This window comes from Monodon monoceros, unplaced genomic scaffold, assembly GCF_005190385.1.
Source record: "Monodon monoceros isolate NGI ecotype Baffin Bay Population unplaced genomic scaffold, NGI_Narwhal_1 Super_Scaffold_16, whole genome shotgun sequence".
Taxonomy (NCBI): domain Eukaryota; kingdom Metazoa; phylum Chordata; class Mammalia; order Artiodactyla; family Monodontidae; genus Monodon; species Monodon monoceros.
The window spans coordinates 94,062,620-94,134,708 of record NW_021703772.1 but is presented as its reverse complement, the minus strand read 5'-3'; the positions used below and the strand labels follow the sequence as shown (position 1 = coordinate 94,134,708).

The 72,089-nt window shown below is 37.9% G+C and overlaps 1 protein-coding gene across 8 annotated transcripts; it reads left to right on the top strand.

Moving 5' to 3' along the window:
• Positions 1 to 19,510: 19,510 nt before the first annotated feature.
• On the top strand, positions 19,511 to 69,669 carry CCNT2 (cyclin T2). 8 transcript variants are annotated; one of them, XM_029224980.1, is made up of 10 exons: positions 19,511 to 19,695; positions 20,520 to 20,601; positions 48,588 to 48,716; positions 50,535 to 50,595; positions 53,091 to 53,153; positions 56,386 to 56,431; positions 58,080 to 58,243; positions 62,866 to 62,936; positions 63,440 to 64,598; positions 64,700 to 67,259. In XM_029224980.1, the coding sequence occupies exons 1-10, from the start codon at positions 19,538 to 19,540 to the stop codon at positions 64,765 to 64,767; spliced, it is 2,001 nt and encodes a 666-aa protein (XP_029080813.1). In that variant the 5' UTR covers positions 19,511 to 19,537; the 3' UTR covers positions 64,768 to 67,259. The 8 variants fall into 8 exon arrangements, 7 of the variants coding, with proteins under 7 accessions (XP_029080813.1, XP_029080812.1, XP_029080818.1 ...); XM_029224985.1 differs by adding an exon at positions 22,739 to 22,765 and having other exon boundaries at positions 19,527 to 19,695; positions 63,440 to 69,669; XM_029224982.1 differs by adding an exon at positions 45,910 to 46,352 and having other exon boundaries at positions 19,570 to 19,695; positions 63,440 to 69,669.
• The last annotated feature ends 2,420 nt before the right edge of the window (positions 69,670 to 72,089 follow it).

Here is a 72,089-nt window from a genome sequence, read left to right as displayed (position 1 = left end):
ATCAGAAAATCTACAAACAACAAATGCTTCAGAGGGTGTGGAGAAAAGGGCACCCTATTGCACTGTTGGTGGGAATGTAAATGGATACAGCCACTATAGAGAACAGTATGGAGGTTCCTTAAATAACTAAAAATAGAATTACCATGTGACCCAGCAATCCCACTACTGGGCATATACCCAGAGAAAACCATAATTCAAAAAGACACATGTGGGTTTCCCTGGTGGCGCAGTGGTTGAGAGTCCACCTGCCGATGCAGGGGACACGGGTTCGTGACCCGGTCCAGGAAGATCCCACATGTTGTGGACTGGCTAGGCCTGGGAGCCATGGCCGCTGAGCCTGCGTGTCTGGAGCCTGTGCTCCACAACGGGAGAGGCCACAACAGTGAGAGGCCCGTGTACCGCAAAAAAAAAAAAAAAAGACACATGCACCTCAATGTTTATTGCAGCACTATTTACAATAGCCAGGACATGGAAGCAAAATGCCCATCAACAGGAGAATAGATAAAGAAGATGTGGGGGAGACTTCCGGGAAGATGGCGGAAGAGTAAGACGCAGAGATCACCTTCCTCCCCACAGATACACCAGAAATACATCTACACGTGGAACAACTCCTACAGAACACCTACTGAATGCTGAAAGAAGACCTCAGACCCCCTAAAAGGCAAGAAACCCCCCACGTACCTGGGTAGGGCAAAAGAAAAAAGAATAAACAGAGACAAAAGGATAGGAACGGGACCTGCACCAGTGGGAGGGAGCCGTGACGGAGGAAAGGCTTCCATACACTAGGAAGCCCCTTCGCGGGCAGAGACTGCGGGTGGCGGAGGGGGAAAGCTTCGGAGCCACGGAGGAGAGCACAGCAACAGGGGTGCGGGGGGCAAAGCGGCGAGATTCCCGCACAGAGGATCGGTGCCAACCGGCACTCACCAGGCCGAGAGGCTGCTTGTCTGCTCCCCCGCCAGGGCGGGCGGGGCTGGGAGCTGAGGCTCGGGCTTCGGTCGGATCGCAGGGAGAGGACTGGGGTTGGCGGCGTGAACACACCCTGCACGGGTTAGTGCGCCACGGCTGGCCGGGAGGGAGTCCGGGGAAAAGTTTGGACCTGCTGAAGAGGCAAGAGACTTTTTCTTCCGTCTTTGTTTCCTGGTGCGCGAGGAGAGGGGATTCAGAGCGCTGCTTAAAGGAGCTCCAGAGACGGGCGCCAGCCGCAGCTAAAAGTGCGAACCCCAGAGACGGGCATAAGATGCTAGGGCTGCTGCTGCCGCCACCAAGAAGCCTGCGGGAGACCACAAGTCACTATCCACACCTCCCTGCCGGGGAGCCTGTGCAGCCCGTCACTGCCAGGGTCCCAGGATCCAGGGACAACTCCCCCGGGAGAACGCACGGCGCGCCTCAGGCTGGTGCAACGTCATGCTGGCCTCTGCCGCCGCAGGCTCGCCCCGCACTCCTTGCCCCTCCCTCCACCCCGGCCTGAGTGAGCCAGAGCCCCCGAATCAGCTGCTCTTTTAACCGCATCCTGTCTGAGCGAAGAACAGATGCCCTGTGGCGACCTACACGCAGAGGCGGGGCCAAATCCAAAGCTGAATCCCTGGGAGCTATGAGAACAAAGAGAAAGGGAAATCTCTCCCAGCAGCCTCAGAAGCAGCAGATTAAAGCTCCACAATCAACTTGATGTACCCTGCATCTGTGGAATACATGAATAGACAACGAATCATCCCAAATTAAGGAGGTGGACTTTGAGACCAAGATTTATGATTTTTTTCCCTTTTCCTTTTTTTGTAAGTGTGTATGTGTATGCTTCTGTGTGAGATTTTGTCTGTATAGCTTTGCTTCCACCATCTGTCCGAGGGTTCTATCCGTCCGTTTTTTTGTTGTTTTAAAAAAAATTTTTTTTCTTAATAATAACTTTTTATTTTATTTTATTTTACTTTATCTTTGTTCTTTCTTTCCTTCCTTCCCTCCTTTAGACAACGAATCATCCCAAATTAAGGAGGTGGACGTTGAGAGCAAGATTTATGATTTTTTCCCCTTTTCCTCTTTTTGTGAGTGTGTATGTGTATGGTTCTGTGTGAGATTTTGTCTGTATAGCTTTGCTTCCACCATTTGTCCTAGGGCTCTATCCGTCCTTTTTTTTCTCTTAATAATTATGATTTTATTTTAACAACTTTATATATTTTATCTTATTTTATTTTACTTTATCTTCTTTCTTTCTTTTTTCCTTCCTTCCCTCCTTCCTTCCTCCCTCTTTTCTTTCTTTCTTTCCTTCCTTCTTCTCTTTCTTTCTTTCTTTCTACTTTTTCTCCCTTTTATTCAGAGCCGTGTGGATGAAAGGCTCTTAGTGCTGCAGCCAGGAGTCAGTGCTGTGCCTCTGAGGTGGGAGAGCCAATTTCAGGACACTGGTCCACAATAGACTTCCCAGCTCCACATAATATCAAACGGCGAAAATCTCCCAGAGATCTCCATCTCAACACCAGCACCCAGCTTCACTCAACGACCTGCAAGCTACAGTGCTGGACATCCTATGCCAAACAACCAGCAAGATAGGAACACAACCCCACCCAGTAGCAGAGACGCTGCCTAAAATCATAATAAGTCCACAGACACCCCAAAACACACCACCAGACGTGGACCAGCCCACCAGAAAGACAAGATCCAGCCTCATCCACCAGAACACAGGCACTAGGCCCCTCCACCAGGAAGCCTACACAACCCACAGAACCAACCTTAGCCACTGGGGACAGACACCAAAAACAACGGGAACTACGAACCTGCAGCCTGCAAAAAGGAGACCCCAAACACAGTAAGATAAGCAAAATGAGAAGACAGAAAAACACACAGCAGATGAAGGCGCAAGATAAAAACGCACCAGACCTAACAAATGAAGAGGAAATAGGCAGTCTACCTGAAAAAGAATTCAGAACCATGATAGTAAAGATGATCCAAAATCTTGGAAATAGAATAGACAAAACGCAAGAAACATTTAACAAGGACCTAGAAGAACTAAAGATGAAACAAACAATGATGAACAACAAAATAAATGAAATGAAAAATACTCTAGATGGGATCACTAGCAGAATAAGTGAGGCAGAAGAACGGATAAGTGACCTGGAAGATAAAATAGTGGAAATAACTACTGCAGAGCAGAATAAAGAAAAAAGAATGAAAAGAACTGAGGACAGTCTCAGAGACCTCTGGGGCAGCATTAAACGCACCAACATTCGAATTATAGGGGTTCCAGAAGAAGAAGAGAAAAAGAAAGGGACTGAGAAAATATTTGAAGAGATTATAGTTGAAAACTTCCCTAATATGGGAAAGGAAATAGTTAATCAAGTCCAGGAAGCACAGAGAGTCCCATACAGGATAAATCCAAGGAGAAATACGCCAAGACACATATTAATCAAACTGTCTAAAATTAAATACAAAGAAAACATAGTAAAAGCAAGGGAAAAACAACAAATAACACACAAAGGAATCCCCATAAGGTTCACAGCTGATCTTTCAGCATAAACTCTGCAAGCCAGAAGGGACTGGCAGGACATATTTAAAGTGATGAAGGAGAAAAACCTGCAACCAAGATTACTCTACCCAGCAAGGATCTCATTCAGATTGGCTGGAGAAATTAAAACCTTTACAGACAAGCAAGAGCTGAGAGAGTTCAGCACCACCAAACCAGCTTTACAACAAATGCTAAAGGAACTTCTCTAGGCAAGAAACACAAGAGAAGGAAAAGACCTACAATAACGAACCCAAAACAATTAAGAAAATGGGAATAGGAACATACATATCGATAAATACCTTAAATGTGAATGGACTAAATGCTACCACCAAAAGACACAGATTGGCTGAATGGATACAAAAACAAGACCCATATATTTGCTGTCTACAAGAGACCCACTTCAGAACTAGACACACATACAGACTGAAAGTAAGGGGATGGAAAAAGATATTCCATGCAAATGGAAACCAAAGGAAAGCTGGAGTAGCAATTCTCATATCAGACAAAATAGACTTTAAAATAAAGACTATTAGAAGAGACAAAGAAGGACACTACATAATGATCAAGGGATCGATCCAAGAAGAAAATATAACAATTGTAAATATTTATGCACCCAACATAGGAGCACCTCAATACATAAGGCAAATGCTAACAGCCATAAAAGGGGAAATCAACAGTAACACATTCATAGTAGGGGACTTTAACACCTCACTTTCACCAATGGACAGATCATCCAAAATGAAAATAAATACGGAAACACAAGCTTTAAATGATACATTAAACAAGATGGACTTAATTGATATTTATAGGACATTCCATCCAAAAACAACAGAATACATATTTTTCTCTAGTGCTTATGGAACATTGTCCAGGATAGATCATATCTTGGTTCACAAATCAAGCCTTGGTAAATTTAAGAAAATTGAAATTGTATCAAGTATCTTTTCCGACCACAACGCTATGAGACTAGATATGAATTACAGGAAAAGATCTGTAAAAAATATAAACACATGGAGGCTAAACAATACATTACTTAATAACGAAGTGGTCACTGAAGAAATCAAATAGGAAATTTAAAAATACCTAGAAACAAATGATAATGGAGACACGACAACCCAAAATCTATGGGATGCAGCAAAAGCAGTTCTAAGAGGGAAGTTTATAGCAATACAATCCTACCCTAAGAAACAGGAAACATCTCGAATAAACAACCTAACCTTGCACCTAAAGCAATTAGAGAAAGAAGAACAAAAAAACCCCAAAGTTAGCAGAAGGAAAGAAATCATAAAAATCAGCTGAGAAATAAATGAAAAAGAAATGAAGGAAATGATAGCAAAGATCAATAAAACTAAAAGCTGGTTCTTTGAGAAGATAAACAAAATTGATAAACCATTAGTCAGACTCATCAAGAAAAAAAGAGAGAAGACTCAAATCAATCGAATTAGAAATGAAAAAGGAGAAGTAACAACTGATACTGCAGAAATATAAAAGGTCATGAGAGATTACTACAAGCAACTCTTTGCCAATAAAATGGACAACCTGGAAGAAATGGACAAATTTTTAGAAATGCACAACCTGCCAAGACAGAATCAGGAAGAAATAGAAAATATGAACAGACCAATCACAAGCACTGAAATTGAAACTGTGATTTAAAATCTTCCAACAAACAAAAGCCCAGGACCAGATGGATTCACAGGCGAATTCTGTCAAACATTTAGAGAAGAGCTAACACCTATCCTTCTCAAACTCTTCCAAAATATAGCAAAGGGAGGAACACTCCCAAACTCATTCTACGAGGCCACCATCACCCTAATACCAAAACCAGACAAGAATGTCACAAAGAAAGAAAACTACAGGCCAATATCACTGATGAGCATAGATGCAAAAATCCTCAACAAAATACTAGCAAACAGAATCCAACAGCACATTAAACGGATTATACACCATGATCAAGTGGGGTTCATTCCAGGAATGCAAGGATTCTTCAATATATGCAAATCAATCAACGTGATACACCATATTAACAAATTGAAGGAGAAAAACCATATGATCATCTCAATAGATGCAGAGAAAGCTTTCAACAAAATTCAACACCCATTTATGATAAAAACCCTGCAGAAAGTAGGCATAGAGGGAACTTTCCTCAACATAATAAAGGCCATATATGACAAACCCACAGCCAACAACATCCTCAATGGTGAAAAACTGAAACCATTTCCACTAAGATCAGGAACAAGACAGGTTGCCCACTTTCACCACTCTTATTCAACAGAGTTTGGGAAGTTTTAGCCACAGCAATCAGAGAAGAAAAGGAAATAAATGGAATCCAAATCGGAAAAGAAGAAGTAAATCTGTCACTGTGTGCAGATGACATGATACTATACATAGAGAATCCTAAAGATGCCACCAGAAAACTACTAGAGCTAATCAATGAATTTGGTAAAGTAGCAGGATACAAAATTAATGCACAGAAATCTCTGGCATTCTTATACACTAATGATGAAAAATCTGAAAGTGAAATCAAGAAAACACTCCCATTTACCACTGCAACAAAAAGAATAAAATATCTAGGAATAAACCTACCTAAGGAGACAAAAGACCTGTATGCAGAAAATTGTAAGACACTGATGAAAGAAATTAAAGATGATACAAATAGATGGAGAGATATACCATGTTCTTGGATTGGAAGAATCAACATTGTGAAAATGACTCTACTACCCAAAGCAATCTACAGATTCAATGCAATCTCTATCAAACTACCACTGGCATTTTTCACAGAACTAGAAGAAAAAAATTCACAATTTGTATGGGAACACAAAAGACCCCGAATAGCCAAAGCAATCTTGAGAACAAAAAACGGAGCTGGAGGATTCAGGCTCCCTGACTTCAGACTATATTACAAAGCTACAGTAATCAAGACAGTATGGTACTGGCACAAAAACAGAGAGATCAATGGAACAGGATAGAAAGCCCAGAGATAAACCCACACACATATGGTCACCTTACCTTTGGTAAAGGAGGCAGGAATGTACAGTGGAGAAAGGACAGCCTCTTCAATAAGCGGTGTTGGTAAAACTGGACAGGTACATGTAAAAGTATGAGATTAGATGGCTCCCTAACACCATACACAAAAATAAGCTCAAAATGGATTAAAGACCTAAATATAAGGCCCGAAATTATCAAACTCTTAGAGGAAAACATAGGCAGGACACTCTATGACATCAATCACAGCAAGATCCTTTTTGACCCACCTCCTAGGGAAATGGAAATAAAAACAAAAATAAACAAATGGGACCTAATGAAACTTCAAAGCTTTTGCACAGCAAAGGAAACCATAAACAAGTCCAAAAGACAACCCTCAGAATGGGAGAAAATATTTGCAAATGAAGCAACTGACAAAGGATTAATCTCCAAAATTTACAAGCAGCTCATGCAGCTCAATAACAAAAAAACAAACAACCCAATCCAAAAATGGGCAGAAGACCTAAATAGACATTTCTCCAAAGAAGATATACAGACTGCCAACAAACACATGAAAGAATGCTCAACATCACTAATCATTAGAGAAATGCAAATCAAAACTACAATGAGATATCATCTCACACCGGTCAGAATGGCCATCATCAAAAAATCTAGAAACAATAAATGCTGGAGAGGGTGTGGAGAAAAGGGAACCCTCTTGCACTGTTGGTGGGAATGTAAATTAATACAGCCACTGTGGAGAACAGTATGGAGGTTCCTTAAAAAACTACAAATAGAACTACCATATGACCCAGCAATCCCACTACTCGGCATATACCCTGAGAAAACCATAATTCAAAAAGAGTCATGTAAAAAAAAAAAAAAAGTCATGTACCAAAATGTTCATTGCAGCTCTATTTACAATAGCCTGGAGATGGAAAGAACCTAAGTGTCCATCATTGGATGAATGGATAAAGAAGATGTGGCACATATATACAATGGAATATTACTCAACCATAAAAAGAAACGAAATTGAGCTACCTGTAATGAGGTGGATAGACCTAGAGTCTGTCATACAGAGTGAAGTAAGTCAGAAAGAGAGAGAAATGCCGTATGCTAACACGTATATATGGAATTTAAGAAATAAAAAATGTCATGAAGAAACTAGGGGTAAGAGAGGAATAAAGACACAGACCTACTAGAGAATGGACTTGAGGATATGGGGAGGGGGAGTGGTAAGCTGTGACAAAGCGAGAGAGAGGCATGGACATATATACACTACCAAACGTAAGGTAGATAGCTAGTGGGAAGCAGCCGCATAGCACAGGGAGATCAGCTAGGTGGTTTGTGACCGCCTAGAGGGGTGGGATAGGGAGGGTGGGAGGGAGGGAGACGCAAGAGGGAAGAGATATGGGAACATATGTATATATATAACTGATTCATTTTGTTGTAAAGCAGAAACTAACACACCATTGTAAAGCAATTATACTCCAATAAAGATGTTAAAAAAATGTGATATATATATATATAGAATGGAATATTCCTCAGCCATAAAAAGGAACAAAACTGAGTCATTTGTAGAGACGTGGATGGATCTAGAGGCTGTCATACAGAGTGAAGTAAGTCAGAAAGAGAAAAACAAATATCGTACATTAACACATATGTGTGGAACCTAGAAAAATGGTACAGATGAACTGGTTTGCAGGGCAGAAATTGAGACACAGATGTAGAGAACAAACGTATGGACACCAAGGAGGAAAAGCAGCGGCGGCTGGGGGTGGGGGTGTGATGAATTGGGAGTTTGGGATTGGCATGCATACACTGATGTGTATAAAATCGATGACTAATAAGAACTTGCTCTATAAAAAAATAAAAATTCAAAAAAGTATATTCAATCACTTAAGATTAACTTAATTGAAATAAATACCCACTTTATATATTTTTTTGCTTACAGACACCATTCTGAGGCTTCTTTACAATGAAAATTGAACAAAAGTGAATTGAAGTCTTCATTTCTGAATATAAAACACTATGCAGTTTTATTAGGTACCTAGTAAAAAATTTTAAGTTTATTTTTGAAAAGTCAATATATGAACATGTTAGAAGAGTTCAAAAAGATCAAATTCAATGTATGTCTCCCAGAGGGAACCAATTTTACCTGTTGTGTGTATATGTGTATTCTTGTAAAGAAAATCTATACAAATATGTTCCTATAAGAGGGTTTCATCTTCAAGGAATTCATGGAAAAGACTCTGACAAGTACAGGTTTCTGGTAACTGACTATACTGCTGAACTGAATGAATAAGCATTTTCAGAACTCTGACGGAAAACTGACGAACTCATAAAAGTGCTAACAAAAGATCAAGATAAAAAAAAATTAATTACATGGGATTGAGTGAACTGATGAGGACGATTATAATTTTTGTGACTTTCTGTATGAATAAAAAAAAATACCACAAGGATTCAGAGGCAAAAAATATACAAATCAATTTTCACTGCAAAGTAAAGGAGCTGTTACAGTGGAGGATTACTAGACTGAATGTCAATATTATGACATAGTATGAGTGTGTTTCGTGTTTGGTAATTGTAATCATTGTTGCTTTTGTTGTGGTCATCCATTTACAATGCTTGGTGTCAGTCTATTTATCTCTTGTAAAAATAAAATACAGTGTGTGTGTGTGTGTGTGTGTGTGTGTGAAAATAAATAACTAAACAAATTAAAAAGAAAATCTATAATCATACAAGCACTTACATGTACATATTCCTTTGTTCATTTTACCCAAACAGTAGCATCTTCCTTTTTTTTCCCTACTTAATACCTTGGTGGTCCTTCCACATAAAAGCTGCCTTCTTTTTTTTTTTAAAGGTATCCTTTTTTAATTTTTATTTATTTTTAAAATAAATTTATTTATCTATTTTTGGCTGCGTTGGCTCTACGCTGCTGCGCACGGGCTTCCTCTAGTTGGGGTGAGCAGGAGCCACTCCTCGTTGCAGTGCACAGGCTTCCCATTGTGGTGGCTTCTCTTGTTGCGGAGCATGGGCTCTTGGCACACGGGCTCAGCAGTTGTGACACACAGGCTCAGCAGTTGTGGCACACGGGCTCAGCAGCTGTGGCGCACGGGCCTAGCTGCTCCACGGAATGTGGGATCCTCCCGGACCACAGCTTGAACCCGTGTCCCCTGCACTGGCAGGCGGATTCTTAACCACTGCACCACCAGGGAAGTCCCTGCCTTCTTTTTATATCAGTCGATTTTAAGTTGATAACTTAAGTTTGGATGCGTTATAGAACTCTGTATTTTTATTCCCTCTCCGCCAATGTTTTATGTTTTTGATGTCACAATTTAACATCTTTTTATCTTGTGTATCTCTTACCTAAGTATTGTAGTTATAGCTTTTATTTACTATTTATGTCTTTTTATATCATACAAGCTTTGTAAGTGATTAACCTACCACGTTTACAACTTTAAATTATTCTGATTTTTACTGCATATTTACCTTTCCTAGTAAGATTTATACTTTCATATGTTTTCCTGCAACTAATTAGCACCCTCTTGTTTCAGCTTAAATAAGTCCTTTTAACATTTCTTGTAAGGCCAGTCTAGTGGTGATGAACTCCGTTAGCTTTTGCTTGTCTGGAAAACTCTTTCTCTCTCTTTCAACTCTGAAGGATAGCTTTTTTGGTAGAGTATTCTTGGTTGGTAGCTTTTCTTCTTTCAGCACTTTTGATGCCTTTTTTTTTTTTTTTGCCTTCTTCTTTTTAAGAGCTGACTAGTATCTTATTGCATAGATGTATCAAATCATCCAATCCTCAATTCATGGACAGTCATACTTGCAAACTTTTGCAATTATAAACTACTACTAAGAATACCCATCATATATGATGTCAAACATCTTCTCATATGTCTATTTCCCTTCTGTATATCTTCTCTGTGAAGTATCTGTTCAGATCCTTTGCCTATTTTTAAATTGGGTTCTTTGTTTTCTTATTGAGTTTTAAGAGTTCTTTGCATATTTGGGATACAAGTTCCTTATTAGATATGTGTTTTGCAAAGATTTTCTCCTTGTATTTTCACTCTTAACAGTGTCTTTCACAGAGCAGAGGTTTTTAATTTTAATCAAGTCCAACTTAATTTTTTCTTTCATGGATCATCTTTTGGTGTTGTATCCAAAAACTCATTGCCTATGACAATAAAATGCACAACCTGGAAGAAATGGACAAATTCTTAGAAAGGTACAGTCTTCAAAGACTGAACCAGAAAGAAATAGAAAATATGAACAAACCAATCACAAGTACTGAAATTTAAACTCTGATTAAAAATCTTCCAAGAGACAAAAGTCCAGGACCAGACTGCTTCACAGGCAAATTTAATCAAACATTTACAGAAGAGTTAACACCTCTCCTTCTCAAACCACTGCAAAAAATTGCAAACAAAAGAACACTCCCAAGCTCATTCTAAGAGTCCATCATCTCCCTGATAACAAAACCAGACAAAGATATCACAAAAAAAGAAAATTACAGGCCAATATCACTGATGAACACAGACGCAAAAATCCTCAACAAAATACTAGCAAACAGAATCCAACAGCACATTAAAAGGATCATACACCATTATCAAGTGCAGTTTATTCCAGAAATGCAAGGATTCTTCGATATATGCAAATCAATCAAAATGATACACCATATTAACAAATTGAAGGAGAAAAACCATATGATCATCTCAATAGATGCAGAGAAAGTTTTCAACAAAATTCAACACCCATTTATGATAAAAACCCTGCAGAAAGTAGGCATAGAGGGAACTTTCCTCAACATAATAAAGGCCATATATGACAAACCCACAGCCAACAACATCCTCAATGGTGAAAAACTGAAACCATTTCCACTAAGATCTGGAACAAGACAAGGTTGCCCACTTTCACCACTCTTACTCAACAGAGTTTTGGAAGTTCTAGCCACAGCAATCAGAGAAGAAAAGGAAATAAAAGGAATCCAAATCAGAAAAGAAGAAGTAAAGCTGTCACTGTTTGCAGACGACATGACACTATACATAGAGAATCCTAAAGATGCCACCAGAAAACCACTAGAGCTAATCAATGAATTTGGTAAAGTGGCAGGATACAAAATTAATGCAAAGAAATCTCTGGCATTCTTATACACTAATGATGAAAAATCTGAAAGTGAAATTAAGAAAACACTCCCATTTACCATTGCAACAAAAAGAATAAAATATCTAGGAATAAACCTACCTAAGGAGACAAAAGACCTGTATGCAGAAAATTGTAAGACACTGATGAAAGAAATTAAAGATGATACAAATAGATGGAGAGATATACCATGTTCTTGGATTGGAAGAATCAACATTGTGAAAATGACTCTACTACCCAAAGCAATCTATAGATCTAATGCAATCCCTATCAAACTACCACTGACATTTTTTACAGAACTAGAAAAGAAAATTTCACAATTTGTATGGAAACACAAAAGACCCCAAATAGCCAAAGCAATCTTAAGAACGAAAAATGGAGCTGAAGGAATCAGGCTCCCTGACTTCAGACTATACTACAAAGCTACAGTAATCAAGACAGTATGGTACTGGCACAAAAACAGAAATATAGACCAATGGAACAGGATAGAAAGCCCAGATATAAACCCACACACATATGGTCACCTTATCTTTGATAAAGGAGGCAAGAATATGGAGTGGAGAAAAGACAGCCTCTTCAATAAGTGGTGCTGCGAAAAGTGGACAGGTACATGTAAAAGTATGAAATTAGAATACTCCCTAACACCATACACAAAAATAAACTCAAAATTGATTAAAGATCTAAATGTAAGGCCAGACACTATCAAACTCTTAGAGGAAAACATAGGCAGAACACTCTATGACAGAAATCACAACAATATACTTTTTGACCCACCTCCTAGAGAAATGGAAATAATAACAAGAATAAACAAATGGGACCTAATGAAACTTCAAAGCTTTTGCTCAGCAAAGGAAACCATAAACAAGACCAAAAGACAACCCTCAGAATGGGAGAAAATATTTGCAAATGAAGCAACTGACAAAGGATTAATCTCCAAAATTTACAAGCAGCTCATGCAGCTCAATAACAAAAAAACAAACAACCCAATCCAAAAATGGGCAGAAGACCTAAATAGACATTTCTCCAAAGAAGATATACAGATTGCCAACAAACACATGAAAGAATGCTCAATATCATTAATCATTAGAGAAATGCAAATCAAAACTACAATGAGATATCATCTCACACCGGTCAGAATGGCCATCATCAAAAAATCTAGAAACGATAAATGCTAGAGAGGGTGTGGAGAAAAGGGAACACCCGTGCACTGTTGCTGGGAATGTAAATTGATACAGCCACTATGGAAAACAGTATGGAGGTTCCTTACAAAACTACAAATAGAACTACCATATGACCCAGCAATCCCACTACTGGGCATATACCCTGAGAAAACCATAATTCAAAAAGAGTCATGTACCAAAACGTTCATTGCAGCTCCATTTACAATAGCCAGGACATGGAAGCAACCTAAGTGTCCATCAACAGATGAATGGATAAAGAAGATGTGGCACATATATACAATGGGATATTACTCAGCCATAAAAAGAAACGAAATTGAGTTATTTGTAGTGAGGTGGATGGACCTGCAGTCTGTTATACAGAATGAAGTAAGTCAGAAGAAGAAAAACAAATGCCGTATGCTAACACATATATATGGAATCTAAGAAAGAAAAAAAATGTCATGAAGAGCCTAGGGGTAGGACGGGAATAAAGACACAGACCTACTAGAGCATGGACTTGAGGATATGGGGAGGGGGAGGGGTAAGCTCTGACGAAGTGAGAGAGAGGCATGGACATATATACACTACCAAACGTAGGGTGGATAGCTAGTGGGAAGCAGCCGCATGGCACAGAGAGATCAGCTAGGTGGTTTGTGACCGCCTAGAGGGGTGGGATAGGGAGGGTGGGAGGGAGGGAGACGCAAGAGGGAAGAGATATGGGAACATATGTATATGTATAACTGATTCACTTTGTTGTAAAGCAGAAACTAACACACTATTGTAAAGCAATTATACTCCAATAAAGATGTTAAGAAAAAAAAAAAGGATTATACACCATGATCAAGTGGGATTTATCCCAGGGATGTAAGGATTCTTCAATACACGCAAATCAATATGATACACCATATTAACAAATTGAATAAAAACCATATGATCATCTCAATAGATGCAGAAAAGGCTTCGGACAAAATTCAACACCTATTTATGATGAAAACACTCCAGAAAGTGGGCATACAGGGAACCTACCTCAGCATATAAAGGCCATATACGATAAGCCCAGAGTTAACATCATTCTCAGTGGTGAAAAACTGAAAGCATTTCCTCTAAGATCAGGAACAATACAAGGATGTCCACTCTTACCACTTTATTCAACACAATTTTGGAAGTCCTAGCCATGTCAGAGAAGAAAAATAAATAAAAGGAATCTAAATTGGAAAAGAAGTAAAACTGTCACTGTTTGCAGATGACATGATACTATACATAGAAACTCCTAAAGATGCTACCAGAAAACTACTAGAGCTAATCAATGAATTTGGTAGAGTTGCAGAATACAAAATTAATACACAGAAATCTCTTGCATTCCTATACACTAACAACAAAAGATCAAAAAGATAAATTATGAAACAATCCCATTTACCATCATGTCAAAAAGAATAAACTACCTAAGAATAAACCTACCTAAGGAGGCAAAAGACCTGTACTCAAAAAACTATAAGATACTGATGAAAGAAACCAAGAATGACACAAACAGATGGAGATATACCATGTTCTTGGATTAGAAGAACTGATATTGTGAAAATGACTCTACTACCCAAAGCAATCTACAGATTCAGTGCAATCCCTAGCAAATTACCAACAGCATTTTTCAAAGAATTAGAACAAAAAATGTTACAATTTGTATGGAAACACAAAAGACCCCCAATAGCCCAAGCAACTTTAAGAAAAATGGAGTTTGAGGAATCAGGCTCCGTGACTTCAGACTACCTACAAAGCTACAGCCATCAAAAAAGTATGGTAGGGACTTCCCTGGCAGTCCAGTGGTTAAGACTTCACCTTCCAATGAAGGGGATGCGGGTTTGATCCCTGGTCAGGGAGCTAAGATCCTACATGTCTTGGGGCCAAAAACCGAAACATAAAACAGAAGCAACATTGTAACACATTCAATAAAGATTTTTAAAATGGTCCACATTTAAAAAAATAAAAAAAATTTATAATTAAAAAAAAAGAAGAAAAAAATGGTCCACATTAAAATAAAAAACCTTGGGAAAAAAAGAAAAGCAGCATGGTACTGGCACAAAAACAGAAATATAGATCAATGGAACAGGATAGAAAGTCCAATGATAAACCCATGCACCTAGGGTCACCTCATCTATGACAAAGGAGGCAAGAATATACAATGGAGAAAAGACAGTCTCTTCAATAAGTGGTGCTGGGAAAACTGGACAGGTATATGTAAGAGAATGAAACTGGAACACTCCCTAACACCATACACAAAAATAAACTCAATGTGGATTAAAGACCTAAATGTAAGGCTGGACACTATAAAACTCTTAGAGGAAAACATAGGCAGAACACAAACCGCAGCAAGATCTTTTTTGATCCACCTCCTAGAGTAATACAAATAGAAACAAAAATAAACAAATGGGATCAAGTAAACTGAAAAGCTTTTGCACAGCAATGGAAACCATAAACAATACAAAAAGACAACCTCAGTATAGGAGAAAATACTTGCAAACAAAGCAACCAACAAGGGATTAATCTCCAAAATATGCAAACAGCTCATACAACTCAATATCAGAAAAACAAACAACCCAATCAAAAAATGGGTGGAAGGGCTCCCCTGGTGGCGCAGTGGTTGAGTCCGCCTGCCGATGCAGGGGACACGGGTTCGTGCCTCCACATGCCGCGCAGCGGCTGGGCCCATGAACCATGGCCGCTGGGCCTGCGCGTCCGCAGCCTCTGCTCCGCAGCAGGAGAGGCCACACGGTGAGAGGCCCGCGCACCGCAAAAATAAATAAATAAATAAATGGGTGGAAGATCTAAATAGACATTTCTCCAAAGACGACATACAGATGGCCAAAAAAGCATACGAAAAGATGCTCAACGTCACTAATTATTAGAGAAATGCAAATCGAAACTTCAATGAGGTATCACCTCTCACCGGTGATGGCCATCATCAAAAAATCTACAAACAATAAATGCTGGAGAGAGTGTGGAGAAAAGGGAACCCTCCTACACCGTTGGTGGGAAGGTAAACTGGTACAGCCACTATGGAGTACAGTATGGAGTTCCCTTAAAAAACTAAAAATAGAGCTACTGGGGACTTCCCTGGTGGTCCAGTGGTTAAGAATCTGCCTTCCAATGCAGGGGACACGGGTTCAATCCCTGGTCGGGGAACTAAGATTCCACACGTGTGGGGCAACTAAGCCCGCGCACTGCAACTAGTGAGCCTGTGCGCTGTAGAGCCTATGTGCCACAATTAGAGAGCCCACGTGCTGCAACTACTGAGCCTGCACACTCTGGAGCCCACCACAACTAGAGTGAAGCCTGCACACTGCAACAAAGAGCCCGCGCCGCAACGAAGAATTCCGCATGCTGCAACGAAGATCCAGCGTGCCGCAACTAAGAACTGCCGCAGCCAAATAAATAAATAAATATTTTTTAAAAAATAAAAACAGAGCTACCGTATGACTAGCAATCCCACTCCTAGGCATATACCTGGAGAAAACCATAATTTGAAAAGATACATGCACCCCAATGTTCAGTGCAGCACTATTTACAGTAGCCAGGACATGGAACCAAGCTGATGTCCATCAACAGAAGAATGGATAAAGAAGATGTGGTACATATATAACAATGGAATATTACTCAGCAATATAAAAGAATAATGCCATTTGCTGCAACACGGATGGACATAGAGATTGTCATACTGAGTGAATTTAAGTCAGACACAGAAAGACAAATATCATATGATATCGCTTATATGCGGAATCTAAGAAAAGGGTACAAGTGACCTTACTTACATAACAGAAGTAGAGTCACAGATGTGGAAAACAAACTTAGGGTTGCCTGGGGACAAGTGGGGTGGGGGAGGGATGAGTTGGGATTGACATATGCATACAGGGATGAGTTGGGATTGACATATGCATACTACTATATATAGAATAGATGACTAGTGGGGACCTGCTGTACAGCACAGGGAACTCTGCTCAATTCTGTAACGGCCTATATGGGAAAAGAATTTAAAAAAAGAGTGGATATATGTATGACTGATTCACTTTGCTATACACCTGAAGCTAACACAGCACTGTGAATCAACTATACTCCAATAATAATTTTTAAAAAAAACCTCATTGCCACACACAAGGTCACCTCCATTTTCTCCTGTTATCTTCCAGAGGTTTTAAAGTTCTGCATTTTACATTTAGGGATATGATCTACTTAATTTTTGTGAAAGTTGTGAGATGTGTCTCGATTCTTTTTTTTCCATACACATGTCCAGTTGTTCCAGCACTATCTGTTGAAAAGACTATCTTTTCTCAATTGAATTACCTTTGCTCCTTTGTCAAAGATCAGTTGACCATGTTTGTGTGGATCTATTCCCAGGCTCCCTATTCTGTTCCACTGATGTATGTGTCTATTCTTTTGCCAGCAAACGCTGTCTTTGGTACTGTAGCTTTGAGGTCGGATAAAGTCAGTTCAGCTTCTCTGGTATTGTGCTGGCTCTTTTGGGTCTTTTACCTTTCCATATAAACTTTAGAATCCATTTGCACATATCTACAAAATAACTTCCTAAATTTTTTTATTGGGATTGCATTTGAATCTACAGAGCAAGTTGGGAAGAACTGACATCTAATGATATTAAATCTTCGAATCCATGAACCCAGAATATCCTTCCACTTATATCTACTTTGATTTCCTTAATCAGAGTTTTGTTGTTTTCTGTATACAGATCCTGTACATATTTTAGATTCATACCTAAGTATTACTTTTTGTAAATGGTATTATGTTTTTAACCGCAAATTTCAATTATACGTTGCTGGTATACAGGAAAGCAATTCACTCTTGTATATTATAATCCTGCTATAGCCACTTACTAGTTCCAGTTTTTTTTAGTACTCTGAGATTTTCTACATGAATTATGTTATCCATGAACAAAACCAGTTTTATTTTTCTTCCCAATCTGCTTAGCTTTGATTTCCTTTTCTTATAGGACGTATAATACAACGTTGAAAGGAGCAGTGACAGGGGACATCCATGCCTTAGCAGGAAAGCTTCTAGTTTCTCACCATTAAGTATGATGCTAGCTGTAAGGTTTTTATAAACGTTCTTCATGCAGTTGAAGAAGTTCTCTTCTATTCCTAGTTTGTTAGAGCTTTTATCATGAATGAGCGTTGGAGGTAGCCACTTTTTAAATGCTGCTTTAAGTCAATCTATCCTGGAACCTCTAAGCAGCCTAAGATGTGAGGCAAGGTAGGTAAGAAGTTAGACAATGTTCATGATAGCTGCCTACCAAATCAGCAGCTCAACACTGTGGCCTGACGCAGAGCCAAGGTATATCAGTACATTGAGCGTGGGAGCCCCGAAACAATGACAAAAGCCTGGAGATATAATCAAGAACTCAATGAAAAGTAGTATTTATTGCCTTTCGAAGTATGACTTCCTGCATGTATACACTACTATGTATAAAACAGATAACTAATGAGAACCTACTGTAGAGCACAGGGAACTCTACTCAGTGCTCTATGGTGACCTAAATGGGAAGAAAATCCAAAAAAGAGGGGATATATGTATACTTATAGCTGATTCACTTTGCTGTACAGCAGAAACTAACACAACATTGTAAAGCAACTGTTCTCCAATAAAAGTTAATTTAAGAAGAAATCCTGATATAATGCAAACAAAAAAGTATGTCTTCCTGTACGCTGTATCTTTGGCAAATAGCTAAAATTTAAAACTTAGCAACTTTATTCACACATATTAGGCGTTGGCTCAGAGCCAGAGACCCACCGACTCCCAGTCTGCAAAATTTCTTGCAGGGACAGGATAAAGAGTTAATCAACAGATATGTGCGGTATTACCATATTAAGCACTGATAACTTTTTAACTCAGTTCCTTTTACACTATCTGCTTCTCTTTAACCTTCTCTTTCAAATCACAGACTGATTTGAAAACACACTACAGAAAGGGGCTCCAAACCTAGTTTAGAAATTCAGCTCCTCTAGTTGCTAATAACCTCTGGCAAGTAATTAAAAAAATAACCCCACGGCCTGCGTGGTCGTAGGATTCAAACAAGATAATATAGGAAAAAAGAACTAAAGTGCGGCACAAACGTAGGCGGGTGGGGAGGGGCGGGGGGAAGCATTTCTTATGCACCCTTTCCCAGGTAGGTCCTTCCGAGAGCCGCCCGCTGGGGCGGAGGCTGTCCGTCGGGGACTCCGAAGTCGGCAGCCTACGAGACTGCGCAGACCGACGCTAGAGGAAAATGGAGCATGTGGCGCGCGACTGCGACAGAGGAAAGTTCTCTTTTTTAAACCGCCGCCAGACTCCCGGCCCAAAAAGCAGCCGGGATTTCAGAGCCCACACCCAGGCCCCATGGCGCAGCCGCCCGCCCGCGTCTCTCGCCACCCGACCCGAAACCAGCCTTTCCTCGCCTCTCCTCCCCGCCCTCCTCCCAGCCAATCCTAGGCCCGGCATGCACCGCGCTGACCTTTCCCTTCCAGCCTACCCCCACCTTTGGGCGCCTCCAAATGACAAGCGACGCGGAGCATTATGGTCCCGTGCGCGAGAGCGAGGCCCGGGCCGGAAAAAGAAAGCAAAAGACTAGGGCGAGCCGGTAGGGCGGCCCCCGCGCACGCGCACGGGCGGCGGCGGTGGTGAAAAAGGGTGGTGCGTGGTCTACGGCGAGCGGAGTGGGGCGGGGTCGCGCGGCCTTGGCTGGGCGTCCGCGAGCCGGGAGGGGCGGGGGGTGGGTGAGGGAGCGGGCGGAGGAGGAAGTGTCATGGCGTCCGGCCGTGGAGCTTCTTCTCGCTGGTTCTTTACTCGGGAACAGCTGGAGAACACGCCGAGCCGCCGCTGCGGAGTGGAGGCGGATAAAGAGCTCTCGTACCGCCAGCAGGCGGCCAACCTCATCCAGGACATGGGACAGCGTCTCAATGTGTATCCTTTCCTATTTTTGGCCCTGCGCCTCTCACGCCCTGTCCCCCTCACTGCTCGCCGGGTCGCCGGGCCTGGTGCCCCGCGAACATGGCGCCGCCGCCTCGGTCTTTCCTGGGCCTCGGCCGCGCCGTAAGGGAAGACAGGCTAGGGTTCTGGAGGCTCCGAGCGGCCGGCAGCGGAGGAGGGGAGGAGAAAGGGAGTCCGGTGAATGCGGGCCGGGAGGCTGCGTTGTGTAATCTGTTTGGGGCCGCGCGTGGTGACGGCGGGGGATGGGAGTGCCGCCCGGGCGAGAGGGAAATCTTAGGGATTATCGCAGAAAAGAGGCGGCTGCTTCTACTTCTAGTCCGAGAAGGGGTTGAGAGCTAGGAGGGAGATGCTGAAAGGCTTAAGTGTTCTCTGCAGCCTTTCCCCGCTCTCCTCGGCGGTTTGATGGCGGTTCTCTTGTACCTTGGGAGCGCACGGGACGTCTTTATGTTCCTGGCATGGTTTTGCATGGGTGCGCGCGCGCGTGTTTCAACTGTTTGATTTTGGGTTTAGTAGCCATTGACAAATGCTTCCTGGGCTCGCTTAATAGCAGTATTGGAGCGGAATGCTCGGCGTTTGTTATTATTCCGGCTATTTATTCGGTGGGGAGCCTTTTCGATCCGCCAGCCCCCACGCCATCATCCTGTGGGTATTTAGTTCCTTATTATTACAGTTTGGGGATTGGTTTTGAGTGAACGGGGGCCTTGGAAAAGAACCGTAGATCGGGAATTTTCCTTCAAAATTGTTTTGGAAAAGAGATCTTGTTTTTCTCCGATATTTCCTAAATGTTAACGTTCCAGCTCTCAGCTTACGATAAACACTGCGATTGTTTATATGCACAGGTTTTACATGCACCATTCTTTCACCAAATTCAATAGAAATGTAAGTATTGTTTTATTAATCTGTTTTTGAAACAACCAAATTTTAAGATACAATCGATACGCAGAAAAAAGTTGGTCGTGGATTTTACTATTGTATTTAATGTTCTAAGTTAACAGTGAAGGTGAATCGCGTGATAAACATTTTGCTTCAAATGTGGGGTTTCTGGTTGGTTGGTTGGTTTTTTAATTTGTGTTGACAAGCTGCCAGGCGCTGTGTCAGGCTCTGCCAGGTCTTTTGAGCTAAGAGATAAATCAGAAGCATTTCTCTTCTCAAAGAGTATTTATTACATTGGTATTCATTTAAGTTTTACACTCAACATTTGGACAATTTATAGGTACAATGTAATTGTAGAAAACCCAGTCATTCTGTTGTACATCTTAATTGTATTGGACTCATATTGCTTCAAATACGGTGAATTGGGCTTAGTTTAATTGTAACATTGTTTTCAAATGACCCTTTGAAAGATGTTTAGCAGAAATATTTCATTTGCTAACGAAATTTAAGTTGTAAAACGTTCTTGTTTATCACATTTTAGCATTAGTTGTCTACTTAAATTTTTGGTGGTTTGAATGGTGTCTTGCTTCAGAAATACTGGGTCAGAGGTGTGTCTGTGTATGTACAATTAGTTTGAAGTAAATCTTACCTTCCAATACTAAAGTACTGATTTGGAACATATTCTGTAAATTTTGACAAACTAGTAGTGGCGTTTAGTTGAAATTTTCATTTTAAGTTATGAAAACGGCACTTCGGTGTCTGTTCTTTTCAGAGAAACACGAATACTGTGTTATACCTGTTATCAAAGAAAATTGCATATTGTTTAGAAATATTTAGCTCTACCTTATTTCTCACCATATTTTTTGCTCACAGCTATTTATAGAATGCTATTCTGAAAGGAGTGTGGAAAAGTTGACCCTGGAAGACTTTATGCAATTTGTGGATTGTCATTAGGACCTTTTAAGAAAACAGTCTTTGAAAAGGTCCTTTTTTTTAGTTGGAAGGAAAAGCTTCATAGTTTAGATTGATTCCTATTTTAACCTCTTCTGATCATAAATCTGATTTGGTTTATCAGATTGGCATATAGGTTTATATTAAACAGTATACATTTTGGTTTCTTGCAGTCTCCACTGCTTCTACTTTTCATCTTTTAAATCTGTTTGATTCTTGCTCTGTTTATATTTTTCCAGTTATTTCTTGTACACAGAACTTAGGTCAGTGATAGTGTTATGGAAGAGAGAGGAAGCCTTTTTGGTATAACATTTAGATTGAGAGAAATACAGTTTTATTTAAATTGTCTCCTAAGGCAGAACTGATGAATACTAATGTAAGTGTGGCTTCCCTTAAGTAGCCCTGGAATATGCTGGTAGGAATCACAAATCAAAATAGTTCTGCAAATTCTTTTTTTTTAATTTTTTTTGCGGTACGCGGGCCTCTCACTGTTGTGGCCTCTCCCGTTGCGGAGCACAGGCTCCGGATGCGCAGGCTCAGCGGCCATGGTTCATGGGCCCAGCTGCTCCGCGGCATGTGGGATCTTCCCGGACCGGGGCACGATCCTGTGTCCCCTGCATCGGCAGGCGGACTCTCAACCACTGCGCCACCAGGGAAGCCCTGGAAATTCTTGATGTGGCTACAGATGTCCTATTTGCTTACTTTTCTACTTCAGTAATGATTTCATCACAAGACTACACTTCTCTTTTTGAACCCTCCGTCTTTCATAATTTGTCTCTATGGCCTGGTTGGTGTGCTTTAAAGCAAAACCTTACTTAACAGCCAAAATTCACAGCTGTAACTTTAAGTTGACTGGTGAAGCCCAGGTCACTTGCATTCTAACTCTTATTATTTTATTTAAATGCCATCATTTAATAAAAAAGCCAGAGTATTCATTTTTATTACCCTACTTTCTGTCTTCTGTGTGTATAAAGGCAAACTTCAGTGTTTTGCATTGAGTCATTATTAGAATAATTGAAATCTGATGCTAATTTCTGTTTTGAGAAGTAAATTGCACCCTTCATATCTAACCATTGTCTTTTTTACCTTTGCTATTTTATCAAAAGTGGTTTTAATATTTATTTGTGTTGGTACACTTGCATCAATTGCACAGCCTCACTCTTTTATCTTTTTTTTTTTCCTATTCTTTTAGGGTGAAGGGGGTGGTCTCAAATTGAATGTGAGTCACTTTCAAATTCATACTCCCTGACATCACTGGGAAAATTTTTCTTACAAGGTTATAATGGAATGTCATGGTAGACTTTAAAAAAGCATGAGTCTCCACCACTAAGTAAATTGAACACCATTCGGTAAATTAAACCATAACAAGCTTCAATTTAAAGATGCTAGTAACAACATATATCTAGTTTTATAATAAATATGCATTCATTATGTTAAAATATTTAAAAATATTTATGTGGCTTTATTTTATTTTTTCACATTAACAAATTTAAAAGTAAAAAAATCCCCTAAAGGTCAAGTTGGTCTTGTTTTAAAAGTTAGTGTCAGCAGAGCTGTCTTTTATCATTGTTACTTTCTCTTTTTAGAAGGTTGGATGGCTACCAGCAGGAAATGACTTTTATATGTAACCTAATTAGATAAATCTATCCTTTGCTCACTGGATGCAGTGAGGTTTATGTAATTGAGATTAGTAATTGAAGAATGGCCTTGCTGGATCAAGCTCAAGATAAATCTAATGAAGTATATAAAAAAGCCCTGGAACCAGCAGTGCCTCCACAAAGTATGTACTGTGGGAGAGCATCCTCCCCAGTGTCAGTCGTAGAATAGATAATTGACCCAGCTTTTCCTAGAAACTCTGTTCATTAGTTTCGTTAGTCAAGTTTATGATGCATTTGTTTCTTATATTAATTCCAAGTCTTTTGAGTTCTCTTAAGATGAGGTTGTAAAGAACACACTCTTAGTATTTTTGTTGGTCATGGTCTAGTCTCATATCTCTCTCCAATTCGTGTGATCATTTTAATCTTCTCTTTCTTTAGTTCTGTTGCCTCTTTTTTGAGCTGCAGCAATTGAAACATTGTAGTATGCCAGATTTAAATGTAGCTTTGTTTAAGGTCTCAAGAGTACACAATAAGTTAAGGGCAGTATTCAGAACTAATGATTTTTGACTGTGATGACATCTAAGAATGCACCGTCTATGTCATATCTGAGTTTCACTTAATACATCTAAGATTAGTCAGCTGATACACATAAAGGAACTTGTATTTGATTGTGCTAAAATTTGATTACCACTTTTTGCTTGCAGTCTTAATCTTTTCTCAGTTGACTTGGTTCTTGACTAGTAGATACCATTTGAAAATTTAAAGATTTTCTTTTTGCATTCCTTTCTTCCCCTGTAAAGACTTTAGTGATTTAAAGGAAAGCCATTCTTTTCTCTCTAGAAAAGTGCCCATGATCCCTGTTCTTTGTCTGATAATAAAGCATTCTCCCATTCTAATTTTTGTTAATAGTCTTTGCATAGAAATTTATTCAAGATTTTTTAATGGTAGATTTCATTCAGTTTACACCAGCTGTTGCTTATGTATACTCAGATTGCTCATAAAATTGTCATAAACAATTGCCACTTGTGAAAGAAGAACATTTTGGGCAATTTGGTTAGTTAAGGATTTTGTTTAAATTTGTATTGTGAAAGCCCTAAATTTCTCTCAAACATAGGAATCTAGATAAAGTTAAATGTAACCTCCCTGCCCCAAAAGGACAGGGGGGTTTTGTTTTCTTTCTTTTTTGGCTATACTCACCAGTACCTCACATAAAGTTGATATTTGGCAATAGTTTGTCAATAGAATGTATCAAATCTTGTTGCTCATAGGTCTGTTGAGTGAATTCTTCCACATTTTCCTCTATATTCATCCTCCCCACATAGACACATTTTAAATGTTTTATTATTGAAAACTAACAGACACATGGTAAATGAAAACAGTAGAAAAAGGGATATGATAAACCTCCCTCCCATCCAGGTATCTAAGCCCCCTGCCCTACAGCATTTGCTGTGCCCAGTTTCTGTGTGCCCTTTCAGAAATAGTTTTAGCTTGTGCAAGCATATATGTGTGTATTTTTTCCAGCACAGAAAAGGGTTTTTGTCTGTTTTTTTCACAATTCTTAGATCCAGCACACAACAGCAATATGAGAACAGACAGAATTGTACTGGTCCTAGTTGGGGTTAGATGTGGCTGTTTCTGGAGAAGTAATTTTTAATATGGCACCAGAAAAGGATAGTATAGATTGACCCAGTGTAACTCAACCAGGGGCAGCTTTGCCCACCAAGGGACATTTTACAATGCTTAGAGACATTTTTGGTTGTCACAGATGGGAAAGGGGTACTACTGGCATCTGGTGGATAGAAGCCGGGAAGTTAAACATCCTACGATGCATAGGATATTCCTGCAAAACAAAAAGTTAACCTGGTACAAAATGTCAGTAGTGCTGAGGTTGAAAAAACCATGGGTAAACCTAAAGAGTTAAGAAGTGAGACTAAAAGCTATGTTATTGTCACTAGATTAATTTTGAGTGTTTGGTGAATTTTATCTGTTCTAGTAAGAAATAGCCTATTCATCTGTAATTCTTCAAGGACCATAAGAACGCAGATCACATTTGTAATCTTCTTCTAATTGGGGGCTTTAGGGAAACTTTTTGGTATTTCTAAAATTTAAAGTTTAAATTTAGCTCGTTAATAAATGTTGCTTTTCTGTTTAGTACTAATGTGTTTTTTAGCCTCTTATTTGAGTTTGTTATGAATCTTACCGTATTAGAAGATATTTTAGTAGTTTGGCTTCTAATTTTGTTTATGGTGGGGGTTTTTTGGTTTTTTTGTTTGTTTGTTTTGTTTTTGCGGTATGCGGGCATCTCACTGTTGTGGCCTCTCCTGTTGCGGAGCACAGGCTCTGGACGCGCAGGCTCAGCAGCCATGGCTCACAGGCCCAGCCGCTCCGCGGCTTGTGGGTCTTCCCGGACCCGGGCACGAACCCGTGTCCCCTGCATCGGCAGGCGGATTCTCAACCACTGCACCACCAGGGAAGCCCTATGGTGGGTTTTGACATAAATTTTTTTGTTACTCAAATCTACCTTTAATTTTGCTTTATTTCATTACCTTTATGTTTATCTGGAGATAAATGTCTACCTATATTTATTTATTGATTTCATGGGAAGAGATTCTTGGGTTTTGACGTTTGTTTTTCCTTGTTAGGTTTATTTTGGTATGTGGTTCCTAAACACTTACTTAAGGTTGATATTCTCTTTCTTACCCCAGATAAGGAAGAAAAGAATCATAAAGGTTAAACACTTTGTCTGAAGTCACACAGCAGCTGAGTGACAAAAGCTAAAAATCGCACCCAGATCTAGACTCCATTGTTGATGCAGTTATCAGTATTTCTGCCTCAAGTATCTGTTACTAGGAATCTTTTCATAGCCCTGAAATTTTTCACTAAAAGCAGTTGATGTATAAAGCTTTTGTGATGTGCCAGTTGTGATTCACTAACGCTCGGCATGAGAATTATCAGGATATTCCTCTAAAACATGCTTTAGTGGGCTGTACCTTAAACCTATGTAATCAGAATATTTGTGGTGGGACCTGGGATCCTCTACCTTAACAAGCTTCCCAGGTGATACTGATGCCTGCTAAAGTTGAAGACTGTTCGTTTAAATTTTGATGTTTCCCCTGTGTCTCATAATCTGTTATACCAGTCAGCCCTCCATGTCTGTGGGTTCTGCATCTGTGGATTCAACCAACTGCAGATCAAAAATATTTGGGAAAAAATTCATTTACAAAAAGCAAAACTTGTATTTACCCCACACCAGCAACTATTTACATAGCATTTGCATTGTATTAGGTATTATAAGTAATCTAGAGATGACTTAAAGTGTAAGGAAGGATGTGCGTAGGATATATGCCATTACTATGCCATTTTATATGAGACTTGAGTGTCCATGGATTTCGGTAAATGTGGAGGGGTCCTAAAACCAATCCCCCACCTGTGGCTACTGAGAGATGACTGTACACTGGCCGTTTTGTAGAAGTTAAATCAGCATGTTTCATTCTTTTACCTACTAAAGTAAAATGTCTTTGAAATCTGAGTGGTTGTTTATATTATAGCTCACTTAGGCTTCTGCTTTTTAATTTAATAAAGCAGTTAGTCGAAGAATAATCTTATGTTCAAAATCCATTAATGCTACTGGGAAATACTGTAGGGCTGTCCAGTAGAACTTTCTGTGATAATGGACGTATTCTGTATCTTTTATGTTCAAAATGATATGTACTGACACGTTTCCTGGATTGTAAATTTGAGATTATTAGACTAGATGATTTCTAAATTCCTTTTCAACTATAAATTGTGTGGATGAAAATTTATTAAGATCCCACTCTGTAGGGCTTCCCTGGTGGCACAGTGGTTAAGAATCCACCTGCCCATGCAGGGGACATGGGTTCAAACCCTGGTCCGGAAAGATACCACGTGCTGGAGAGCAACTAAGCCCATGCACCATAACTACTGAGCCTGCACTCTATAGCCCGCGAGTCACAACTACTGAGCCCACATGCCACAACCACTGAAGCCGACACACCTAGAGCCCATGCTCTGCAACAAGAGAAGCCACTGCAGTGAGAAGCCCGTGCACTGCAATGAAGAGTAGCCCCCACTCGCTGCAACTAGAGAAAGCCCATGTGCAGCAACAAAGACCGAACGCAGCCAAAAATAAAGAAATAAATAAATTTATTTTTTTTAAAAAATCCCACTATGTAATAGGCGTTTTACTTATGGCAGCTGAAGTATTCTCCTCCTGAGGAAACAGATGCAATTACTAAGTTACTTGTCCAGAAAGTAGCCGTTACGTGATTCGCATTTTGAACCTAGATCCCTAGCCTGATCGCATGCTGCAGTTCTCGCTTGTGTCTAATATGTTTAAGAAATGTTCCTAATGTGTTTCAGAAATAGGGCACACTAATTATTGATGCCAGTGATTTCTAAGGAGGAGATGAGTATACAAGTGATTAATGAAAATACTGTCAGATTTTGATTTGCTTTTCTCATTGGGTGAAATCCAGTGAAGTCCTCTTTTGAGTTAGGCCCCAATTCCTCCTTCAGCCATACATCAATCTTAGGATTTACGCATTGTGCATCCCTATTTTTCCATGTGGTGCTTTCCCTTCACTTTTCATGTGATCCTGACCTGTCAGGTTGTGAGACTGAGCTGAAGTTACAACTCTTCATAAACCATTCCCCAGATAACTCCACTCTTTCACTTCTGTTTGATTCTCTGACCTTATCCTTTGGGTCCTGTTCTATTTCATCTATTTGGTATTCTTTAGTGCTGTAGTGTAACTGTGCGTATATGAAATGAAGTGGGTTTTTTTATGTTTTTTGTTTCGTTGGTTGGTTAAGTTTTTTTGGCCATGCCACGTGGCATGCAAGATCTTAGTTCCCCGACCAGGGATCGAACCCGTGCCCCCCAACAGTGGAAGTGCTGAGGAAGTGGGTATTTTTAATTGTTATAAAATGAAACACAAACATGTAAAACCACTAAATATATAGCAGAGTGAATTATTATAAGGTAAACAACTTTGTAACTACCACTCAAATCAAACAAGGGAACTTTGCTAACTACCCCAGAAGTGCCTTCATGTGCTCCATCCCAATGTCAACCCTTTCCTTCCCTCCACAAAGGGATAGAAAAACTGTCCTATCCTTTCCCATTATTAAAGATTTGATAGGTTTCTTAAATCTCTCAAGGTACAGGTTTCCCCTCTATCCCTTTCTTTTACTTAAATTTTATCTGTTGAAGGACCTAGGACATTATACCTGTAGAGTTGCCACCTGTCTGGGTTTTGCTAACTGTATATTCATGGTGCAGTTTATTATGTTCCTTTGTTGCTGTATTCCCTGCAAATTGCCAGTTGGATCCAGAAATTTGATCAGACTCATGTTAGATCCCTTTGGCAGGACTACAGGTGATGTTATATTCTTTAATCAGCAGGCACCTGATGTCTGGTTGTCTTTTTGTGGTGTTAGCAGCTGTCGATATTCAATACCTAGATCCTTTTATTCATTGTGATACTTTAATTCTGTCATTTCTTCTTCATTTATTAATTGGAATATTTGTATAGTGAAATGTTGTGATTCATCACTATTTGGACATCCGGTGGTACAAGTTCATACAGGAAAGGCAGAATAAATACTTGATTCTTGCCCTGTATTTACCACCTTTGTTGAGATAAGATTTACATACCATATATTTCATCCTTTGAAAGTGTACGATTCAGTGGTTTTTGCGTACATTCACAAAGTTGTACGTCAATTTTAGAAATCTGTATCACCCCAAGAAGAAATCCCACAGTGGTCCTTTGTGACTGGCCTCTTTCACTTAGTACATAATGTTTTCAAGGTTCATCTGTGTTGTAGCATGTATCAGTACTTCATTTATTTTTCTTGCTGAACTACCATTATACCATATTTTGTATATACATTTATCAGTTAGTGGACATTTGGGTTGTTTCTACTATTTGGCTGTTATATTGCTACTATGAACATTTATGTATGTTTTTGTGTAGATAGATGTTTTGATTTCTATTGAATATATACCCAGGAGTAGAATTGCTGGACCATCTAGTAACTCTGTCTGTACCCATATAGTCTGGGATAGTTTCCTCAGTATCTGTTATAGCAAGATATTCCAGGTTCATCCTGTATGTTTTATATCCACAGCTGAAATGGCCATTTCTTTAAGAAACCCTGCTTTTTCTTTTAGTAGAAAGTGGTGTTACCAGATACCAACCTGGACCCTGGAGATACTCATTGTTGCTATGTTTGTCTTGTTTTTAGGCATCTTCAATGAACAGAGCAAGGAAATACATAGAACAGTAAATATGTATTCGCTATACACATCAACATATTGTTTGTTATTCATTTAACAGTAAATATATGAACTATACAAAATATAGGTGGACTTGTTTTATATATATATACATTTTAAATATATATATTTAAGATATCTTAGGAATTCATTCTGATTCAAGCAACAGTAGCATTTTTTACTTCTTTCTTTTTTCTTTTCTTTAACCTCTTTTGTATTACATCTCTGTGACCTTTCTTTCACACCAAAAATCTTAGTTTTGAAGGATGTGGGAATGATAGGATTTAAATATCCCAATATCACTTGTTAATCCCACATTACACAAACACGTCTCAGAATTACAGTACAACCACCACCAGTGTAATTACTGAGAACAGTTAAATGTTCTTGTTTGCTTTCCCCTCTCACCCCTGGTTTTTAAAAGTTGTACCTACATTATCATAAATAGCCATTACAAAACTCTCCCTTTTAATCTTCATTCAAGCTTAGTTCTGCAAGTAACTTTATTTGTATTGTTCACCACCAGTGCGTATGTTGAAGTCTCTGTAGTCATTTTGATTGTTTAAAGTTATCGTGAAGATCATGGAAACAATATTGTCTGAATCCTTGGATGTTGATAATTGTTTGTGCCCTTTATATCCAGGGTCAGTTTTGCTGGATATAAAATTTTTGGCTTGTGCTTTCTTTTCTTAAGTATCTTAAATATGTAACAATTGCTTTTTTCTTTTTTCCTTGTATAAAGCATTGCTGGCAGTTTGGGTGGTGATCTAACTTTCTTATATTTATTTTTGCCTAAGTGGTCAAAGGATTTTTTTTCCTTAAAAATCTAGGTGGTTCTGGGTTGATATGCTCAGGTGTGTGATGTGCTCTTTGAATGTGTGATTTCATATCTTTTTTACTTAGGTTTTGTGTTATGAATCTTTTTTTTCTTTTATTTTCAACATCTTTATTGGAGTATAATTGCTTTACAATGCTGTGTTAGTTTCTGCTGTATAACAGTGAATCAGCTATACATATACATACATCCACATATTTCCTCCGTCTTGCGTCTCCCTCCCTCCCTATCCCACCCCTTCAGGTGGACACAAAGCACCTAGCTGATTTCCCTGTGCTATGCGGCTGATTCCCACTAGCTATCTACTTTACATCTGGTAGTGTATATATGTCCATGCCACTCTCTCACTTCATCCCAGCTTACCCTTCCCCCACCCCGTGTCAAGTCCATTCTCTACGTCTGCATCTTTATTCCTGTCCTGCCCCTTTGTTCTTCAGAACCATTTTTTTTGTATGTGGGGGATTCCATATATATGTGTTAGCATACGGTATTTGTTTTTCTCTTTCTGACTTACTTCACTCTGTATGAAAGACTCTAGGTCCATCCACCTCACTACAGATAACTCAGTTTCGTTTCTATCTATGGCTCAGTAATATTCCATTGTATATATATATGCCACATTTTCTTTATCCACTCATCTGTCAGTGGACACACAGGTTGCTTCCATGTCCTGGCTATTGTAAATAGAGCTGCAATGAACATTGTGGTACATGACTTTTTGAATTTTGGTTTTCTCAGGGTATATGCCCAGTAGTGGGATTACTGGGTCGTATGGTAGTTCTAGTTTTTTAAGGAACCTCCATACCGTTCTCCATAGCGGCTGTATCAATTTACATTCCTACCAACAGTGCAAGAGGGTTCCCTGTTCTCCACACCGTCTCCAGCATTTATTGTTTGTAGATTTTTTTTTTTAAGATGTTGGGGGTAGGAGTTTATTAATTTATTATTTTTTTTTTTGCTGTGTTGGGTCTTCGTTTCTGTGCGAGGGCTTTCTCTAGTTGTGGCAAGCGGGGGCCACTGTTCATCGCGGTGCGCGGGCCTCTCTTGTTGTGGAGCACAGGCTCCAGACGCGCAGGCTCAGTAGTTGTGGCTCATGGGCCTAGTTGCTCCGTGGCATGTGGGTTCCTCCCAGACCAGGGCTCGAACCCGTGTCCCCTGCATTAGCAGGCAGATTCTCAACCACTGTGCCACAGGGAAGCCCGTGTTTGTAGATTTTTTGATGATGACCATTCTGACTGGTGTGAGGTGATACTTCACGGTAGTTTTGATTTGCATTTCTCTAATGATTAGTGATGTTCAGCATCCTTTCATGTATTTGTTGGCAATCTGTATATCTTCTTTGGAGAAATGTTTGTTTAGGTCTTCTGCCCATTTTTGGATCGGGTTGTTTATTTTTTTGATATTAAGCTGCATGAGCTTCTTGTATATTTTGTCAGTAGCTTTGTTTGCAAATATTTTCTCCCATTCTGAGGGTTGTCTTTTCATCGTGTTTTTGTTTTCCTTTGCTGTGCAAAAGTTTTAAGGTTCATTAGCTCCCATTTGTTTATTTTTGTTTTTATTTCCATTTCTCTAGGAGGTGGGTCAAAAAGGATCTTGCTGTGATTTATGTCATAGAGTGTTCTGCCTATGTTTTCCTCTAAGAGTTTGATAGTGTCCGGCCTTACATTTAGGTCTTTAATCCATTTTGAGTTTATTTTTGTGTATGGTGTTAGGGAGTCATCTAATCTCATACTTTTACATGTACCTGTCCAGTTTTCCCAGCACCACTTACTGAAGAGGCTGTCTTTTCTCCATTGAATATTCTAGCCTCCTTTATCAAAGATAAGGTGACCATATGTGTGTGGGTTTATCTCTGGGCTTTCTATCTTGTTCCGTTGATCTATATTTCTGTTTTTGTGCCAGTACCATACTTTCTTGATTACTGTAGCTTTGTAGTATAGTCTGAAGTCAGGGAGCCTGATTCCTCCAGCTCCATTTTTCTTTCTCAGCATTGCTTTGGCTATTCGGGGTCTTTTGTGTTTCCCTATAAATAGTGAAGTTTTTTGTTCTAGTGCTGTGAAAAATGCCATTGGTAGTTTGATAGGGATTGCACTGAATCTGTAGATTGCCTTGAGTAGTATGGTCTTTTTAACAATGTTAATTGTTCCAATCCATGAGCACAATACATCTCTCCATCTGTTTGTGTCATCTTTACTTTCTTTCATCAGTGTCTTATATAGTTTTCTGCATACAGGTCTTTTGTCTCCTTAAGTAGGTTTATTCCTAGGTATTTTATTTTTTTTGTTGCAGTGGTAAATGGGAGTGTTCCTTTAATTTCTCTTTCAGATTTTTCATCATTAATGTATAGGAATGCAAAAGATTTCTGTGCTTTAATTTTGTATCCTGCTACTTTACAAATTCATTGATTAGCTCTAGTAGTTTTCTGGTAGCATTTTTAGGATTCTCTATGTATAGTATCATGTCATCTGCAAACAGTGACAGTTTTACTTCTTCTTTTCCAATTTGGATTCCTTTTATTTCTTTTTCTTCTCTGATTGCTATGGCTAAAACTTCCAAAATAATGTTGAATAAGAGTGGTGAGAGTGGGCAACGTTGTCTTGTTCCTGATCTTCGTGGAAGTGATTTCAGTTTTTCACCATTGAGAACGATGTTGGCTGTGGGTTTGTCATATATGGCCTTTATTATGTTGAGGTAAGTTCCCTCTATGCCTACTTTCTGGAGGGTTTTTATCATACATGGGTGTTGAATTTTGTCGAAAGCTTTTTCTGCGTCTATTGAGATGATCATATGGTTTTTCTCCTTCAGTTTGTTAATATGGTGTATCACGTTGATTGATTTGCATATATTGAAAATATTGAAGAATCCTTGCATTCCTGGAATGAACCCCACTTGATCATGGTGTATGATCCGTTTAATGTGCTGTTGGATTCTGTGTGCTAGTATTTTGTTGAGGATTTTTGCATCTATGTTCATCAGTGATACTGGCCTGTAGTTTTCTTTCTTTGTGACATCTTTGTCTGTCTGCTTTTGGTGTCAGGGTGATGGTGGCCTTGTAGAATGAGTTTGGGAGTGTTCCTCCCTCTGGTATGTTTTGGAAGAGTTTAAGAAGGATAGGTGTTAGCTCTTCTCTAAATGTTTGAATTCACCTGTGAAGCCATCTGGTCCTGGGCTTTTGTTTGTTGGAAGATTTTTAATCACAGTTTCAATTTCAGTGCTTGCGATCGGTCTGTTTATATTTTCTGTTTCTTCCTGGTTCAGTCTCAGAAGGTTGTGCTTTTCTAAGAATGTCCATTTCTCCCAGTTTGTCCATTTTATTGGCATACACTTGCTTGTAGTAATCTCTCATGACCTTTTATATTTCTGCAGTGTCAGTTGTTACTTCTCCGTTTTCATTTCTAATTCTGTTGATTTGAGTCTTCCTTTTTTCTTGATGAGTCTGGCTAATGGTTTACTAATTTTAGTTTTACTGATCTTTGCTATCATTTCCTTCATTTCTTTTTCATTTATTTCTGATCTGATCTTTATGATTTCTTTCCTTCTGCTAACTTTGGTGTTTTTTTGTTCTTCTTTCTCTGATTGCTTTAGGTGTAGGTTGTTTATTTGAAATTTTTCTTGTTTCTTGTGGTAGGATTGTATTGCTATAAACTTCCCTCTTAGAACTGCTTTTGATGCATCCCATAGGTTTTGGGTCATCGTGTTTTCATTGTCATTCGTTTCTAGGTATTTTTTGGTTTCCTTTTTGATTTCTTCTGTGATCTCTTGGTTAAGTAATGTATTGTTTAGCCTCCATGTATTTGTATTTTTTACAGATATTTTCCTGTAATTGATATCTAGTCTCATAGCATTGTGGTTAGAAAAGATACTTGATATGATTTCAGTTTTCTTACATTTACCAAGGCTTGGTTTGTGACCCAAGATATGATTTATCCTGGACAGTGTTTCATGAGCACTTGAGAAGAAAGTGTAATCTTCTGTTTTTGGATGGAATGTCCTATAAATATCAATTAAGTCCATCTTGTTTAACGTATCATTTAAAGCTTGTTTCCTTATTTATTTTCATTTTGGATGATCTGTCCATTGGTGAAGGTGGGGTGTTAAAGTCCCCTACTATGATTGTGTTACTGTCGATTTCCCCTTTTATGGCTGTTAGCATTTGCCTTATGTATTGAGGTGCTCCTATGTTGGGTGCATAAATATTTACAGTTGTTATATCTTTTTCTTGGATTGATCCCTTGATCATTATGTAGGGTGCGTCTTTGTCTCTTGTAATAGTCTTTATCTTAGAGTCTATTTTGTCTGATTTGAGAATTGCTACTCCAGCTTTCTTTTGATTTCCATTTGCATGGCATATCTTTTTCCATTCCCTCACTTTCTGTCTGCATGTGTCCCTAGGTCTGAAGTGGGTCTCTTGTAGACAGCATATATATGGGTGTTGTTTTCGTATCCATTCAGCCAGTCTGTGTCTTTTGGTTGGAGCATTTAATCCATTTATATTTAAGGTAGTTATTGATATGTATGTTCCTATTACCATTCTCTTAATTGTTTTGGGTTTGTTATTGTAAGTCTTTTCCTCCTCTTGTGTTTCCTGCTTAGAGAAGTTCCTTTAGCATTTGTTGTAGAGCTGGTTTGGTGGTGCAGAATTCTCTTAGCTTTTGCTTATCTGTAAAGGTTTTAGTTTCTGCATCCAATCTGAATGAGATCCTCTCTGGGTAGAGTAATCTGGTTGTAGGTTTTTCCCTTTCATCACTTTAAATATGTCCTGCCACTCCCTTCTGGCTTGCAGAGTTTCTGCTGAAAGATGAGCTGTTAACCTTCTGGGGATTCCCTTGTATGTTATTTTTCCCTTGCTGCTTTTAATATTTTTTCTTTGTATTTAATTTTTGATAGTTTGATTAATGTGTGTCTTGGCGTGTTTCTCCTTGGATTTATCCTGTATGGGACTCTTTGTGCTTCCTGGACTTGATTGACTATTTCCTTTCCCATATTAGGGAAGTTTTCAACTGTAATCTCTTCAAATATTTTTTCAGTCCCTTTTTTTTTTCTCTTCTTCTTCTGGGATCCCTGTAATTTGAATGTTGTTGCATTTAATGTTGTTCCAGAGGTCTCTGAGATTGTCCTCAATTCTTTTCATTCTTTTTTCTTTATTCTGCTTTGCAGTAGTTATTTCCACTATTTTATCTTCCAGGTCATGTATCCGTTCTTCTCCCTCAGTTATTCTGCTATTGATTCCTTCTAGAGAATTTTTAACTTCAGTTATTGTGGTGTTCATCACTGTTGGTTTGCTCTTTAGTTCTTCTAGGTCCTTATTAAACATTTCTTGTATTTTCTTCCTTCTGTTTCCAAGATTTTGGATCATCTTTACTGTCATTACTCTGAATTCTTTTTCAGGTAGACTGCCTATTTCCTCTTCATTTGTTAGGTCTGGTGTGTTTTTACCCTGCTCTTTCATCCACTGTGTATTTCTCTTTCTTCTCATTTTGCCTAACTTGCTGTGTTTGGGGTCTCCATTTCGCAGGCTGCGGGTTCGTAGTTTCCATTGTTTTTGGTGTCTCCTTCCAGTGGGTAAGGTTGGTTCAGTGGGTTGTGTAGGCTTCCTGGTGGAGGGGACTAGTGCCTGTGTTCTGGTGGATGAGGTTGGATCTTGTCTTTCTGATGGGCAGGACAGCATCTGGTGGTGTGTTTTTGGGTGTCTGTGACCTTATGATTTTAGGCAGCCTCTCTGCTAATGGGTGTATTTGTGTTCCTGTGTTGCTAGTTGTTTGGCATAGCGTGTCCAGAACTGTAGCTTGCTGGTCGTTGAGTGAGCTGGGTCTTGGCTTTGAGATGGAGATCTGTGGGAGAGCTTTCGCAGTTTGATATTATGTGGGGTCGGGAGGTCTCTGGTGGACCAGTGTCCTGAACTTGCGTCTCCCACCTCAGAGACACAGGCCTGACACCTGCCCAGAGCACCAAGACCCTGTCAGCCACCCAGCTCAGAAGAAAAGGGAGAAAAAAGAAAGAAAGAAAGGAAATAAATAAAATAAAGGTGTTAAAATTAATTATTAAAAATAATAAAAGTAATTTTAAAAAGAAGGAAAGAAGAGTGCAACCAAACCAAAAAAACAGATCTTCCAATGATAACAAGTGCTAAAATCTATACTAAAAAACAAAAACAAAAAACGGACAGTCAGAACCCTAGGACAAATGGCAAAAGCAAAGCTATACAGACAGAAATCACACAAAGAAGCATACACATACACACAAAAAGAGAAAAAGGAAAAAATATATATATATAAAAAATAAAAAAAGGAAGAGAGCAACCAAATCAGTAAGCAAATCTACCAGTCATAATAAGCTCTAAATACTAAACTAAGATAAACATAAAACCAGAAATAAATTAGATGCAGAAAGCAAACCCCAAGTCTATAGCTGCTCCCAAAGTCCACCACCTCAATTTTGGGATGATTTGTTGTCTATTTAGGTATTCCACAGATGCAGGTACATCAAGTTGATTGTGGAGATTTAATCCGCTGCTTCTGAGGCTGCCTGGAGAAATTTCCCTTTCTCTTCTATGTTGTACAGCTCTTGGGGTTCAGCTTTGGGTTTGGACCCACCTTTACGTGTAGGTTGCCTGAGGGCGTCTGTTCCCCACCCAGACAGGACAAGGTTAAAGGATTGGCTGATTCGGGGGCTCACTCAGGCCCTGGGGTGGGGAGGCGTATGGATGCAGGGCGAGCCTGCGGCAGCAGAGGCCAGCAGGACGTTGCACCCGCCTTAGGCGCACCGTGTGTTCTCCCAGGGAAGTTGTCCCTGGATCACGGGACCCTGGCAGTGGCGGGCTGCACAGGCTCCCGGGAGGGGCGGTGTGGACAGTGACCTGTGCTCGCACACAGGCTTCTTGGTGACTGCAGCGGCAGCCTTAGGGTCTCATGCTCATCTCTGGTGTCCGTGCTGATAGCCATGGCTCATGCCTGTCTCTGGAGCTCATTTAGGCGGTGCTCTGAATCCCCTCTCCTCGCACACCTGGAAACAGTGGTCTTTTGCTTCTTCAGCAGCTCCAGACTTTTTCCCGGACTCCCTCCCAGCTAGCTGTGGCACACTAGCCCCCTTCAGGCTGTGTTCACGCAGCCAACTCCAGTCCTGTCCCTGGGATCTGACCTCTCAAGCCTGAGCCTCAGCTCCGAGCCCCCGCCCGCCCCGGCGGGTGAGCAGACAAGCCTCTTGGGCTGGTGAGTGCTGGTCAGCACCGATCCTCTGTGCGGGGATCTCTCCGCTTTGCCCTCTGCACCCCTGTTGCTGTGCTCTCCTCCGTGGCCCCGAAGCTCCCTGCTCCACCACCCGCAGTCTCTGCCCGCGAAGGGGCTTCCTAGTGTGTGGAAACCTTTCCTCCTTCACAGCTCCCTCCCACTGGTGCAGGTCCCGTCCCTATCCTTTTGTCTCTGTTTTTTCTTTTGCCCTACCCAGGTACGTGGGGAGTTTCTTGCCTTTTGAGAGGTCTGAGGTCTTCTGCCAGCATTCAGTAGGTGTTCTGTAGCTTGCTCCATATGTAGATGTAGTTTTGATGTATTTGTGGGGAGGAAGGTGATCTCCATGTCTTACTCCTCCACTGTCTTATAGGTGCAAATTCACCATCTGAATCATTTTTTTAATGTCTGTTAGTTTGGAGGTGTGTTGGTTTGTTAAATTTTTTGGTGTTTTTAATTGTGGTAAAATATAACATAAAATGTAACATTTAAACCATTTTTAAGTGTACAGTTCAGTGACATTAAGTACATTCACATTGTGTGCACCCATCCCCACCATCCATCCATATCCAGAACGTTTTATCTTCACAAACTGAAAGTCTATTTAGTAATCAAACTTCACATTTCCCCTTTCTCCCCACCCCCAGCAACCACCATTCTACTTTGCTATGAATTTCACTATTCTTGGTACCTCCTGTAAGTGGAATCTTAAAATATTTGAACTTTTATATCTACCTTATTCCACTTTACCTGATGTCTTCAAGATTCATGTTTGTTGTAGCATGTGTCAGAATTTCCTTTCTTTCTAAAGCTGAGTAATATTCCATTGTATGTTTATACTACAGTTGTTCATCCATTTTAATTTGTTAATGGACAGATGGATAGCTGCTATAAACATGAATATACAAATTGCTCAATTCCTTGCTTTCAGTATTTCAGGGTGTATACCCAGAAATGGATTTACTGGATCACATTATAATTCTGGGTTTAATTTTTTGAGGAACTGCCGTACTGTTTTCCATAGCAATAGCACCATCTCATATTCCAACTAGTAATACACACAGATGCCAATTTCACATCCTCACCAACACTCTTTTTTTTGGTGTTTTTGGCTGCATTGGGTCTTTGTTGCTGTGCACAGGCTTTTCTCTGGTTGCGGAAAGTGGCTCCTCTTCATTGCGGTGGCTTCTCTTGTTGCAGAGCACGGGCTCTGGGCATGTGGACTCTAGAGTGCAGGCTCAGTAGTTGTGGCGCACGGGCTTAGTTGCTCCGCAGCATGTGGGATCTTCCCAGACCAGGGCTCGAACCCAAGTCCCCTGCATTTGCAGGCGGATTCTTGACCACTGTGCCACCAGGGAAGCCCCACCAACACTTACTCTTCTGGTTTTCTGATAATAACCATCCTAACAGGTGTGAAGTGGTATTTCATTGTAGTTTTGATTTGAGATTCTCTGATGACTACTGGTGTTGAGCATCTTTTCATGTGATTATTGGTCATTTATCTTCTTTGGAGAAATGTCTACTCAAGTCCTTTGTCCATATTTTAGTTGAGTGTTTTGTTGTTAAGTTATATGAGTTCTTCATATACTCTGGATATTGATCCCTTATCATATACATGATTTGCAAGTATTTTCTCCCATTCTGTAGGCCAACTTCATATATATGTGTGTATATATATATATATATATATAATATATATTTTAGTGCACAAAAGGTTTTAATTTTGATGAAGTCCAAATTTTTTCTTCTGTTGCCTGTGCTTTCTTTTTTTTTTCCCCCGCAGTACGCGGGCCTCTCACTGTTGTGGCCTCTCCTGTTGCAGAGCACAGGCTCCGGACGCACAGGCCCAGCGGCCACGGCTCACGGGCCCAGCCGCTCCACGGCATGTGGGATCTTCCCAGACCGGGCCACGAACCCATGTCCCCTGCATCAGCACCAGGGAAGCCTGTTGCCTGTGCTTTTGGTGTCATATCCAAGAAATCATTGCCGGGCTTCCCTGGTGGCGCAGTGGTTGAGAGTCCGCCTGCCGATGCAGGGGACATGGGTTTGTGCCCTGGTCTGGGAAGATCCCACATGCCGTGGAGTGGCTTGGCCCGTGAGCCGTGGCCGCTGAGCCTGTGCGTCCGGAGCCTGTGCTCTGCAACAGGAGAGGCCACAACAGTGAGAGGCCCGCGTACTGCGGGGAAAAAAAAAAGAATTGCCAAATCCAAAATTATAATCCAAAATTATTTCCCGTATTCTTCTAAGTTTTATAGTTTTAGTTCTTACATTTAAGTCTTTGGTCCATAGTGAGCTAATTTTTATATATGGTGTAAGGTAAGGGTCTGATTTTTGCATGCGGATATTGTTTTCTCAGTACCATTTGTTGACTTTTTTTTTAAGCAGTTCTTTGTAGTGTGATTTTTGTTGCTTAGGGACAACTCTTCTAATTTTTTTCTTATAGTATCTTTGTAAGACCTAAATACTTTTTGTGATACTCACTTTTTTCAGAGATTAGTTTTCCTGAGTTTTAAGTAGATGTGTTTCAGAGGAGCTTTTCTAACTTCACTGTTATTTTGTGTGATATTCAGAAATGTAGCAGGTTGCTTTCTGGGGCTTCCTGGCTGTGTTCCCCTACCTCATTTTTATCTCTGCTTTGCCTTGTACCTATCCTGCCAATTTTGCTTTTTGTTCCCAGAAGTTTTTCTTCAATATGGAGTCCTGGAAGAGAGCCTTGGGAGATCAGTTTCAAAAGTTCATAGAAGTTAGCTTCAACCCTTTAAGCCTTATTCTAGGCCTCATGCATTCATCCACTTAATTGGACTTGACAGAATTTTTCGCAGGTTTAGCTGCTGTTATCAAATTGGCCTGCCATGGTTTCCAGTGGGTGCCTGTTGGCTACTTTGAGTTTCTTCTGTTATCAAGTCCAGCACATGCCCCATTACTTCCCTTTCCTTATTGCATAGATGCTGATACTGTAGGTATTGTGGTTACAGTAGCCTGTTTTCTCCTCTCCCATTTGTATATTGGGATTTCCTTGTTAAGTGGTTTGGTTATAAGCATCCATAGGCTCTTGGTTTTGCTATCTTGTTACTCTGATTTTCTGTGGAGATTTGAGTAAGCAAGGCAGAAGATCCATCAGAGAGCGTTTGATAAACATATGAAAGCATGTGATATTCTTGTTAGATTTTTTTTCAGATTGATTCTGAAAAGAGCTCAAAGTTTTTAAAAAAAGCTTTAAGGTTATTTTGAAACATGGTGCTCTATATGTCTAGTTACATATGTTGACTGATGGAATGTATTGACCATATCTTATACAAGTCTTTATAAAGTCTTCATGAAGCAGCTTTTTACCCTCAAAATTAAATGATTGTAAAATATTCATATAATTCATACTTTTTTTTGTGCACACACACATACTTGTGTCTGCCAGTCTTGTTAGTTCATATGCTTCTTTGATGGCTTTAGCTTATTTGTCCCAGAACCAAGAAAGTATTTTATACAATTTGGTGATGTAGTAATTCTAAACTGAGCCTGGTCTATAGAATAGAGCAGATTTTTATGTTAACAAATATGCAAAGAGTGTTTGCATTAGCCAAGGCACACAAAGGTCTCTGTATGAAGACTGACTTTATGTAATTTATAAACTGATTTTGAAGGCATAACAAAGATATTTTTAGTACATAAAATTGTTTACAGTAATTTTTTAAAGTGAAAATCAGACTATATCACTATACATTCTACTATAAACATGTGTACACATTCTAGGGAATGAGGAAAGTGATAGAAACATCCTTACCACCCCACAGCATTTTGGGGCATTAACTTAATATTTTATACTTAAATATAAGTTGTGGTCCTAGTTGTAAAGCTGGCATGTTAAGTACTCCGTGTATGTCATATTTAAGGAAATAGATGTGATGTGAACTAATGGGCATAGGGTTTCTTTTGCGGGTGATGAAAATATACCTTAAATTCACCAGTTTAGAATGTGTAATTCAGTGGGTATATTTATAGAGTTATGCAGCCATTATCACAATCTAAGTGTATAGTACTTTCATCACCCCAAAAAGAAACCTCATGCCTATTAGCAGTTCGCTGATTTTTCTCCCCCCTCCCAATCCTGGACAACCATTCTGTCTCTGTAGATTTGCCTATTCTGGACATTGCATATAAATGGAATTATGCAATATGTGGTATTACACTTAGCATAATGTTTCCAAGATTCGCCCATGGTGTAGCATATATTAGCACTTCATTCCTTTTTACTGCTGAGTAATATTCCATTCATTGTGTGGATATCTCATTTTATTCGTCCATTTATCAGTTTGTGGACATCTAGGTTGTTTCAAATTTTTTGCTATTGTGAATAATGCTGGTGTGAACATTCGTGTGCAAGGTTTTGTGTGGAGTTAAGGTTTTGTTTTCTCTTGAGTATATGCCTGGGAGTGGAATTGCTAGATTGTATGGTAAAGCTAGACCTCAATAATCTTAGGTAGCTTTTTTTTTTAATATTTTATTTATTTATTTATTTTGGCGGCACCGGGTCTTAGTTGTGGCACATGGGATCTTCCTTGTGGCGTGAGGGATCTTTTAGTTGAGGCATGTGGACTTCTTAGTTTTTGCATGTGGACACTCAGTTGCAACATGCATGCGGGATCTAGTTCCCTGACTAGGGATTGAACCCGGGCCCCCTGCATTGTGAGTGAGGAGTCTTACCCACTGAACTACCAGGGAAGTCCCTTGGATAGCCTTTTTAAAGACATTTTGTGAAACTGCCAAATGGTTTTCCAGAGTATTCATACCATTTTACCTTGCCATAAACAACGTTAAATGGTTCCACTTTCTCCACATCTTTGCCAACACTTAAACTGGCTTTTTTCAAAATTATGGTTATCCTAGTGAGTGTACAGTAGTATCTCGTGGTTTTGATTTGCATTTCCGTAGTGACTAATGGTCTAGAGCATCTTTTCATGTGTGTGTTGGCTATTTGTATATGCTTAAGCCTTGAACAGTACAGGGTTTAGGGACCCCACCCCCACACACTAGGAAATATGCATAGAACTTTACCGTTGCCCTGCCGTCTGTATACAAGGTTCTACATCTGTGGATTCAACCCACTGCAGTTGCTAAGGCACTGTAGTATGTATTTATTGAAAAAAAATCTAAGTTGTAGGACGTCTTTATATATTCTGGGTAATAATCGCTTATCAGAAAAATAATTTGGGAGTATTTTCTTCCATTCCATTGCTTGTCTTTTTCACATTCTTGATGGTGTCATTTGTAGCACATGTATCCAATTTATTAATATTTTTCTTTTGTCACTTGTGCTTTGGTATATCTAAGAAAGCATTGCCTGATCCAAAGTTATGAAGATTTATTGCTGTATTCTTATAGGAGTTTTTTAAAATAGCTTTAGCTCTTACATTTTGTCCTGTGATCCATTTTCAGTTACTTTTGGTTTGTGGTGTTAAAGAGGGAGGGATGGACTTCATTTTTTTGCATGTGATTATATGGTTGTCCCAGCACTATTAGGTGAAAAGACTGTTTATTGAACTATCTTGACACTCTTGTTGAAAAATCAGTTGACCATAAATATAATGTTTATTTCTGAACTCTTTGTTCTATTCCACAACCTATATGTCTTTATGCAGTACCACATAGTCTTGATTACTGTAGCTTGTAAGTTTTGAATTCAGGAAGTATGAGTCTTTCCAACTTTGTTCTTCTTTTTCAAGGTTGTTTTGGTTATTCTCTGTCCCTTGCATTTCCATATGAATTTTAGGATCAGCTGGTCAGTTTCTGCAAAAAAGAAGCTGGGATTTGACAGGGATTGTGTGAATCTGTAGATCAATTTGGAGAATCAGGCCATCTTCACAGTATTAATTCTTCTATAATATTAGTTTTTGTTTGTTTAGCCATCTGAAGAAAAGTGGTTTTTTTAAGGTTTATGTGGTATGATAGAATACATATGCAACGTTAATGTTCTTATTTCACAGTACTATGATTGTTTATTTTGGGCTGGTAGGAGCTGAATATGTAAGGGAGAGTTGAACACCAACATTTGAAATGCTAAGGGTGTTTTAAACTATAAATTGATTTTTTTCATTTTTGTAACAAATTCATAATGATGAGGTACTCCTCAGTAAATAAATTTTAAAATGCCAAATTGTGTTAAGCATATTAAATGTATTTAAATATAATGTAATTACTTTGGAAATCAAGCCCTGTTCTCTTCATCAGTACTATTTTTCAGCAATACTGAATACTAGTATTTTTTCAGTCTTTATTAAGCCAGCTCTTTTTAAAATGTAACTAGATGTTCCAAATAACATCCAACCTGAAGATTTGTTTAAATTCTCAACATAAAATTTCTTACGTTGACAGTATTACACTCACACATAATTATATGGGTAGGAAAACAGCTAAAATGCCAGAGTGAGTTAATGACATTTTCTGTAACACTGAAATGCCAGTCTTTTCAGTGCAGTAAAATTAAGGGTTTAAACCCCTTTTTAACATTGTACTGGAATTTTGGTTTAATTTGTTGAAGCTTGGTGATCTTTCTTAGTAACAAACAGACATTTTGACCTATTTCGTTTTCTTCTTTGTTGGGGGGCTGTTTTTCTTCATATCTAAGTTTTTACTTTACTTTTCCTGTTCTGGGATCCTCTTTCTGTGAGTCTTTGCTGAAGTTAAACCATTACCACTTTTCCGTAACTATAGCCATAGGCAAGTGAGTTCCAGATTCAGACTGTGGTATCTAGAACTAGCTGGATATTTATTAATGAAGCGTCTTCAAGGCACAGAAAATAGTTACTCCTATTCTTAGAGGACAGGAAGTGTTGGGGCAGTTAAGGGACAAGGCAGAAATGGCCTCACCAGCCTGTAAGACCTAAAGATGAAACCTAAGAAAAGATTAGAAAAAGCTTGTTGATGATGTATTAGCAAATAGAAAGCAGACTTGGAGGTCTTTGCTTCTGTTAGGGCTTTTTTGCATTAGCAGATTTAAAGTTGAAGAGTAATAAAACAGCTATGGCTAGTTCTTAAAATGTATACACAAAGTGTATGCAGAAAATTAGCTACTAAAAGAATAAAGACCAGAATGATTTATTTGAAACTGATTTTGATGTAGCCATTTTCAGTGACTTAGAAATCACCCAAGCTTTTTGTTATTGCAAACTGACCTTGCCTCCAACTATCAAGGTTGAAGGCAGCAATGGAGAGTGAAGAATGTCAGCAGTGAGGGCATCATGAGCAGAAGGGGGAGACAGCGGCCAGGAATGGGCAGGAGGAGAAAGATGGAGAAGGAAGGGAGTCAGATCAAGAGGTAGGAATGGAAACATACAAAGGAATAGAATAAGAGAAGAATGTAAAAACAGCTGGAGGGAGAAGGGAAGAGAGGAGTACAAGTGTAATCATTGAAGTAAAGTCAGGTGTCATCATTTCAGTGTTTCAATCTGCTTATTAGTTAGGACTACAATGAACCCTTTAAAGAATTGAGTTTAACCGTGGAAGAAAGAAGGTGAGCGAGAAAGAAGGGAATTTTGATGAGCATGTTAAATCACTTTTTAAATTTAAGATCAACCCTAAAAATACACAACTGTTGTTTCATTTTGCAGCATAGTAATAATAATATTTGAGTCATATTACAGTGGGGCACTATTCTAAGTGCTTTACATATATTGATTCATTTAATCCTTACCACAACTTAATAAGCAGATACTATTTCTCCCATTTTACAGATGCGGAAACTGAGCCACAAAGAGAATAAGTAATTTGCCTAGGCTAGTCAGATAACAGAGCCAGGATTCCACTGAGGCAGTCTGACTACTGTGCTACAGCTGGCTTCATCACCTCTACCTCCCCCTCTCCATCATTTGTATGGTATATTTCTGTAGAAATTTGTCTTGTTTTGAGAATGTAATATACCCTTGAAATAGTTGTACATCTGCTAGAGTGACAAACTGTGGACACTATTTAAAGATCAGTTTTTCTTCTCTTTAGTTACAGTAACTTGAGAAAGTTTATTAAACTCAGTACCAGAACACAAAAGATGAATAGTGCATGGTCCCTGTCCCCAGTGAACTGAATCTCAGTTTGTAATTGGTCATTTGAACCAACCAGATGTCTACTCCAATATTGGTGTGAATTCTTTTACTTTGAACCAAGTTTGCTAATGAATGTTTGTTGTCTTCAGAAGTATGCTCACCTTTAAAAGCCACCGACCAACTAGAAGTATTGTCGTTACTTAAAGGTTTTTGAGTTATTTTTGTTTTAATAAGCTAAACAACAAAGTCAGCTTTTCATACAAAAAGCAGTGGTACCTAGTTTGATTACCTTCCTTAGTCATCCTTAAAATTAAAGCCTCGCATGGATATTCACAAAGTATCTAAAAAGGTGTTTTGTTTTGTTTTGTTTTTACAGCCCTGATGGAGTAAGATGTTTGCAGGCAGTAGAGGAGGAAATGTGAATGGAGGTAGTGGATTTCACCAGGAACTTTGGAAGAGTGTTGGGTATTAGTTGCACTGGAGGAGGATGAGAATTGAGCCCTATTTAGAGGGAGAACAGAAAGACTTCTGTGAGGAGTGTGGGTAAATAAACCAGGAACCTATCCTGAAGATCATTGCTTAGCTCCTTGAATACTTAATTTTTAAAACTTTTTTGTAGAATTTTAGAATCATTCACTAGCATGCATATTTTGTGTCCATTGAGACTGTCTTCTAAGGAGAAGAGCTATGTGGTTTGAAAGTGCTTCTTGATATTGAGGTTTACAAAAAGTCTGAAGAGGATGGAGCTGTGACTGGGAGTCCTAAGAGATTTTACCAAGAAAAACTCATTGGAGACTTTTAGAAGTGCCCTTTAGGCAAGTAAGAGAAATTCTGGATTATCTGGTGTTAGGAAGACAGTTTAAATATTAAGTTCAGTCTAATTTGACTTTTCATTTGAGCCTGTATTGCTTCACTGTTTGACAAAGAGTTCTAGCATTTGAAGGTTGACTTAGCCATTTCCCTCTTAGACATGAACGAGATAATAAATGAGAGATTGTGGGAAACTGAGAGTATCTTCATTTTATTGAGTGTTTCTTGCATTTCTTACCTTGGCATTGGCTCTTAGATTTTTTGTTTTGACATTTGGAATACTCTGAACTTAATATTGGTGCCTTTATATTAATATGTGGATTATCCACATGTCATTCATTAAGCAAGCATTTTGAACAGCAGCTCACAATGCTGGATAACGAATGAATAATTTAGTCTCTGTGTTCAAGCTGCTTCTAGACTGGTAGGGCAGACAAAATTAATAAACCCCAAGTTAGAGTACAGTGTAAGTACAATGATAGAGGAATACACCATTTGCTATTGAATAAAGAAGAGCAATTCACTCTTACTCGGGAATTTTACCTTGGGTGGGTGTGATCTTTTGAGGCAAGCTGTTAAATAGAAAAGGAATTAATCAAACAGACTAGGTAGCAGTGGTAAGAAATTTTCAGTATGTAGACAGAATGACAGAACAGATAGAACATAATTGTCCACTCTCAGTTATCTTACACTTTCTACATCTCAGGGACCCCCCTGCCCTGGATGACTGCCATATAACTGGTATCTCAAGAATATTGACTAATTTTGGTATTGCTTAATTAAATCTGTTGTAAAGAATAACAGTTTAGTCTGTATCTATGAAAACTAAGAATAAGTTGCTTTTCTGAGCATTCTCAGTTTTTTAAACCATTTCCTGTTGTAATTTTAAGAGACTGAAATAAATTGAAAGTCCAAGATGGAATTATTCAGTCTATTTAAGGTAACATTATTGCTGGTTGTTTGTAGCCAAACTCACTTAATTTTAGGTATGTTTTAAAGATTTATACACAGGAAGAGAACTTCGTGAAGTCATTTTTACTCCATTGACTCATCTGCAAATGCAGTTGGACTAGAGAAGGCCCCTTTCAGATCCAAAATCCAGTGATTAAATTTTATATCTCAAGAATGATATTTATAAGTTGTCTTAAAAGCTATCAGAAGAAAGATCCATCTTCCCTGTATAAAATTTTCTCCTTATGTTAACTACCCAAATCATGTAGCTTGATTTATGCCCCCCTCTCTCCTCCCCTCCTTCTTTTGGCATTGTTTCTCTATAGTGATTGATAACCCCTCAGATGCAGTTAGACTCAGATATTCATCTCTTGAAAAAATAATGTACCTGAATCTTGACGTTTAGAAATTATCTTTTCATGACACATTTTTTGTATATATTCCTAGAATGTTATTTGAACTTAAATTATGCCAGTTTTCTGAGTCAGCAATTATTTGGTTTACTACTAAGTTTTTGGATAAATATTTGCTCAAAATTGGTGTTCTCTTAGTCAGTATCTTTATAGTGCAATGTTCTTACGCTTCTATCCCAAGAACATAACTTACTAAAGCTAAAAAAAAAAAAAAAAGTTAATTTTTTTCATCTCCAGTTAGAAAGGTTTCTACTCTATTGGTTTGTCTTACATGTTTATATTCCCTGGTTTTTTAGCTACTTTTAATATTGCTATATTGAAGTAATAGAGATATTAGGGAGCAGTTTCATGTTCAGAACCCTCTTATTTTGCCTTGTAGATTCTTGTTCTTTTTCTCTCTTAAGCAAGATTGTATAGCTCTTAGCCACAAAATGAAGCATTGAATAAAAGAATCCTAGTAAGTGGTGACTGCCTCAGAAGAGGGAAAATCTGGGTATACTTTACCCACTTTTCTTTTTTTTCTTTTTCCTTTCTTTCTTTCTTTTTTTTTTTTTAAAGCTTTGGCTTCATTATTTTGCTTGAGTTTTTTCCTTTACCTCCACAATGTGCGTTAATATTATTTAAACTCTCTTTTAGCTAAAGTGTAAGTCTTTTTCCTTTTAGAATTCTACTTGCAAAACAAGTAAAACAGATTTTATAGACTGAGGTAACTAGTTCTATCTAATGAATAACTTTTTAAAAATTTAATCTCGTCATAGCCCAGCTTCAGTTCATACTATTAATATGGCATTCCTTTTTTGCATGCCCCCTCCCTTAGAAAGTAGAAAGTGTTTCCAAAATTTATTTGTTTTTAAATCACCAAATTTTATCTTTTCCACAGATAATATCACCTACTGCATTATTTTTGGCTGCAAAAGTAGAAGAACAGGCTCGAAAACTTGAACATGTTATCAAAGTAGCACATGCTTGTCTTCATCCCCTAGAGCCACTGCTGGATACTAAATGTGATGTATGTAAAAATTGGGTGTTTTGGGTTTTGAAACCTTTTCATTATTTAGATTTAATAAAAATACAATTCGATTAGTGTTGCCTTCCAATGCTGCTTATTACTATTACGACTTAGGAATGTAATACCAGGAAGTGATCTGACAGAAACATATTTCATGTTAATGTTCATGAATTTCATTGTCATTCTGCGTCATGTAAAGCTTTGATTCAAAGGTACTTTTTAAGTGTTTCACATTTTGTTTATCCTCACAGCAAACCTGTGATATATGTAGAGGGTATATCATATCACCTTCATAGTTTGGGTGTATTTAAGACCAGAGATATATAATTCTCTTAAATTGTCGGCAAGTAAGGGAATAGAAAAACCTCTGGATTTATCTCTAGACCAGTAATTACTCTTTTTATGGAAGTGTTCCTTTATTAATGCGTGTATGCTACTACTATTCTCTGACACATAAAGATTTATTTTACCATGCTTTCATGAGTGTCATTTTGAAATTATTTTTGTTTTCCTAAAGCGTAATACTGGTTTACAGGCAGCTTGTTCATCACCAGTGTTTCAATAGACCTTGTTTGAAAACATTTTTAAATGTTCTGACATCTTAAAACAGAAGCTAGCCTTCTGGGCCTTTGAAATCCTTTTTCTAGCACTCCTATGTAAGTGAGTTGCTTTATCAGGAACTGTTAACTACTGAATGACTACCAGACTGTATTAATTCAGTTTGATTTGGATCAAGTTTAAGGTCCAAATGAAATATATCTGATTTTATAATGACAGGTTTTATCCTACATGTTGGCTTTTAGGGACTAAAATATTAATGTAGCTATTCAATAATAGAGAATGTATGATTATTTAAAGTTACTTCTTATAGTTTCTATTAACTTTACAAATTCAGAATTATTTCTTGTGAATGCTTAGGGTATTGTTCAAATAATAGAAAAATCTGTGTTTTAAAATTCAGCTCAGTGATCTCAAAATGGGCATAAATAAAGGTGCTTTCACTCTAAGTTTAGCAATATGTCCTTAGAAATGAATATTTATATATAATATAGTTTTCTTATCACCTTAGTCAATTGTCATGATATAAGAATGAGATGGCAGGAAAGTTTTCATACCTTTTATTCCCCGAGTAATTACATTAGGGCAATGATTTATTGAAGTTGAGGGAGAAGATCGTCTGTTTTTGTCCCCACAGGTGTATGGTACATTGTTTTGGTATTTTATAGCTAAAATTTTTTCTTTTAATCTAGGGGTTTGAGGGATTGTTTTATTTTGTCTTTTCTGAAGAGAGGAATTTAATTCTAAAAAATAACGCACTGACCTACTGTGACAGTCAAGGAATTACTACATGAAATATCCTAGAGTGAGTTGATAAATCCTTTTCTTTAAAGGCCAGTTCGAATTTAATCTTACTTGGGTTGGCGCTTCCTGTCCTTAATGAGTCTTGAAGCACCAATGCCTAGGTAAAGTTTTACGTTACAGACTGGAGATGTCTTTTTTCAATTAACCTACCCCCTTTCATATTATTATTTTTAGATTGGTGTTTGTTTTGTTTTGTTTTGCTTTGCTTTGCTTTGTTTACATTTCCTGTATTAGAAGTAATTGAATTTAGAGTTTCCTGTATTAGAAGTAATTGAATTTAGAATTATCACAGAAAATAGGTTTTCTCTATCACCCTCAGTTTTATTTTCTTCATATTTCCAAACTACCTTGTAGTAGTTTGTAATGAATCTATAATACTCATGAGATTTAACAGTCCCATAGTCTAGTAGTGTTATGTTTATTAAGCATTTTAATATTATTATTTTTACCTGGCAGGCTTACCTTCAGCAGACTCAAGAACTGGTTTTACTTGAAACCATAATGCTACAAACCCTAGGTATGTACTTATGTCAGGTATTATTTGTGTGTGTGTGTTCTTCAGTGCAGTATTCTAAATAAAGGAAAAGATTTCTGGAGTAATTTTATCATTGAAGAAAGTTTCATTTGAAAATAAAGTTTGGTGCCAGAATAGTATTGCCTGGTTCTAAGGAAGCCATTTTTTAAATTTTAATTTTGTTTAGCATTTAATTGAATGGCAAACATAGCCTTCAGTCTGATTTCTTATATTTTCAGATAGTTGAGACACTGTGCTTCATTTTGGATTTGCATTGGGGAATAAAATGGTCCTTTAGGGCTGTGGTGTATGACTGTAATATGTATAAACATACATGGCAGTCCTGCTGTACTAGAGCTTATGAATTTATCACATCATTTTATTGTATTTTTTTAAATATTTATTTGGTTGCACTGGGTCTTAGTTGGGGCAGGTGGGCTCCTTAGTTGAGGCAAGCAGGCTCCTTAGTTGCGGCATGTGGGCTCCTTAGTTGTGGCATGCGAACTCTTAGTTGCAGCATGCATGTGGGATCTAGTTCCCTGACCAGGGATGGAACCCAGGCCCCCTGCATTGGGAGCATGGAGTCTTATCTGCTGTGCCACCAGAGAAGTCCCTATCACATCATTTTAAATGTGACATAGTAGTTTATTTAACTGTTGATTGTCCTTGTCTAAAAGTTATATTGTCTGCAAGGTTTGTGCAACTTAAGTATCTGTAAAAATTGTTTATTCTAATCTTTTACTTTACTCATGAGGAAATTGAGCCCTAAGCAGGTTTTGACTGTGTACAGTCATATATTACTTCTGGAAGAACCTAGCAGGGTGTAGTGGGAAGAACATAGGCTTTATGGAGATCTGCGCTTAAATGTGTAAGCCTCTTTACTTTCTAAACTTGGTCAGAGTTCCTTTACCTTTCGTACCTCCATCCTGTATGTGCAAGGTGGAATAATAATGTAGCTATAACATTGTGACTTTGAGGATGAAAGATTGTTGTGGTTTTTTGTTTTTTTTTTTTTGCTGTATGCAGGCCTCTCACTGTTGTGGCCTCTCCCGTTGCGGAGCACAGGCTCCGGACGCACAGGCTCAGCGGCCATGGCTCACGGGCCCAGCCACTCCGCGGCATGTGGGATCTTCCCGGACCGGGACACAAACCCATGTCCCCTGCATTGGCAGGCGGACTCTCAACCACTGTGCCACCACGGAAGCCCGAAAGATTGTTTTTTTTAAAAATTGCCACATAGTGTTTCATAAATAATCATTATTTATTATGGTAGTTATTTTTATCTTATTTATACTCTGTTCGCAAATGTTGAATAGAAGTCTAATAATCATAGCTTTCCATCATGACAGATTCTTTTTATTACAAAAGTAGATTGTTTGAAACACATATAACTTGTTGAAAGTTTTTATAATATAAATATATAAAAATAAAAGTGAGAATATTTTTATTCCCTCCAAATCTATTTAGCATGTTACCATTTTATTATATAAATATGAAATTTTACAAATAATGAAAGTTGAAGGAAAATAACATTTTAAAATAGTTATTTTATCATATGAAATCAATGTATCGTATTCATATTGTTGACGACAGATTCTTAAACACAGAGAATGAATAGCATTATTTTAAGGGGAGCATTAGAATTTACAAGATATAACTATGGCTCTTGTTAAAGTGCGATTTTGCAGGTTTAATAACAGTAGAAATGTGAAGAGACCACACAATAACTTTATAAATCCAGATAATCTGTTTATTAGGATGTTATTCCTTTACTACTGCTGAAGGCACCATACAACGACCTCCACTTTAAAAAAAAAAAGGAAACGGAAAAACCCTGCCCTACCTAAAGGGTTGACTGGACATGATAGCTTTTCAATATGTTGTCTTTGGTTTTAGAAACAGTGATTTAATCTTGAGGCCTATAAGGTTCACTCGCCTTAACAATTTTATTTTTATTAGTAATGAAATGTAGTTATAAGCTAACTGAAACCCACTGATCTAAGGTACAGTGAGAAAATAAGAGGACCATATTTAAAAGGTCATTTCTCCCACTGTGGCCCAAAGGTTGTATTTATGAAAAATGTTCTTTTCACATCTTCTGAAAGAGTTGGAATATATTTAAGAAATACGTTACGTAGTTGAATGCCCTCCTTAAACTGTGGGGCAAGCTTAATGTATTTGTCATGATTTTAGTTTGTTTTTTTTTTTTTTTTAGTTTGTTTTTAACTTGAGGATAGTCTCAAACTAATTGTAATTGAGAATTTTGAATACATATTACTTATCTCTAAATAACTTTGTCAGTTTTCATAATTGGAACACTATTTTTAAGAAGATATTATTTATTATGATTGGGGGTATAATAAACATGTCAGTGATGGGAAACTTTGTGTTTGAGTTTTTTTAATAATGAAAAATATACGTTTATGGTTATGAGTGGCATTTCTCAGGCAAGTATTATAGTGGTAAATGACTGGGAAAAAAAGTGCTTTTCATTTCAGGTTTTGAGATCACCATTGAACACCCACACACAGATGTGGTGAAATGTACCCAGTTAGTAAGAGGTAAGTGAAACTTTTAAGTTAAGTTTTAATGCTTTTTATTGTCTATAATTGATAATTGAATGCTATTTTGTTCTAGCCTTGAGTTTTATTAAAATGGCAGAAATGTCATTTTGAAGCATTATTTTTCAGTGTTCTACACCTGCCTATTCATCTACTTCTATTTTTGGTTCTTCCTGGTGAATTAGCTTCCTTTAACTTTAGGTGAGAGTCTCGTTTCTCTAAAAAATTAGAGGGCTTCCAAATACTAGGACTCTTTCTACTTCCCCATTGGGCTATGCCCATCCCAATTCAGGTAGTATTTAAGATGTAGGCCAAATTTAACATATAGGTGCAGAAAATAGTATTGATTTCCAATTTATGTCAAACTTTGATTGACTTCCTGAAAAGTGATTACGGTTTAAGAATTCAAATCTTTCAGGTAAAAATTGCCTTTCTTAGCGGATTTGTCATTTTGGGAAATGTTTTGCCCATGTTCGTTTGAACAGCATTGATTTAATACATTTTTCAAAGTTCTTTAGCATTACTAAAAATGGTTTCCTTTTTGTGTATAATGAGGAAATTATTATATAGCATGATATATAACAGCATGTGATGTACTTATTAAACCTTTTATAAACAGGAGTACAAAGTTTTTGTATTGTTTTCTTTACTCCTTATAAAGCATGTGGTATATATTTTTCTACTCTTGTTAATGAATCCTGTGTATCTATCGTTGTATCTCTAGAAATAATTTTTCACACAGATGCATGCAGTACTACTACTTTCCTGTTTACCATGTGAAGTGTTACACACTAATAGCAACCACTTGGAACCTTTAGTGTGCCTTTTTCTGATACTTCTTTTTGAAAATGAAATTTTGCAGTTTCATTCCTTTACCACCAGACTTGTTTAGGTTTATTCTAAACAAAATGGGTAAGACTTTTGAAGGCCTTGAATCTAGTGTTTACCTAAATGTTCTCTTATTCATTCTAAATTGAATTCACTTTATACCTAGGTTAAAGTTTTATTACTATGCTAATGGCTACATATAAAAACAGACAAACCTGTTGTCTGGTACAACAGTTGTCATTGTTAAGAAATGGACTAAAAAAAAACAAAAACAAAAAAAACAAACAAAAAAGAAATGGACTAATAAAAATCCCATTTATATTTTTTAATCCTAAAAGCAAATGTTATCATTTATAAACTAAACTAGAACATATTTAATTTTGGTTTCTGTTCTTCATGGTTATGTATTTTATAGCACTTTCTCATCCTCAGTATTACAGTGTAGTATAGAATTGTATAGATAACTATTGTAGATGTTGGATTAAGAAATAGAGCTTGAGAGAAGTTCTGTTTTCCTGAAAACTTGAAAGGGTAAGCTGTTTTGTTTAAATAATGGAGAGCCATATAATTTGCCTTAAGTTGAGATTAGTAAAGAAAGATATTGAAGATATTAAATATAGGTTAAAAATATGTATGTGTATGTGCATATACATACACACACTCTTAGTAGGAAATGAAACTGAATTTTCAGCTTAGTATTGTGAAATTTGAGTCAGCTGCTCTTAAATCCTATCTAAAGAAGCTAGAGACATTAAAGTCCATTTATTTTGCAAAATTGAACAGTAAAATTTAAACATTTACAAAAACTATGAATTTGATATATCATCCAAAGCAAAATATTTAAATCTGATTTTTTTGTTGTTGTTGTTTAAAATGTGACCAATTCTTAAATTTTAGTATGACTCTCATATGTGTTTAACATCATTTTGTCTGACTAACATTTCAAGTAACTATAATTTGCATCTTACTGCATTTTTAAAATGTTCTTTCGTGTTTGGTATATGTTTTTTCCTTTGCCCCTAAAACCACTTTCAGCTAACAAAAGAACATTTTCCCTACATTCTTCTCTGTTGCAATGACTTTTAATAGGTTATTGAATTTACATTTGTTCTGAGGTGAAAACTGCAATAGCAGTTTAAACTTATTTTTACTTACTTTTCTATATGTTTTGATTCTTTCGTGGGTGGGGGTGAGGGTAAAAGGTTTGAGTTCTTTGAAGTTCTCCCCTGCCCCCGACCTCTGGAGATGAGAAAGTTATTATGCTACTTTGCTGCAGGATTGGCTGATGTCATTTTACAGGGACCTTTCATTTCTGTGATTTCTCCTTCCCTCCCCACCAGGAAAGAATGCCATACTTAAGTCACACTGCCTCCAAGACATCTGATGCTTTGACACTCTTCCTTAGCACAACTCTGCTAAACCCAAATCCCTTTTGTAAACCTTTATGTTGATGATCCACATGGGGCAGCAGGGAATTACAGGTGCCACAAATAAATAGGAGAGGGCAAGGAATTTGAGACCTGTTAGAGGGGGTGAGCTGAGGTGAACTGATCCTAGGTGAGCAGAGAGGAAAGGTATGTCAGTGATTATGAATGTAACTGGGGAAAGGGGGGAGACTATAGCAGAGGCATCCCTGTTGGGAAGAATAAGAAGCAGAAGAAGGGAGAGGGGCACTGTTTTCCATTTCAGTGTTTCAAGAAGCTAGTTGTTAAAAATTGCTTTTCTATTGAGGACCAGTATTGAAGCATCCTGATTCCCTCTAGAGTACTTGTATCTTTTCTAACGTTATGGTTAACTGGATTATATAATTTAAAAATAATACAGTGGTGTTTTCTATATCTACATCCTTATAATGTTTCTAGGTTGTTTATTCTCTGTTGACGCTTAGTAGCATGATGAAAAACTGAGCAGTTTGTGCTCTCTGAGTTTGGGGGTTGGGGGTTTGTTTTTGTTTTTTCTTTTGGTGGAAGTACTTAAACCAACTTAAATATGATGACTGAGGATTAAGTCTGGCAGGCAACTCCTTGTATTTTGTATTAGACTTCAAAATCTTTTCTTCTTCTTCTTCTTTTTTTTTTTTTAAATCCAGGAGAATGCTTTATTGCAACTTTTAGCTGACTAGATGCTTAACTTAGTAACAAGTTTAGCCCTTGTAACTGGCTAGCTAAAAGCAAATCGGCTTGTTTCTCAGATCTTTGGGGGATAGCAAGAAACATTTGAGTGAATGTTGTTGAAGATTTTCAGTAGTATAGAAAATGATGGCGCTCTTGTGATATTTGTAAGTAGTAAGTAAAATTTACTTTTTGTGTACAAATCTTTGAAGTTTTTGTTGTGTTGAGAACTTTTCGATGGTAGCATGTTAATGCTGATAGTATTGTCTTCGTTTTTTTTTCTTTTCTTACAGCAAGCAAGGATTTGGCACAGACATCCTATTTCATGGCTACCAACAGGTTGTTATCCTGACCCTCTTTGTTGCACTGTTGTAGCACACTATAGCTTCCTTTAATGCAGGGCCCCCTCAATGTGTCTCTTACCCTTGTTGCAGCAGGAGACTGGACCATCTACTGTGGTGGTACCTTCCTGTCTGCTTTGCGGTGTATTGTACAAGGGACTTTTGGCACAGAGGGGTTAAATGCACAATGTGAAGTGTAGTGGTGCTTTCTGATGACATATTCTCGATTTGTGAGTGCATAAGTCTAAAATTGGTAGCCTGAATAGCAGCTAAAGATTACAAAGAGCTAAACTTAACGTAGAAATTCGAGCAACTTGGTAAGTATAAAGCTATTTCTAGTTTACAATTATAGTTAAATGACAATTTTTAAAAATTTCACATTGATCCAATCTTAACTTTAAAATAATCATTAAAGCTTTTTTAATAAATAAAATTTATATAACTTGGTTTTTTTTTTCCAGATAATACCCACCAGTAGTAGATTAGTAGTAGTCACATCCTATCAGTGCCTTGATTTGCATAAGTATAATTTTTACTTTAAAAAAAAAAACTTACTCTTCAGTTCATATAAAGAATGGTATGGGTTTGTGCTTGATCAGTAGACATTTTCATCAATTCTGAAACTGAACTGGAAGAATAGTTTTTGAAAGTCTTTCACATCTAATATATTAATTTTGTTCTAGATTGATTATATTAATGATGTAAATTTGTTTTTAAAGTGAGTCATTAGGGAGGAGTGGACCAAACCATCTTTATGTGGTCCTTAATTTCTTGTGACACTGTTAAGTTTTGTTTAAAACTTTGGATTGGCAAAAGCCAATATATTTTCTTAGGTATATGTTGTTGGGATTTAACCTCTATCCCTAGAAATTCTGAACAACAAGGCCAAAAAAATCACTTAAATTTAAAACTTTGGTTAGAAGAGGCTAGCTGTGACATGCTACATGCCCAGTCTTTGGCATGTCATGGAAGGAGAGAGGTAGTATTTTTGTAGTATTTAACAACATTGGGCCTTCAAGCTGTTCAGCAAAAGGTAAGTTTCCTCTGTGGCTTTGCCGAGAAGAAGTTAGTTTTACCTAGATAGGTTTTAAGTTGTCTGAGTTACTTAAGAATTAATGTTTGTTAAGCCACATCAAATGGTAATCCCTGATTATGATGTGTTATTGAAATTACCTTGTCAGTTTTATAGTCTTCTGCTTTTTCTTTAGTTTTTTGCCATGACATTACAAAAGAAACAAAAATACCACCAAAGAAAGTTTAAAGCGTTTTACTTGTATGTAGTAATTAGTTGAAATATACTGTCTTCCTTTCCTTTTATAGAGAGGTAAAAATACTTTTAATTTAGATGTAAAAAAAATTAGAAATATTAATATATTAGTAGTATTAATAATATACTCTAGGAAGTAAGAGTGTGAAAATGTTCATAATCTATATAGGTTTTTTAGTGTTCAAATTTTTATGACCATAGTCATAAAAAGTGTTATAATGTTAACTTTTAATTTAATAAAATAAGGTTTTATACTCTAGACTTGAAAAAGAAAACCTTTATAATTTTATTTTTGCTCTAATCTTATTGGTAAATGTTTTTCTTTGTTTTACATATTTGAATTTCTATGACTCTTCGTTCCAAACCTGCTCCACAACAGTCTGCATCTTACAACCTTCTGTCTTCAGTATAAACCAACAGTGATAGCATGTGTATGCATTCATTTGGCTTGCAAATGGTCCAATTGGGAGATTCCCGTGTCAACTGATGGAAAACATTGGTGGGAATATGTGGATCCTACAGTTACTCTGGAATTACTAGATGGTAAGTAGAGAAAATAAATCTTTTTGTTACATTTAAATTTTTTCTTTTTATTATGGATTAAAACTTCTATCTACTTTTGTATAGGTTTGAAAAAATACTCAGTCCCCATATACTCATGCTCAGTTGAAGTTATCAGTTCTGGCCAATCCAACATCCTCCTTCCCCCATAGTTATTTTGATGCCAATCCCAGACATCATTTCATCTATTAATATTTCATCTATTTTGAAAAGATAAAGACTCTTTAAAAACATAATTCCATTTTAACAATTTGGCAGTAGAATTTAAAAGTATAGTTACATGATCAGGGCTTCCCTGGTGGCGCAGTGGTTAAGAACCCACCTGCCAGTGCAAGGGACACATGTTCGAGCCCTGGTCCGGGAAGATCCCACATGATGCGGAGCAACTAAGCCCGTGCGCCACAACTGCTGAACCTGTGTTCTAGAGCCCATGAGCCACAACTACTGAAGCCCGCATGCCTAGAGCCCGTGCTCCGCAACAAGAGAAGCCACTTCAATGAGAAGCCCACTCTCCGCAACGAAGAGTAGCCCCTGCTTGCCGTAACTAGAGAAAGCCCACGTGCAGCAACGAAGACCCAACACAGCCAAAAATAAACAAATAAATAAATTTATTTTTTTTAAAAAAGTATAGTAACATGATCAGATGAACAGGATGAAAATAAGGATTCATTAGCCTAAAGGGGGAAAAAATGAGCATATATTAACCAGCACTCAATATCTAAAGCCTTTTCAGGACTTTTCAAAGAAATATGATTTATAATGCTACAGGTTGATAATACAGGAATACCTAATTTAAAGTACACTAATTTTGGGCTTCCCTGGTGGCACAGTGGTTGAGAATCCGCCTGCCAGTGCAGGGGACACGGGTTCAATCCCTGGTCCGGGAATATCCCACATGCAGCTGAGCAACTAAGCCCATGTGCCACAACTACTGAGCCTGTGTGCCACAACTACTGAGCCTGTGTGCCGCAGCTACTGAAGTCCACGCTCCTAGAGCCCCTGCCCCGCAACAAGAGAAGCCACCGCAATGAGAAGCCCGCACACCGCAACAAAGAGTAGCCCCCACTCGCTGCAACTAGAGAAAGCCGCCCATGCGCAGCAACGAAGACCCGACGCAGCCAAAAAATAAATAAAATAAATAAATTTTTAAAAATAAACTAATTTTGTTGAGTTTAAAATGTATAAGCACAAAGTCAGGTATTAACTTACTGTAGAAGATGTGAAGCAGTGAGCTAAAGGTATTTTCATGGTAATATTCCTTGCTCTGTTCCACTGATGGTAAAGTGTGTCATTGTTGTCTTGCATTAATAAGTATGAATTCACAAGGAAAGATTGGGAGTATAAGTTCTGTACATCATGGACCTGGAATTTGGAGGTCTCCTGATAGGACGTTTTTCTGGTAGAGAAATAAGCAGGCCAGAGGCAGGGGATTCCTGGGGATTGAGACTTTAACCAGGCACTCTAGATTTCAGAAAGGAAATAGATAACATTTCTTACCTAATATATGCATAAATCTAAACTGGTATGTTAGGTTTTCTGCTTTTTGTGGGCTTTCCCTAATTTCCTTTACAAAATTGAAGCTAATTTGAAAACTGGATTTACATGACTTCCGTTATATAAAGTGAGAGACCCCTATGGCTTTGGAATGTGGTTTTCTATTAATATCTTAGATGCTTTAAGACAGAAATTTCATTAAGGGTCTGCTCCCTTTTCTGTGAAGGGCCAGATAGTAACTATTTTAGGGTTTGTGGGCTATACTATCTATGCACCTAGACAACTCTGCCACCGTAACTGGAAAGCAGCCATAGGCAACCTGTAAAATGAGTGGCTGTGTTCCAGTAAAACTTTATTTACAGAAACAGGATGCAGGTCATATTTGGCCCACTGGTGATAGTTTGTCTACCCTTGTGGTAAAATATGCTCTTTGTTAGGTCTCTTGATTTTGTTTTGGTTTTTTTTTTTTCCTCCCTGAAAAATTTCTCCTGGATTATATACCTCATGCTGTATTACTGCCGCATGATTATCCTCTTTTCCTTACATTGCCAGAGGTTTTTCTAAAGGTTATTCAGAGTGGTAGGAAATCTTCAGTGAGTTGAAATAACATCTTCTAAAAACTAGTGGCAGGGGGGGTGCTTCCCTGGAGTCCAGTGGTTAGGGCTCCACGCTTCCATTGCAGGGGATGCAGGTTCGATCCCTGGTCGGGGAAGTTCTGCATGCTGCGAGATGTGGGCAAAAAAAAAAAAACATTGTAAAGCAACTATACTCCAGTAAAAAAATTTTTTAATAATAATAAAAAATAAAAAACTAGGGGCTTTCCTGGTGGTGCAGTGGTTGGGAGTCCGCCTGCCGATGCGGGGGGCGCGGGTTCGTGCCCCAGTCCGGGAGGATCCCGCGTGCCGCAGAGCGGCTGGGCCCGTGGACCATGGCCGCTGGGCCTGCGCGTCGCTCCATGGCAGGAGAGGCCACAGCGGTGAGAGGCCTGCGTACCGCAAAAAAATAAAAAACTAGTGGGGGCTTTTTTTTTTTCCATCTGTGACTTGAAATTAGGTTACCTATGCCACCGTCTTATTTTAGCAGTCAATAGATAAAGATAAAATAGGCATAAACTTAATAAAAACAGTTTGTATATATGGTGCTAAAATAAAGCTCACAGAAAGCAAGTAATCTGCCTTTTATCCTGCTCTTAAATTGTATCAATAGGTAAAGTCTTTTTTTGACACAACAGGAGGCACCTAAATATCCCTTTGCTTCTATTCTGAAAAGGCTCAAGTACATTATTCATTTGGAGAACCACTGAATAGGAATCTTGGACACTTAACACATTGAAAATTTCAATGTATTATGTGGCAGCCTTTTCTCACATTTTTATGGGATCACATTGTGATCCCGTAAAAATAAAGTAACAAAGTATAAGATACTAAGAGTATCTGAATTTTATCGTGGTGTCTGAAGCATCAGTGTTTACTAAAATAATTCATTTAATGACTGTCCCCAAAACAACGTTGGCTTGTATTTGGCCTACCGGTAACAGGGTTTGGGGGAGGGGGGGGGGCTTGGTTGTTTTGGGTTTTTTTAATGATTAATAACAAACCTTCATGTGTTTTTTATAACTTGAATTTTTTCTGAAATTGAGTCAAAACAGTTTATTGTTAATTTTGAACCCAAAGGCATGTGTCTGCTAGACTTACTGCTGTGTCCAAGTAGAAAAGTGGTCTTTTTTTTTTTTCCAGATGAAGAAATGGTAGTACAGACATTAGATTGTTTTCATCCAGACTGAATCGAAAAGCTCCTGAGTCTTTAGCAGGAATTAGTTGTCACAGCTTGTGAGCATATAATGGTGCCGAGTTTTTGCATGAATCTAGTCTCTATTAAATTGGCATTAATAATATTACGTGACATTGTAATTCATTTGACTAATATTATTTATCTTGAGAGTGGCCAATAACTTTATTAATGACACTATTTTGGAGTCAAAAACTATAATTCATCATAACCACACCACTTTGGAAAAGTGGGTCATCTCATTGTAATCATAAATTTTAGGAAAAAAAATTGTAAAAATATAACCAGGTTGATTTACTGATAATGTTACTAGTGTTGATTGCTAGGAAGTTATCAGTATAGGTAAAGGAATTTTTTTCATTTAACTTTGGAATGATTTTAAATCTAAAGAAATTGTGAAATAGTACAGATTCTGTACTATTATACTTTGTACCCAGTTTCTCTAATGTTAACATCTTCTGTAATAATAACATGATTATCAAAACGAAGAAGTTAACATTGGTATAATACTATTAACTACAGATTTTACTCAAATTTCCCCCATTTTTCTATTCTAGAATCCCATGTTCCATTTAGTTGGCATGCCCCTTTAATCTCTCCTAGTCTGTGATAATTTTTCAATCTTTCCTTTTCTTTCATGTCCTTGACACTTTGAAGAAGAATGGTCAGTTACTTTATAAAATGTTCCTCAATTGGAGTTTTGTCTGATGTTTTCCCATTATTAGAGTGAAGTTATGCGTTTTTGGCAAGAATACCACAGAAGTGGGTTTTATCCTACTGTGCATTTTATCATGGGGTATCATGTTGATATGTCATATTGCTGGTAATGATAATCATGATCACTTGGTTAAGGTCATAAAGTTACTGATTTTCTGTTTATAATTAATATCTTGAGGACGGTATGTTGGGATTACACAAATATTCTCTTTTTCCTTAAACTTTTGCCCACTGATTTTAAAGAATCTACTGATGGATCTTGCCCATCCCAATTATTACTATGATGTTTGCGTAATAGAGATTTTCTATTTGGAAGGAATTTTTTAAATGTGACTAAATTTTCCAGAGAGTCTAAGTAAGCATGTAAAATCAGGGGGGTGTGGGAGGAGTGTTTTGTTTTATTTATTTAAAACAAATTTTTTTAAGATTCATCTTTGAAAATACCAGTTCAGAGCTGTGTCTACTCTTGTATGTGCTGATGGTTGAATTAGGAGGGTGATAGTGAAGTACATGAACTCTTGCGCTTTCTTTCTAATATGGCCCACTTGAGAGAATTCTAAATCTAAAGGCACCTTCTAAGTTTTAAATTTGAATTTTATCTTTAGAGCTAACACATGAGTTTCTACAAATATTGGAGAAAACGCCTAGTAGGTTGAAGAGGATTCGAAACTGGAGGGTAAGAGAATTGGCGGGTTTTTAGAACATCAATTTGTTAACTACATAGCTAATCAGTTTGAATTTTTGTGGTTAAATATTCTTATTTCCAGTATTCGTAAGTAATTACACTGTTTCGTAAGCTACATACACTCATAATTTATTCAACTACGGTGTCCAGTAGACTTTGCTATAAATACTTTATAAATTCCTTATTTAATTCTCATAGTGATTACCGTGGAAATGGTCTCCTCACTTTACAAACAGGAAAATTAAAGCTTAGACGAGTTAAATTCCTTTCTCAAATGCTGGGCTAGGATTTAGTCTGCATCTAATTTAAAACCAGTGCTTTCAACTATTTATATCCTTTTTATGCCTCTAAATAAGATATTTATTTACTGGCAACATAAAGTGAAACCCCAGGTGATTTTATTTCCATGTATTTAATATAGAATTTTTATAAGCAAAGAAATTTGTATTGAATTCCTTTGCTGTCATTGCTTCTTCTGTGTTTTATTTAAATAGGCTAATCAGGCGGCTAAGAAACCAAAAGTAGATGGACAAGTATCAGAAACACCACTTCTTGGTTCATCTTTGGTCCAGAATTCCATTTTAGTAGATAGTGTTACTGGTGTGCCTACCAACCCAAGTTTTCAGAAACCATCTACATCAACATTCCCTGCACCAGTACCTCTAAATTCAGGAAATATTTCTGTTCAAGACAGCCATGCATCTGATAATTTGTCAGTGCTAGCAACAGGAATGCCAAGTACCTCATATGGTTTGTCATCACACCAAGAATGGCCTCAACATCAAGAGTCGGCAAGGACAGAACAGATATATTCACAGAAACAGGAGACATCTTTGTCTGGTAGCCAGTACAGCATCAACTTCCAGCAGGGACCTTCTGTATCACTGCATTCAGGACTACATCACAGACCTGACAAAATTTCTGACCATTCTTCTATTAAGCAAGATTATACTCATAAAGCAGGAAGCAGTAAACACCATGGGCCAAGTTCTGCTACTCCTGGAGTAATTCCTCAGAAAATGTCTTTAGATAAATACAGAGAAAAACGTAAGCTAGAAACCCTTGATCTGGATGCAAGGGATCATTATATAGCTGCCCAGGTAGAACAGCAACACAAACATGTACAGTCCCAGGCAGCCAGCAGCAGTTCTGTAACCTCTCCCATTAAAATGAAAATTCCCATTACAAATGCTGAAAAACCTGAAAAATATATGGCAGATAAGAAGGAAAAGAGTGGATCGCTGAAATTACGGATTCCAATACCACCTACTGATAAAAGTGTTAGTAAAGAAGAACTGAAAATGAAGATAAAAGTTTCTTCCTCAGAAAGACACAGCTCTTCTGATGAAGGCAGTGGGAAGAGCAAGCATTCCAGCCCGCATATTAGCAGGGACCATAAGGAGAAGCACAAGGAGCATCCTTCCAACCGCCACCACCCCAGCAGTCACAAGTATTCCCACTCATACAGTGGCAGCAGCAGTGGTGGCAGCAAGCACAGTGCTGATGGGATACCACCCGCTGTTCTGAGGAGTCCTGTTGGCCTGAGCAGTGATGGCATTTCCTCTAGTTCCAGCTCTTCAAGGAAGAAGCTGCATATCAATGATGCATCTCACAACCATCACTCCAAAATGAGCAAAAGTTCCAAAAGTTCAGGTAGTTCATCTAGTTCTTCCTCCTCTGTTAAGCAGTATGTATCCTCTCACAACTCTGTTTTTAACCATCCCTTACCCCCTCCTCCCCCTGTCACATACCAGGTGGGCTACGGACATCTCAGCACCCTCGTGAAACTGGACAAGAAGCCAGTGGAGACCAACGGTCCTGATGTCAATCACGAGTACAGTACAAACAGCCAGCATATGGACTACAAAGACACATTCGACATGCTGGACTCGCTGTTAAGTGCCCAAGGAATGAACATGTAATCATTTGTTTAGGTCAATTTTTCCTTTACTTTTTTAATTTAAAAATTGTTAGAATGGAAAACTTCCTTCTGATCTAGCAGTGGTAACACCTGCTGTTACTGCCACTGCTTCAATATTTGTAAGTGCTGCTTTATTCTTCATTCTGAAAAGAAGAGATTATAGTAAACAAGTCTTTATCTCCACATATGATAGTGTTATAAATACTGTAAAAGCATGGAAGGTGCAAAACTCAGTATTTCTACAATTGCAGCTAAGGACATTAGGGTGAATGGCTGGCTGCTTCTAGGAATATAAGATGCCTCAAGCATTCGTTTATTTATAATTTGAATACTGTAGCTATTTTTTGTTGTTGCTTGGCTTTTGAATGAGTGTAAATTGTTTTCTTTTGTGTATTTATACTCGTATGTATGATTTGCATGTTTCAATGATAAAGGGATAAAACAGTATACTGACAACTGTTTACAAGAAAGTGGAGAAAAATGTACATACATTTTTGTATGTTTAGATATTACCATAAATACTCAGGATTGGAGCTGCTTGTAAGTATAACAATATACAGAATAACTTTATTTTATCTTGTCAGAGTCCATCACTAATCTAAAACAAAGGTGGCACTTTTTCATGTTAACCTTAAACTCTAGGCCTTACTGGAAGCCACTGAAGGGGGACACTTCACTACCAGATGGGTATGCAGTGCCACAGATGGTCATTTACACTGTGAGGCACTGATTCTGCCTTCAGAGGTTCTGACCAGATTGGCTGCTGAAATAGCCCCTAACTTTCTGAAGGCTTGAAGAGGAAAAAATAAAGTTTACATACTCTTGATGTGAAGTGCATTTAAGTGTTTGTTGGCTTGTTGCAGTACTATAAACACAGAGCTGTTAATAATGGTTATGTAGATTACTGTGATTTGAAAACTAAATTCACAAAAACTTACAATAGTGAAGAATTAGTAAGTCTTTTTCTTAAATAGAGAACTTTAACACTACGTATTTTAACAGTAAACAGGAATCGCTTTTCCTTTAGTGTTCAGAAGGACACCATGTTCTTAAACATACTCCTCCCCTGAAGCGTGTTTGTGTGTGATGCCATATTTCTTTTTCAGGTAAATGCAGTCTTCCTTATAAAAATGAAATTAAACTTATTGCTCTTTCAGTTCTTTTATATTCTAACAATAAATAAAACAAAAAGATCACTGACTGTGCATTGTACCTGTATTTATAGCTTATGGTTGTTAACAGGAAGCTCACTGAGAAAAAAAAAAGGTAAGCCTCCAGGTAAACAGCTAGTGGAGGTTTTATATTTGTTTGCACATCTCAGTATATTCCTGTTGAAGTCAAGTTTGCACAGTCTTCTGACTTCGGAACAAACAATAGACTTGTTTAAAATTTGTCTTAAATGCCGGTAACATGGCTCTGGTTTATCAGCTAATCTTCAATTCTGTGGTAAATCTTTGGGCTGTTGAGTATCTTTGAGATAGGTTGAATTCAACTTCTGTTGAATTGAAAACTGTCTTTATTTTTCCTCTATGTATATGAATTATTTTTGTTACAAAGCCACTGATATGTGCACAATTGTAATTTTACTCAAGTATGTTGCAGTTGTAAATATTAGAGAGTTTAATCTCGTGCTCTACTCTTATTTAGCAATTACCTGATTTGCCAGTAGCTTTATAATTTTTTTTTTTAAGATAATTGTTCATTATTTTGTCAATGTTATTTGAACTTAGGATACTAAGATCCTCTTTCTAGGGACTTTGCCTAGCTAGCATGTCCTAACTTTGTTCTTGTCTGGCATAACTTTAGTAATCTTTGTCATTACATGTAACTTTGTTACTCTGTATGACATATTATTGTATCCATAAACATGGTAATTTTGATACAGTTATACCTTTACAGTGGTACATAATCCAAGGACTAGTATAGAATTAAGATGAGTGCAAGATGAGGGAGGGAAGGGTTTTGTTCTTGGTAATTTAGATGTGAAACCTCTAAGGAGCTATCATGTGAAACGGCGTAGGGTGATTGTGCTACTGTATAATTGGGGTGATAATACCAGGAATTTTAATAAGATTTTGTAAAGAATATCCAGAAAAGTAGTGAACTTATTTTCAGTATGACATAGAAAACAATGTGAATATTTAAGGTCTGTGACTATACTTCACTAAGAATTTGCAGAATTGTTTTGAGATGTGAGAATAAAGGTAATTTTGTTGAATCTTTATTGGTGCTAATGATGGACAGTTAAAAAGGTAGCTAGTGTATATTGTTATGGGTCAGTACTTATTAGTACTTCCAAAATTGAATTTGAAATGCTATGTATTCACTTTTCACTCTGTAAATGTAATTCTTTACAATGACTTTATTTATTAAAGGGCAGCCAGTTGTAATTTTTACAGGATTGTGTGAGCTATTCAAACTCTTCAACCTCTGAACAGGATATTAGCTTCCGTAAACCACAATGGGGATAAAATATGGAATTTCTTTTAAGTTTCGTTTCCATTAAATGAGAACCCTTACAATTCATATTGCCATGAATTTAACCATCTCATTTGCATAAAGTAGTTCATCAGCCTGGTCCCAATAGGCTCAACCAAAGAAAAAGACTCCAATGAATGGACATTATTACTGAGTCTTCTTGTAAGTAGCCATAAATAAACCAAAATAGTATCAAATTTAGGTACGAAATTCCACATGTGCAAAGTACTGTTAAGGTGATACATTTTTGATGAGATTTTTAAAAATATTTGAACTATTAAAAAGCATTATCTTTAAACATCCTATAAAAGAGTGATTCATTTTTTAGTTGTGTTTTCCCTAGATCAAAGATCATAGATTTGTTACCTTTATGCAGAAGCACATTACATAGAAAGGCTTTACTTCTACCTCTTTCAACTAATTTTTCAATATTGAGCTGTGCCCCCTAAATATTTGCCTTAGCTATTTTAAAATACAATATTTTCAGAACCAAAGCAAAGGAGTGGTTTTTTTCACAGAAACATTCTCAGAGGCTTACTTTACCAAATAAACTGATGGCAGTATCCTTGAGTGGTGAGACCTTGCATATAATTCCTAGTTCCTTTTTCTCGTTTAACCCTGAGGTTCATTTCTTGTTGCAGGTATTTAAATACTGAAAAGTTGTGTAGTCACCCCAAGGTTTATCTTTGAAAACAGTTACAAGTGCATCTTGATCTTCTCTGTGTATGCAGATTTGTTCTTGTTAGAGTTCTTAAGCGTCAAAAGAAAATTTCTGCCATGATACATGGTTTCATGCAGAATCTCGTAAGGGGTGCATACACTACTTTGTGCGAACAGATTATGATTATGTAGGATACATTACTTTTCTGGCCTATCCTCTTTGAACTAAAGAAATGACTAGTTTCAGATAGTTGAAAGGAAATGACTATTTCAGATAACCAAATTTGAAATATGTTTGTTAGTTACCAAATGTCTTGCCTTAAAACATTTTAAGCACATTTTCTGGTTATATTTGAGAATTTAAGTTACTGATTTTTATTCCTTAACTAATCTTAGAAATAAACCACTGCTTGCACATGCATGACTATTATGTACTCTCAAAGTACCCTTGGTTGATTAAATATTTTAGGTTTTGCGTTTACTATGAAAATAAGGATTTTTAAAAACATGGTAATATCTCTAAAGGGAGACAGTTCTACTGTCAAGATATTTCACCATTCCCGAATTTTATCCACACAGAAAAGCCATTGTTTCTCACTTACTACTGTGCTTAAATAGCTAGGTGATTTTTAAGATGTCTTTGCTAAGATAAATAAGAGCTTTGGTTATGGAGAATTCTTGATTCAGCAGTCTGCTTTCTTGGGATGCAGTAGGATTCATTAACCACATTTACCCAGATGAAGGATTAATAAACCCCACACATGAGGGAAGCTTGGTGACACATGCTAATCTCATGTACCAGTTTGTTTATGATAGGCAGATTTAGGGGTTTTTGCATTGGAAAAGTAGCACATTCTGTTCCTACCCTTCTAGGGTCCCAGGTTATGGTACTAATGTGTTAACTTGAGAATTCACAGCTATATTAACATCTGAAATTTGATTGCTGTAAGCGGACAGATGTAAGCCAAATAATCAGAAGTTTGCTTGTTTTGTAAGAGATGTTTGCCTCTGAAACATCTGTCATTACAGTAGAGATGATCTTGCCAGTGGATCTGGAATGCTCTGAGGGTTTTAGGTCTGATACTATGCATCCATTTTTTATTCCACAATGTTAATTTGGGCACAGCCAGCTTTTGCTTCTATGACTCCTCTGTTTCTGTTAACTTATTAGTATGTATTCTGCCTGAAGTTTCTTAAGGTAGCTAGATAAGCAAGATACATTGAAGGCTGTGTGGCTAGGAGTAATTCTGGTGTCATAAAAGTGACTTAACCTGTTTGCTGTGATCCATTAATCTCAAAAGTAAATTCTGAGGGCTAATTTCCTTTGTCTCCAAGTTCTGGGAAGAAGCCTCACTTAAAACCTGTTTAGTGGTTGGTTTAACTTTATTTGCCTATTGTTAAGTAATGAGTACATTCTTTTTTTTTTAAGTTGTGTTTTTCAAGCAGCTTCCTTACTTTGAAAAACTTCACACGTGCTCATTTGTTGTCAGCAAATTGGGATTTCATTTTGTGAATGTACTCAAAACCCCCAAGGACTATTGAACAGGATGTTTGCTGATAGAAAATCTAAAACAGGAGTTTGTGTATATGGTATGAATTCAATTAGACATTGAATTTCAGCTCAGTATCTATTACAAGGAATAATTAATAAAGTTTGTTTATTGACTACATAAATCCAAGGCTCTAACATGTCTTGTTAATGTGAATCAGAAATAATTTTCAGTCCCTGGGAGATGTGGGAAATAAGGTCTCAAATATAAAAGTTACTCTTTGAGTGACTTCATATATCATCAAGGAGTATGACCACTGAGATCAGATTGTCCATACTCCATTCTCAACCCCATCACTTAGTAGCTGATGTCCTTGGGTAAATTACTTTGTGCCTTGATTTCCTAATCTACAAAATGTCAGTAATAGTACCTATTCATTGGGTTGTGAGGTTTAAGGCTTGGGTGATCAGGGAATAAATGGAATAGATGGCATTGAAAAGAATCCTAATAGAAGCATGTTTTGGGTATTGGGGAGAGTGGTGAAGGCCCAATCCAGGTGCAGTAGACTTGAGTGTGTATTAAACACTGCATGTGTACCGTTTCCAGAATTTAAGTTGTTCGTTCTGATTCATACTTTGGGATTTTCTTGTGTACCCTCTTGCATCACCTTCACAAAAAGCAGAGAGTAATTGTAATTATCTGCAAGGGGAATTATCCCTGAGAAATTTAATCATAAACTGCTTTAATATTGCTGCTCCTTCCAACCCCCTTCCCTCCCTCCCCGATTTTCCTACACCTCACACTTGAGAAAGGAAATGGAAGCCTTGCAATGGCTTTTCATAAAATAGAGCTAAGATAGACAAGTTACTTCCTCTAGCATGAATTTTAAGCCTAAATATAAAAGTTTTGAAATCACATTAAAAGATTTGTCTTCATTTTATGTTGATAACAGCAGTAAGGGCGTCTTTTTTTTTTCATATAATAAATTACATGAGCTTTATTTAGGAACATCACAAAGTTTGGTAATTCCCTTTAACCAAAGTTAGTAATCCCATTTACTAATTCACCATACTCCATTGTTTCATCACTCTTTCACCCCCTGCTGTTTTTAATATAATGGAAAAAATTATACGTTTTTGTTTTAGCTCTAGTATATGACCTGCCTGTTCCTTCCCCCCAACACCACCTCCCAAAGCAATATAGGGCTTCACTAAATGAGGGTTTTTAATCATATTGCCATGAAATTAACGGGCTATTGAGACTTTACAAATGTCCAGGCATATACCCAAGATCAGTTTTCTTTGGTCCTTCAAGTCATAATCCATAGGAGCAAGTGCTTTAGAGACAAATTCAACCATGATTTTTCACAAGTTTGAGAAGTCATAACAGTGAGACAAAGTGCCACAGCTTTTCCTCAGGACTGTTTGCTATTTCAGCTTTTCACAGCACAGTGCTATACACAACAACTCTTCTTGTTAACGTTGTTCCATGAAGATGCAGACTGCCTACAGCCAGTACTTTCAAGTCAAAAGCTGTTTTTAAATGCAAGTTGCTTTATTATATAGCTGCCTTAAACTGAATACTTGCAGGTACAGCAAGTATGAGGAATAAAGATGGCCTGGTACGTGATGGAGGCTTTTGATGCTCATTGAGCAGATTAAGTGAGTTTCTATCTTGGAGCAACTCAGTACACTAAAGGCCCAGGACTGCTGTTGTCAAGCAGGAGACAGTGGGTAAAGCAGGTAAGTGGAATCCTATGCACTCCCCAACCCCGTAATCCAGAGCTCGCTCTTTTCCACAACGGCAACTCTCATTCAGACACTGAGGAATGTCCAGTGGGCTAAAGTAGGTTAAAGTTAAGGAGATGCTCTAGAGCTGGAACTACTGTCAGGATTTTACTTGGGGAGTTAAATTTACTTTGGTTGAGCTTGAGACCCATTCAGTATGAAATGAAATGCGCTTCTGAATGTGATTGAAAACTGGGGTGGTGTTCATGGTGAGAAGGGAAGATAGTCGTAGAAGGGAAGGCAATGTTGCTGCTAAGTGAAAAAGGAAAAGCTTTTGACAACGTTAAAGTAATCAAGGTCACTGGACTGGTGAATTTGTTTATCAGCATCTATGGAGTTTTGTTTGCGTAAAACTTAAAACTGTAACTGATTTCATTTATAAACTACAAATCTGGGAAGCAGCAGGGAGAAGGCTCTAAAGTCAGACAAATCTGGGTGGCAGTCCCAACTTGACCTTGAGAAAGTTAAGTACCTCTGAGCCTCATTGTGCATTAATAGAATGAGACTACTACCGACCCAAGCAACAGCCAGAATTAAATAATAGGCCTTTCTCCATTAAGAGCTCAAGGAATGCTAGCCCTCCCAGCCCATACCTTTCTTCCCTCTCAGTCTCCTTTTAGGACCTCTGCCTCCTAAAGGAAGATACCTGGGCAATGATAGACACAGTGAATGACAGAACAACAGAAAGCTGTTAATATCAAGGCTTGCCTATTAAAAACACAGGTTTTGAAGGTTCTGTGAAATTAGTGTTCAGTATTTTTCTATATCAGTAGAAGAGGGGTAGGTTTGTTAACAGCAACTTCCTGTG

Coding starts and splice junctions, on each gene's coding strand:
- CCNT2 (XM_029224985.1), top strand. CDS start 19,538: ATGGCGTCCGGCCGTGGAGCTTCTTCTCGCTGGTTCTTTACTCGGGAA. Junction 50,596..53,090: donor CATAATGCTACAAACCCTAG/GTATGTACTTAT, acceptor TTTTCATTTCAG/GTTTTGAGATCACCATTGAA. Junction 62,937..63,439: donor AGAGGATTCGAAACTGGAGG/GTAAGAGAATTG, acceptor TTATTTAAATAG/GCTAATCAGGCGGCTAAGAA.